This window comes from Musca domestica, unplaced genomic scaffold (assembly GCF_030504385.1).
Source record: "Musca domestica strain aabys unplaced genomic scaffold, Musca_domestica.polishedcontigs.V.1.1 153, whole genome shotgun sequence".
NCBI classification, from domain to species: domain Eukaryota; kingdom Metazoa; phylum Arthropoda; class Insecta; order Diptera; family Muscidae; genus Musca; species Musca domestica.
The window spans coordinates 1,384,033-1,435,985 of NW_026712211.1; the positions used below are offsets into that span (position 1 = coordinate 1,384,033).

The 51,953-nt window shown below is 36.0% G+C and overlaps 5 protein-coding genes across 7 annotated transcripts in view; 3 read left to right on the forward strand and 2 right to left on the reverse strand.

Annotated features, from left to right (window-relative positions):
• Positions 1-4,716, forward strand: part of LOC101898170 (M-phase inducer phosphatase) — a 519,762-nt gene extending 515,046 nt beyond the window's left edge. The window contains exons 1-2 of one of the 3 annotated variants that reach the window (XM_005191798.4): positions 1,028-1,479; positions 2,480-4,716. In XM_005191798.4, the coding sequence (XP_005191855.2) occupies positions 1,424-1,479; positions 2,480-3,929 (1,506 nt within the window). In that variant the 5' untranslated portion in view covers positions 1,028-1,423 and the 3' untranslated portion in view covers positions 3,930-4,716. Of the gene's footprint in view, positions 1-1,027; positions 1,480-2,017; positions 2,375-2,479 lie in introns of those variants that run through there. The other 2 variants (XM_020039714.2, XM_059119867.1) reach the window with 2 other exon arrangements.
• Positions 4,717-7,989: 3,273 nt separating this feature from the next.
• LOC131801325 (uncharacterized) lies at positions 7,990-12,828 on the forward strand. Its single transcript, XM_059119869.1, has 5 exons — positions 7,990-8,247; positions 9,687-11,298; positions 11,463-12,196; positions 12,254-12,450; positions 12,523-12,828. Exons 1-5 carry the CDS (start codon positions 8,114-8,116, stop codon positions 12,660-12,662), a joined length of 2,817 nt encoding a protein of 938 aa, XP_058975852.1. The 5' UTR covers positions 7,990-8,113; the 3' UTR covers positions 12,663-12,828.
• Positions 12,829-12,960: 132 nt separating this feature from the next.
• On the reverse strand, positions 12,961-15,576 carry LOC101898696 (uncharacterized). Its single transcript, XM_005191801.4, has 6 exons — positions 15,446-15,576; positions 15,071-15,352; positions 14,048-15,011; positions 13,716-13,894; positions 13,462-13,655; positions 12,961-13,403 (listed from the first exon to the last, which is right to left on the reverse strand). The coding sequence occupies exons 1-6, from the start codon at positions 15,463-15,465 to the stop codon at positions 13,243-13,245; spliced, it is 1,800 nt and encodes a 599-aa protein (XP_005191858.2). The 5' UTR covers positions 15,466-15,576; the 3' UTR covers positions 12,961-13,242.
• A 711-nt stretch (positions 15,577-16,287) lies between these two features.
• On the forward strand, positions 16,288-17,762 carry LOC101898861 (granzyme K). Its single transcript, XM_005191802.4, has 6 exons — positions 16,288-16,502; positions 16,579-16,720; positions 16,856-16,960; positions 17,170-17,291; positions 17,351-17,535; positions 17,594-17,762. The coding sequence occupies exons 1-6, from the start codon at positions 16,400-16,402 to the stop codon at positions 17,750-17,752; spliced, it is 816 nt and encodes a 271-aa protein (XP_005191859.1). The 5' UTR covers positions 16,288-16,399; the 3' UTR covers positions 17,753-17,762.
• On the reverse strand, positions 17,749-43,933 carry LOC101898346 (organic cation transporter protein). Its single transcript, XM_059119870.1, has 9 exons — positions 42,928-43,933; positions 24,824-25,270; positions 24,606-24,760; positions 24,360-24,531; positions 24,151-24,289; positions 20,647-20,794; positions 20,397-20,579; positions 18,260-18,444; positions 17,749-18,190 (listed from the first exon to the last, which is right to left on the reverse strand). Exons 1-9 carry the CDS (start codon positions 43,035-43,037, stop codon positions 18,011-18,013), a joined length of 1,719 nt encoding a protein of 572 aa, XP_058975853.1. The 5' UTR covers positions 43,038-43,933; the 3' UTR covers positions 17,749-18,010.
• Between the last annotated feature and the right edge of the window lie 8,020 nt (positions 43,934-51,953).

Below are 51,953 nucleotides of genomic sequence, written 5' to 3' on the forward strand. Positions count from 1 at the left end.
CCACAGCCTCCAAGTGATTACCGAAAACCAAGGCTTCTTCACAAGTTCAAGGGGATTTATTCAAGGATAAGTAGATATGTAAGACGTTCAGTTGGTCACCGAAGACACATATATATATATTTTTCAATGGATACATAACTTCAAGCATTTTAAAGGACCGAAAAAATAAAAGGAGTAGGGGGTCATCTTTGTAGCACACATTCTACTCATCGCATTTCTTATATGGTTTTCCCCTCTTTTTTTTGGTGTTATTTACTGAGATTTACAATTTTCCATTTCTATTTATTTATTTTTCCCCTTCACTCTGTGTAAGCTTTAAAATTCCATTACACTTGTTTCCCAGATTGATCCTCTGTCTGTCCTTTTGGTTGCTGGCCCATTGCTGTTGTTGGAGTTTAAAATCTTTCTTCTCATATGTGTGTAGGCCCAAACAAAAACAAAAATCATATGGTTTTTGTTGTTATTTTCATTTTCGTCTTTTCATCTTCATCTCTCAGTGTTACTCTTTGCTGCTGTTGTGTGAGCCTTTCTTGTCTTGAATTCTTGAAGAATTTGTTTTTTCTTTCTTCTTGGCTATCTGAGTGGAGAGCAGTGGCGACACCAATACTTGCTTTAGCCTTTCCTTTGCCACAGCAGCAAATTTGGTTGTTGTTTTTTTTTTTTTTTCTACTACAAAAATGAAATTCTGTCGAGCGCAATCCTTAGAATAGAATGCCCTTTCTTTTTCTTTTCCATTGCATTGTTGTTGCACTCTTTGACAGTAATGTTGAGCCTTACTCTTCCCACTCTCTCTCTCTCTCTACGGCTGATATTGCGTATTGTGAGAATACAACACAGCTGATTGCCAACACTCGGCTCAGTGGCAGAGACATTTGTTGTTGCCGCGCTGCTGATATTCAACGAGAGCAACACAGAGTGAGTGTGTGTGCAATGGTGGTGGGTTTATCGATTGTTGAGCAGGAGCAGAGGTTTTGCATTGCATTTGCTGCGTTGACGTCGTGTATATAAACCGCCGTTGTCTCAGCAAAGTCAGTCATTCGAGTTCGTCTTCTCTTCAGCAACGTTCAGCAGCAGTAAAGCAGCATTTGCCCTGTATTACTACTGCACTCCAAAAAAATAATCAAAAATAAAAATTATTTGGATTAACTTAAAAAAATTAACAAAATATGCTCAAAAGGATTTGATAAATATCAAACCAAAAATACAAAACTGCAATATGAACTATTCTTAACACTCGCCACACAAACAAGAGACTTACACTTCTCTTAACAAAATCATCTCAAACAATTGTGCATTACTACAAACACTATTATTAAACAACAACAAAAAATACAAAGTGAAAATTGTGTTTTAACAATTTAACAAAAAAGTTTAAACATTTTCAACAACACCAATTAAAACCTTACACACACACACAAACACAATGTTGTGGGAATCAATCATTGAAGAATCCGGAGATATTGCCATGGATTACCAAAGGTAAATATCATCAAATGGTTTATTTTGCAAAACTGTGGATTACCTGCAAAATTGAACGACAATGTACGCCTCTGGGCTCCAAGCAAAAAACAAAAAATATTTCCAAACTCCAACTGAGATTTGCTTAGCCGGCAACCTTCAAATGAAAGCAAAAGTTTTTGTTTGCTGCAATAACCAAAAGCTCTCTCTTGCCCAGTTGGAGCTTTACTCATGGTTATGTTATGTCTTGGGGTTGTGTGACTGACCGTCCGGCCCCACAGCCATCCATCCATTCATTCATTCATAAAGACACCGAACGACCGGTGTAATAACAAAAATGTTTTAGCCGGCTATGTTCTCGACCTGACCCAATAATTTTGTTGGCCATAAACACAATTTCTTGGCAATGCTTGAACATATGCCTATTATTTTATGCTTTGTTGCACTCCTCGACAAAAGTTCTTCCATTTTTTGGCCTTGGTGGTGGTGGTGGTGCATTAAAAAAAGAAGAAGAATAAGTGACTGACTTCACGGCAAATATTTTGTTTACATTTTTTTGTCGTTCCTTCTTGTGTTCGCCCTAATGTGATGTGTTAAACATCTGCACCGTTGGTTTTCTAAAAACCCCTCAGTTTTTCTAATTTACAAAAATTCCAATTCCTCTTGCCTCAACGAAATGGGACAGCCGCCGCACATGGTGTGCTATACGCCAACAACACACACCAGCAATTACAACCCTCGAGTTTAATGAACCCTCCTCTGAGTTAGTCGTCCTCTACAAATTGTCAGCCAACTCAGCGCTCAGTCGCATTTCTACCCTCAACATGATCGTACAGTTTTTCATTTTGTTTGCCGATTGTGGCAGCAATCGTCGTTGCCTCACTCATTGCTGCCGTCCTTTGGAAATTTGCTTGATGTACATATCGTCTTTTTATTTAACTTTGAAATATTTTTCAATATTACAAAAAAATGTAAAAGAAATATTTACTAATTTATTTTTTCTCTTTTGTTCTATTTTTAGTTTCCAAATCCAAAGAACTGCCCGCAATCCTCTGTCACGCCGCTTGAATTTGGATGCTTCCATGCCAGACATGACCATGGATGAATTGTCTTTCTACGGTGACGATCACTCCTCACAGGATCGTCACTTCACAGCCAGTCCACAATTGATGGGTCTTCTGTCCCCAGAAGGTTCACCCGAACGCTTCCAAATTGTCGACAAATCCAACAAATTCTTGCACAGCCGCAAGGCCTTGACTCTCAAAACAGTGGCCGTGAAAAATGCCAACAACACAGTCACCAGCTCCAACACTCCCTCAAAGGGTAGCTTCCGTGTATTCCAAAGCTTGTCCTCCACCGGCTCCATGGAATCGTCCATGGATGATGAATACATGGAATTTTTCGATATGGAAAATCTTGAACCCCAGCAACAACAGAATTTCCCCAGCGATTTGAGCTCTCTGATCAGTGGTCAAATCATCAAGAACTCCCCCGTCAAAACTCCAGAAATGCGCCGCCCCTCCGTGAGACGTTGTTTGAGCATGACTGAAAACAACCAATACACATCCAAGACCCCCGAAAGTAGTCTAAACGCTGCTGCCAACAACAACTCTGCCTCCCGTTTGAACGGCAGCTTCAAGCGTCCCGAACCACCATCCACCACTTGCTCTCCCATCCAAAGCAAGCGTTACCGTGGCGATGAAAAAGAAAACTTAGATGGTTCATTCACTGGTCTGCAAAACAAAAACACCTCCCCCAGCACCACAGCCGCTCCCCGCCCCAGCCTGCGCAAATGCATGTCCATGAACGATGCCGAAATTATGTCTGCCCTCAACCGTTCGGAAAACAATGACGAACCCGATTTAATCGGTGATTTCAGCAAACCCTATGTCTTGCCCCTGATTCCAGGACGTCATCGTGATCTCAAGTCGATTAGCAGTGAAACCGTAGCCCGTCTCTTGCGTGGTGAATTCGATGATAAAGTAGCCAACTACAGAATCATCGATTGCCGTTACCCCTATGAATACGAGGGTGGTCACATCCGTGGCGCCAAGAACCTCTACACCCAAGAACAAATCATCGAGGAGTTCTTGTCCCAACAAATGACTGAAATGCAACAGGCCCGCAATGAAGCCTCCGGCAACAAGCGCAATATCATCATCTTCCACTGTGAGTTCTCCTCCGAACGTGGACCCAAATTGTCGCGCTTCTTGCGCAACTACGATCGTGCACGCAATACCAACGCCTACCCCGCCTTGGATTATCCCGAGGTCTATCTGTTGCACAACGGCTACAAAGAGTTTTTTGAAAATCACATTGAGCTCTGCGAACCCCATGCCTACCGCCCCATGTTGGAACCAGCCTACAATGAAGAATATCGCATCTTCCGTGCCAAGTCAAAGTCATGGAATGGTGATTTGGGTGGCGGCACTACCCGCATGAAGAAGTCTCGTTCCCGTTTGATGCTGTAAACGGTGTAGCCAACACCAACAGCCTGACAACTTGAACAACACCCGCCCAAACAAACGCTAATCTATGTAAAAAAATATTTGTCATTGTTATTGTCAGTTTTAGTTATTATTTGATTATTAGTTCGTTTTGTTGATTTTTATTTCTTGACCCCGTCGCTCCCCTTTTGAGACAATTTCCTCATTTTTATTTTATATTGAATTTTTATTTGCAATTGATGATTGTATTTGTAAAAAGAACCCCCACCCCCAACAATTGTAGGAAGCTCAACCTTTTTGTAAACAAATGATGTCCCAACCCCTTTAGTATTTTATAAGAATTATTATTTATTTTTTATAATTTTAGTTAATTTATAGAATTTGCATTTATTTTTTAGTCGTCATTTTCTCAAATACCACATTTTTAGTTGAATTTGTGTATAGTTTAAAATTTTCCCAATTCCAATTCATTTAAATTGTGTGCATTAGAATAACCTCATCGACCCCCCCCCCTATTCATCTCATCTACTCGCCCCCCCCCCAAAACATTAATCCCAAAAAACACAAAGAAGCTTAAAATTTTAATTTTAACAAATCTTTCGTAAAGTTGAAAACTTTTTACGCACAATTACGCTTATTTTTTATGTTAATTCTATTTTTATTTAATTTTAATGATTTTTTATTTAAAGCAAAGCTTTTTTGTATCAAAAAATGCAATATAAGAAATTAAACAAAAATCGTCGAAAAGAAATTACAAAAAAACCAAACAAAAAAATAAATAAATAAAAAAATGTTATGAAATATAAACAAATTGTCTTTTATCTTCTTTTTTAAACTGGAAAACAAAAGAAAAAATGGGAAATTAAAAACATTGATTAATCAATTTGCAAATTAGTTGAAAAAATTGAAAAGTTTGAAAGTAATTTAAAAATAAAAGAATGGTTTTATTAAATGTAAATTTGAAAATTCAATATTTCCATTAACATTTAATCAGCTATTAAAAAAATAGAACGATTTTATATTGATGACTAAAATTTCCCATTAAAAAAAACAATTTTTATTCTCATATATTTTCATAAAAATTTTATAATAAATATATAATTATATGACATATATAATAAGCGTGATTGTATCGTAGTAACATTTTGTCTGCCATATCGACTTAAATTTGAAAATAATTCACAAAGTTTGAGGGGTTTCGTAATCTATACATTATAACATTGATTTATTTGTATTTATTTACTATAAACTGTGATTTATTTTTAATATAATATTTATTTAGGAATTCTAGGACCATCTTCAAATTGATTGATGGATTTAATGTCCATTAAATAATTATATATATTTTTTGATAGGATTTCAGTTAATTTTTATTTTAGATTTTCTTTTGTTTTATTGTTTGTTTTGTGTGTGTTTGAAATACTCATGTTCTACATAAAATGTGGGAATAAAAACTAATTATTAAATATTTAAATGTCTGCTGTGTTTTTTATTGTATATAAAACAACAAATTTTGTAAGAAATTCAAATTAACCTTGAATTTTGATACAAAGAATGGATCGAACTTATTTGTAATCCAACTGTTAAAAAAGGCAACAGTCTGGAAGGACTATCCGTATATGTTATTCATAATGAAGGTCTTATAATTAATTTCCGACGTCTAAGTCGAAATTGCAATCGCCTTCTACTTTAGGAAAATTACTTAAATCCAACTGAAATATATCAACTGAAAATCCCTGGGTTATTTAAAATCTGTCCAGATTCGGATCCACTAACACGTATGTATACGGTTCTCCCAGACAAAGAGCGATATTTGTAAATCGTGATTAGGTAGTTATTCCGCTCGAAGATTGAATGTGCCACAAGACTGCCCCAACAATGACTAACAAAATTTGCTTCCCGTAAATTCATTGCTGACATTCGATAAGCTTATCTAGTTGTGGTATCTGTAATACTAAAGGCCTCGGAAGCTCTATCGACATTGACCAAAGAAATACCCCATTGGGGTCTGACCATTATCTGTTTCTCTCCGCCATCCGGCTTTTAGAGGTACATGGCGGTACATTCTAAAATGTTGTTGGGAAGTCCCAGATAGCTCTGGAAAATTTTCCAATGAATGGCAACGGGCTGTACTGTTTATCTAGCCAATGAAGTCTTTTGGCTTGCACATTAACTTGGATTGTTCGCATATTCTTAATATGACTTTGCCATATATAAAACTTTCCAAAACACTGCCATTATCCACACCAAGTATCCATAATGCCTTTTTACTACCTCTAAGCTCACCTCGAAAAAATAAACAAAGTCATTTTTTGTATTTTATTAAATTCGAACCCATGCTCTTATCCTGCATCAGTAATGTTTCATTATTAAATACAGCCCGCCTCGAATCATACCTCTTCATATTTGGGGAATCCCCTGTTAGAGAAGGAAAACAATAATTTCTTTGGAAACCACTATTTTTATTTTATTTGACATTTATAATTCTATAACAACAATGTTGTTATTGTAAAATCATCAGTTGTTGTAGCTCATACATATTCATATAACAAAATACTTGGGATTTGGTTATTTTAAATGGGGTAAAGCTAAGTTCCAGCTCTGGAAGTAAATTCATGACAAAGCCGAAAAATATCTACGCACAGTTATAAGATTAATTGAATCTATGACAAAATTCTTAAGACTTTTTTTATCATAAATTATAGAAATAATGATTTAATTAAAGTACTCCTGGCATTAAACATTTAAAGATTTCCTTAACCTCGCAAACTATTGCCTGCTTTTTGGCGCATACTTCAATTGAATCATTCTTCTTCTTTTTGGTTTCATTTAAAGCATCATTCTTATGTGCTTTCACATTCCATCTTTCTGCACATATTTACAAAGTCGACTTAGTTATCCCTAACAATGTGTAAAAAAGTTCCGTTATTCGTAGAGCTGTCAAACTATCGATATTCGTCCCATTCGATAGTTTCGATAGTTTGTTGTAAAACTATCGATACTATCGATAGTATCGGATATATAATTATAATATAAAATTTCTCCCTTTAAAAAATCCTCAGGAACAATTCACCAATTCAATTTCCAATTTTCCAACTCAATTTTTCAAATAATTTTTTTCATTAGGAATTTTTATTCATAATTGGACTGAATATTGCATTTCTCGCCTGGTTAGTGCAGCATGACGAATTTGTCTAGTATCTAAAGTCATATGGAGTTTTTCGAGCCCCGGAGCCTAATATTGGGAGGGATATTTTGTATAGAGTCGAGCCTAATATGGGGAGGGATATTTTGTAAGACATACAAGAATTAGATGGACAGATTCGAATTCGTAACATTCTTTCAGATGTTACAATCAGCAACACTTAGTCATATAATGCAACGGTATAGGACCGGTTAAAGTTGGCCGGGAAGGCTATATGATTAAATCATGTTTACTGATTATCTACAAATCAGTATTATTTTTCCTGAAGAACAAATTACCAATATAACAACAATATAACATTTTTATTCAAGAATATAAAAAGGAAAAAACAAAAGCGCTAAGGGCAATGACTTGAACTATATATAGTGACAATGACAATGAACTATATATAGTGCTTTAAGGCGAATCCATAAAATTACATTTAAAATTAAAATACGTTCTATTAAAAATAAATATTTTTAAATATTAATTTACATTTTTTTTAAGTTCCAATTAAAATAAAATTTTTTGAATTCATTAAAGCGATGAAACATTTTTTGGAACATAAAAAAAAACTTTTGAACGACTATCTTATTTAAATAAAAATTTTGAAATCCGAAAAAGATACGTTGATTTTCAATTTCAATACAATTGAAAAAATTGTGTTCTTCAACACTAATATTGGTATCGAAGAACCGTCAACTTAAATATAATTATTACTTAGCTGTTGTTTATTTCTCTTACCCAAAAAGTCGCAGCGTCACAACATATGCGTAAGTGATGACATTTTGCCGATACTATCGATAGTGATTTAAAAATATCGATATTAGCTTAAAAAAATAAACTATCGATACTATCGATAGTGCTTTCGATAGTTTGACAGCTCTAGTTATTCGACGCTTCACATTGTACGCGGTCATTCATATTTGCATTTTGTTCGGTCAAGGAATTTTTCAGTAAAATTTTTCGCGTTCGATACATATTCCTTTTTAAATAGTGTTTTTAATAATATTCTTTAAGCAAAATGTCTGAATTGCCGTGCTCAAAATGCCGCCAACCTGGGAAATTCTATTGTGAGCGTTGTCTGGAGCCCTATTGCAGTTCTGATTGTCAAGTTGGTGATTGGCAAGATCACAAATCGAGATGCTTTAAAATTCCGTAAGTACTTGGAATGGATTGGGAAGTGTTGGGGAAGGCTAGGTCAAGGGAAACAAGTAGCAACAGATTCCATGATTGATTTTAAATAAAATATTACCCACAGTCTTCTTATGTTCTTGGTTTATACGAGGGATTGAATTTGTGATGGTAGTGAAAGTACACAGCAAGTTTTTGTAGTCCAGCTTAAAACGGTGAAATTCATTTTTTTGGGTGATATTTACGAAAACCACATGGAGCTCCACTAGAATAATATACATAATTTAAATGTACATAGTTCCCGGTGTTAATATCATCAATGAAATTTCAATCACATTTTAATAACGGTTAAAGTTAAGCCGTAGGAAGTTTCCAAAAAATCCTGCTCGATTTCCGTGCCTCATCGAAATAACGTTCTTAGACCCTAGGTCTCTTTGGACGAAATCCGTTTCAGGACATTTGCAGTCAATCTAGCGAAGTTACTCCGTCCGTCCGTCTGTCTGGCTGGCGGGTACGCACGATAACTCTCGAAGGGAGTATCCGATTTTATCCAAACTTGGTACATCGCAATATTATTATCAAATTTAAATCAGGTTCGGAGATGGGCAATATCGGTCCACTCCTTCTGGTACCTCCCACACAAAATGTCAACATTTTCAAAGAAAATAATTATTGCACAGAAAGAGAAAGCATAATCCGATTTAGCTCTAACTTTGGGAATCCTAATATTTGGACAAAATCGGTCAATTCCATCAAGTACCTCCCGCACAAAGGGTGAAAATTTTGATTAATTATAAATCTTATAAAGTGTGATGTAAGCGCCCACTTGTCTTCAAATTACACACTTCACTATATTTTTATTAACTTCAAGGTCTGGCGTGAAAATGGTCCACTTCTTCTGGTACCTCCCCCACAAATGTTCAAAATTCTGAATAACCATTTAGCTCATAAAACGGGAAATTGACCTCCGATTCCATTCAGACTTGGCACATCTCAATATTTCTATCAACACAAAATCTGCTATAAAGATGGTAGAGATCGGACAATTCCTTCTGGTACCTCCCCCACAAATGCTCAAAGTTTTGGATAACCAAAACGATTATAAAATCCGAAAAGAGCTTCCAGTTTTCTTCAAATTTCACAAATCACAATATTTTTATTAACCCAAGGACTAGTGTGAAATTGGGATATATCGTTCCCCTCCTTCTAGTACCTACACCACAAAAGGGTCAAATTTTTGGGTATCCATGAAGCTCATTAAACGCGAAATTATTTCCATTCAGACTTAGTACATCTCAATATTTCCATCAAGACAAGATATTTTATAAAGATGGTAGATTCTTGTTTGATTGTTTTTGATCTGATTCATTTTTTAAAGCTTGTACGTATTAAATTCTCTTAAGAATAATACCCACACTAACTTAGTGTGTTCAAATCGTTAATTTAATGTTATTTCTTTCTAGGAATTTAATACCTATGCACAATTTGAGTCTCAAAAGTGATACATCATTTCGACGCTCTCACGGCGGCTCAAAAGAGAATATAAACGATACAAAGCGTAGCAACAGCAGCACCTTCGCTGGTACGAAGGCTCGAAATCCCATAGAATGCGGCGAATCTTGTACTGGAGCTAAACCCAAAAAACTTTTACAAGATGGAGATTTTACACTTGTCACAAAAGCTGTCGCTACATCTACACCAATACCTACTGTCATTGTAGATGTTGCACCACCCAAGACCGTGAACAATATTTTGAACCCTGTTAATACAGCAGAAAAACCTGCCAACTGGCGCATGCATTTCCCGCCACCCAATGGCTATTTCGATGCCATCATTCAATTTGTCGAAGAAGCAGATCAGGCAAACAAACACTTCCTATGGGTAACCGATATTAAATATGATGGTCCATTGCGTAAACTACTGGCCGAAATAAATCGTAACATTAATCAACAAGAACCTTGTAAGGGTGAGCTTATATATCCTGGAGCATTGGTGGCAGCACCATTGGGGAAAATTCTCTACAGAGCAGAGGTTTTAGATTGCTCCGCCCAGGCACAAAAGGCTGATGTACGTCTAATCGATTATGGCAACGAATTGAGGATTCCATACAACCAACTTTTTGCACCCATACCCATTATGGCGAATTTAAATGCTTACGCTTTTCGAGTTTGCTTGCGCGGCGATTGTGGTCCCTTGAACATTGAATCTGTTGTGACCATTAAAATTGTGGGACAAAAACATTCTGAAGGCTATTACAATGTCGAGAGCAAAGAGAAGTCCATACCCATGGAATTACCTGTGGAATTGCTGACGAAAGAGAAATCGCTTACTGTTGTCAAATATTTTGTGGATGGCCGCCATGCATTGTTACGCTTGAATGGTAACGAAGAATTGAATTCCCTCGATGAGGTCTTGAATTCGGAACAAACCATACAATATGAATTTGAAAAGGTGCCAAGTGAGGGGACATTTGTTGCAGCACGCACTAAGCATGGTTGGAAACGTGCCCGCCTACTGGCACATTGGGAAAAGGGCCACGAGTATTTGGTTTATGCCATTGATGAGGGTTTCATAACACGTTCGCCACAAATCAAACGCATACCCAGTGCATTCTTGTGTCATCCCATGCAAGTGTTTGCTGTTTCCACAAACTCTGTGGAATATATGCTATCGGAAACTATGTTGGCAACTGTCAAAAAATTATCCATACAATTGTTGCCTGCCACATCGGTAACAGCAGGAAAAGATTCCAAGACACATTTGTCATGTGCTCTATTTGAGGATTCGCGCAAAATTGTGGATGTCGTAATAGCTTCGGTCTTTACCGGCTGCATTAAGGAGCTGGATATAGACTTGTGGTATGATCTCCCTGGTCCTGGCTCATTTGTAACCGTAAGCCATGTCATAACATTTAAAGAAGTGTATATAGCAGCCCTCGAAACTAGAGATTATGATAAAATATTTGAAGCGGAACATGGGAAATGCATTCCTTTCAATGCTGGCACCAGCGATGAATTGAAAAAGGATGCTGTTGTTTTTGTATGCGATCTACATGGACATAAATATCGTGGACAGGTGAGTTTAGTGTTTAGATTTAGATTTTTGCCAAAACGAGTCCAAACGGATTCCATCCTCTTTCATGGTTCAGACTCTCAATTTATCTCAATTCAACAATAATTTGGACATATTGATAATATTATTATGCCAATAATAATCACCAATTACTTTCCATCTTCCAGATAATCGAATGCGAAGCAAACTCTTACCGAATTAAAAACATTGACAAAGGTGGAGAATTCAGCGTAGATCGAAAATATCTCTTCAAACCCACGAATCTAATCAGATATCTTCCCGTGCGATGTTCCCTAATTAAACTCATGTATTTATCAACCGTTCCCACACCAATTGCCTATAACAAAGCCTTGACTTCATTGGAGAAATGTATGGAAAATGCAGCGGAATTCGAAGTATTTTCAGATAAAGAAAATACTGGAGTGGACTTGCTATTCCGGACCAAGGAAAGGCAATCGCTTTGTAAAAAATTATTACCACTTGTGTTTGATGCAGCAGATATGCCAGCAACGGCACCACTTTATGATAATACGACCCAACAACAACAGCCACCGCCGGAAGTTCCAAAAAGAGTAGTTGTAAATGAAAGGGCACCCGTTGCAATGACCCTAACACCGCCCAACACTCCCATCACGGTAGAGCCCCCACAAGCAGCCGCAGCTTCTGTCATTTCGCCCAAGATTCTAACACTTGATGATTTGGAAATTATACCCATCCAATGTGGGGAGAATGCTGAACTCTACACCTTAGATGCCACATCAATTGTGAATTTAGATGGTCCCTATATAACTGCGGCTGATTTTAGTAACAAGGCGTACTTAAGAAAATTGGAAACCAGTCTAGCCTCTGTTGCTGAATATTGTAATAGTCCAAAAGCTCCAAAGGGGGGCTATGCTCCAAAGCAAGTGTGACATTATTATATTAATTTCTTTTATTAAAGTTGTATTTTTACATTTAGGAAAATGGAATTGTGCCTGTCCGTTTTTGCTGACGATGGCCAATGGTATCGTGCCATGTGCATTGACTCGCAAAATGACAACTTTTTGGTGTTATTCCTCGACTATGGCAATCTATCAAAAGTCAGCAAAAAAGATATCATGCCAATGATACCTGATCTCATGTTTCCCTCAAATGCCAATATGGTCTATATTGAAGGTAAGGAAAGGAAAAAGCCAATAACATAGTATAATATTGGATGAATGAGTTCTAAATATGTTTTTCTTTTAGGTATAAAGACCAAGGAGCAGGCTTTGAAGTTTGCAAAATCATTGCAAACAAATCCCATTGTTAAAGCCCATGTAACACAAATACCAGAAAGCGATGCGTACCTTGCCAAGGTACATGGTCTGGATACAATTATCGCTTAAGCCCTGGAGGCACTATATATGCATATATATTTTTTTTTATTGAATTTCCCTAATTTTTAAGTTTTATTCAATCTATTATTTTTAATTTTACCTGACCATTTTGTATGCAATTGCGGAGTGAAATGAAATTCATTTTTTTTTTTAAATAAAACGTCGTTTAATTTTATCAAATTTGTTCTTTTCTTGTGGGTTTGGAAAAGATTTTCTACACCGAAATACCAATAAGATCCCTCAACACTGGCAGGTCGCAGATGTGTGTATGTCAAAGTGATAAACAATAAAATTATAAAGTTTAATATTTTCGCTCATCTTTAAATATTTGAGTATATCATTCGTCTTCGCAATTTTATTGAAGGTAAATTTAAAATCAAAACTTTGGCAATGTATAAACAATCATAAAAGAACACACTTGGAAAAATTCCGAGCATTTAAATGGCATGCTATAAAAAGAAATGTTTTGTTACTTAATGAGATTATTTTCAAATACAAATTGAAATACGATACCAAAAAAATCAATAATTATGAGTAAAATTAAAAATAATAGGATTTGGCGAGTAATTGGCTGCCCCGGTGAGTCATCTTAGATTAGTTTTGCATTGTGTAATTTTTTTAGCAGTTCCTTGCTTTCAATAAATGTTATGTCATCAAATATTTTTATATTGTCAACATGTATTTTCTTAAAATCGCACAATTCTTTCTCCAGGAATTCTATTAGATCGTCACTTAACTCTTGGGGAAGACCTACAAAAACAGCGGCATTTAATATAAATACAATAAACAAAAAAATTAAAATACCCACCATCTATTGCACACAGATTTGTGCAACAAGGTATTGTCAAAGACATGGGATACCGACGTATCGATGCACTTGTTAGCTCACATTCATTGGTGAAATCTATATAGGCTATGAGAAATTTATCTTCATCCAAAACTTCAACCACTTTACCTCGATACCATTCGGATTCAAATTCAGCGATGCAATATTCTTCAAGTCTAAAAATAAAATGTATGTGGTTAATAATTTCGTCCTTTGGTGTTAACATTACGACTTACTTTGGTTTGTAGGCCTGCCCGGATCCATCATAATTTTGTAGAAACTTTTGGATAGACTGCAGTTTGTCACAGTCCTTTTCTAAAATGCAACCCACATATCCACGACTAACGTAGGAGTTGTCAACAACAACAATTTTAACATTTTTGGCATTTGCATCAAATGGTATAGTTTCGAATGGCTGAAATTTAAAAAAAAAATAAAGCTTATTTATATGCGTTTAAAAAATTATGCCCATTTATTTTCAAACGAAAGGACATTGTTATCTAAAACAATTTTTACGGACATATTTTTTATCAGATCTTTATAAAGGCTCTAACTCTTTCATACTTACCGGTATCATGCAGGGTTTAGGTAATTGTCTTGGTGGAGGTGGAAGATTCTTCTTTTTACCACTGCTGCCGGGAGATTTATTATCAACATCATTCTTAACCGGTGTATTACACACAATTTGTGATTTTTTGGGAGGAGTTGCTTCTATTGAGGAATTAGTTTCCTTTGCACTTCCAGACGCAACATTATTATTGCTTACAACCGATGAGCTTTCCGCGCCCTTATCTGGTGAGCTTTCCTTGTCATTGTTATTTGAAGAAACATTCTCTGATTCCTTTCCACTGAACTCTTGACATGCTGTCAAGATTTCGGTATTAAGTAGCTTTTCTGTGTCCGCATAATACAGCTCGATATTGCCACCCATGGAATCGGATTCGACCCGACGCATCCTAAACTCTTTGTCAACATTTTGTGATATATGTTCCAGAAATTTCGTTTCCATTGAGTACACTGTAACATTGTGCAGTTGCACCATGTGAACAAAACATGGCAAGCTGGACATTGTATTAGATATTCTACGTAATTCTCGTAGATAACGTATTCCAATAGTGCCATAATCAATAAAATGAATGCGTATGCGATTGTCTGGACGTGCCGAAAGAATTTGTACGCGACACCATTGTTCATCTTTTTGGGCCATCGCAAAGGTGTTGGCTTTCGGTACACTGTTAACTTCGTGCGAATTTTTTCCAAAGTTATCAATTTTTTTGAGATTTTTTTGATATTCTTCTGTAATGGCTGGATCAGCGGAACGTATATAGCAACGATTTGCCGATTTGAAACCAGTCAGTATAACAATGCTACCATCTGCTGGCAATTGTGTGGGCGAGGGTATAAAACTCAGCTGTCTTGCTTTAAAAGCTTGCCTACTCTCTTCTTTGTGCATTTCAACTGATTTTGTCTCGGCTTTAAGCAGGGGTATGGGTTCTTTTATCACACATGGTTGACCGGATTTGATCAGTCGTCTAAAATTATGAAAAAAAAAATTAAAAATTTTAATCACTTGCAAATTTCAATTACTTACGGCATGGGAAAACATATGAACCGGTGATTTGGCCAATCCTTCCGCTGGCATTGTGGTGAGCAATAGAAATCACCGCAACGTTCACATTTGCATATCGACGTTTTACCACACAATGCACACAAACCGGTCTCATTGATAATTAGACCATTGCTACTACTGTTTCCTGAGTTTCGGATGCCATTTCCAACGCCACCGTTTTCTACATCTTCCCTTTCAGAATCTTCACTGATGAATTCACTGTTTTCATCACTTGCACCATTGGCATGAGATGCTAAGGAAAGTCTTTAGTACAATATATTTTATAAATTACAGTTATTAATTATCAATTGATTACATTAGAAATCAAAATTGTATTTAGTTAATAAAATAACTTACCTTTCCAAGCGTTTATCCATTTTTGTTGATTTTGCAAAAATGTTGGCTAGGCACGCCTAGGGATCTAAAAATCAAAATACGTTTCCTTAGATGTGAGTTGTTTTGGTAGGGTTGCCATTACCCATTGTTGTGTTTACGTTCAGGGAAAGTAAAATTCTATTGTTAGTGGAATTCACCTGTTTCTGCCGTTGTTCACATATATGGGAAAATTTGAAAATATGAATGTAAAGAAAGTTGTTTGCCTTGTCTTTAATTGGTCCAATAATGTTATTTACTCTGTTCTAGAACTTTGCAAGAATTTACTATTTTTCAATTTATATTCGATATCATAAAGGGAAAATCGGTTATCCTAGTAAACATTTTTACACTCTTGGAGCTCTGGAACAGATAATTTAATTTTCATTTGATTGAAAGATTTGAGTTTTCTTTTTACGGATTTTGGTCTGTACCTGCAAAGAAGTTAAAAGATCACACCAAACACCCCAAAAACTGGAAATGATAACATTTCAGTGGCGTTTCTGTAATAGAAGGTGTTCCAGCTGTAGATGATCTACTCAAGTTATTTTAACTGTAAAGAGGCATTTGAACGTCTTCTATTAAAGAACAATTCCAGTCCAGGAATAATTCATACCGTGAAATCCAACAATTTTATTGGGAGTAAGAAAAGTTTCTATAAAGGGGAAGCATTTTATACGAATCTTTTTCAATCAATACTTTAATTAAAATAAGATTTGCCTCCTATTGGAATTGAATTTAAAAAACAATAAAACAGTTTATAAGAAAAAATTTCCCATGTCATCTATCCACACCTCGTTTATTTTTCTTTTTGTATTTAAACAGCTTGAATTCGAATAAAGCTTGCCTCCAAAGAATTATTTTTACTACCGCTGTTTTGAAAGATGTTCAACAAATTCATTTCAACGTCAATTATTGTTGGTAGCCTAGTTGTTGACGATGTTAATCTATAGTTTTATATTTGTTGTCAGTGCCCTACAGACATCAACCGAATCCATACCAATTGTGGGTGGTAAACCAGTTACAAGGAGTGGTAATTGGGGTAAATATTATTTTATTGAGTAGATATGCGATTTTGTAGTGAAAATATATGAAAAATAATATATAATATATTTCAGGTATTCCGAAATATCCTTATATGGTTTCGCTGCAGGAAGAGTTCATTATCCCGGAAAGAGAATCGTATTTTAAGCATTTTTGTGGCGGTACACTGCTAAATGAAAAATGGATACTAACGGCTGGACACTGTTTGTGGCGCAAGTATGTTTTATGGTTTGGATTTTGAATATCGGATGAGAGGACATAACCATCGCATTCCAAAATTAAAAATTTAATTTCGTTACTGTCCAAAGTTAACTGCACTATAATATTTATTTACTTGTTATCTCTTTTTAGAAACGTGAACACAATATTTGCAATTATTGGTCATGAGAACTTGACAAACATCAATCCGTTGGAAAGACTTGCAGTGGATAAAATAGAATTTATTTCGTTCCAACCGTAAGTTAAAGATAGCATTCCTAATTTCAGATTCAGAAAATTTTAATTTATGAGGGAGATAGGTCAAATTTCAAAAATTTACTTGATTTAATTATTGAAAGCACTTCATCAATAATTAAATCAAGTAAATTTTTGAAATTTGACATATTTGTATATGGGGATCACAAATTTGGTATATACTTACTTTTATACATATTTTTTGTTTTCAGAGGAAGTTTACAAAATGATATAGCACTGCTGCGTTTAAAGCACCCCTACAGGTCGTCCCTACCGCCACAATTCAATTTTTATGGAAAACTACCCCACTATGGCATGAAGGCATATAGAAAAGGTAAAACTTAAATTAAATATTTAAAATTGTCTTTAAACTCTTAACTAATTTCCTTACAGATCCCTGTAAAATAATTGGTTTCGGGGCCAAACATCATGCTGGACTTTCGCAGGATTATCTGGAAGAGGCCGAAGTCTATGTAATTAGCAATAAGAAATGTCGTCACTTATTGGGCTATGTTTGGGCTCCACAAAAGGGTGCCAATACAGTTTGTGCCCTGGGTTATGGTCAGGACACCTGTCAGGTAAACCCTCAATATTTTAAAAAAAATCCATAAAAATAGAGTTGTTCTTTTGGTCCAGGGCGATTCTGGTGGACCATTGATATGTAAATATGATGGCATTGATTATATTTATGGCATTGTATCACATGGTTTGACCTGTGGCCTCATTGGCATACCAAGTGTGTACACCGTAACCGGTCCCTATATCGAATGGATACGATTGGTAATTGGTGATTAAGAACTACGTGTTTCCACATTTATTATTCGATTTAGTTTCTAACATTTTTGTCTAAAATATTTTACGAAAATATTGGGTTTTTTAACAAATCGTTTAACTTAACAAACTACACTAGATAATACACAAACATACAATTAATTATGCTAGTTATAAATACAATAGTTACTGAAAATATTCAGTAAAACAAAATGCATACAACGGAAAAAGACAAAAAATAACTTATATAACACTAATATGGTTCTTATCCAGCATTTATCGTTAATTTTTTGTTTTATTTACTTCATCACATTCAGCATCTGTATTCGATTCAGATGGCACCTCCTCGACACGATCAACAAGTTTACCAGTACCAGTTTCTGGTAATGTCAAAGTTAGCAGGCCAGCTACTAGAACGCAGCAACCACATATTGTTGTGGGTATATACCAACCCAGGGGACCCTAAAAAATAGTTTATACAGAATTTAGAAGGGATGTTTTCGAAGGTGTTTTTATTTTCAAAAGTCTTACCAATAAATCAACAGCATAGGGTGCCGAAATGGAACCGACATGAGCCCATGTTGAACATGTACCCAAAGCTGAGCCACGAATTTCCGTTGGATATAACTCAGCTGTGTATAACGTAACTACCGAGTATGTGGCACTTATTCCAAAACGACCCAACATAGCAAAGGCCACAATCCATACGGTGCTTTCTAAAAAAGATAAAAAAGATTTGGTATTTATAAAAAATTTGAAATATGAATATCTAACAATTTTACAATTTTCTACTTGACAGATTTGAAGATTTTTCAACATTTTGGTATGAGAAAGAATCTACTTGGAATCTACTATTTTTGCGATTTTCTTCGATATCATAAAAGGAATATCGGTTATCGTTATATTCTGGAACGGATCATTTATAAAATTATTATTTTTTTATGTTTTGCATTTACACAAATATCATATACTTCGGCACAATGTCTCTACTCACTATAGGTTTGATATAAAAGCAACGTTTTTTGTTGAAATTCTGAGGCTTATTATACCCTCAGCCATATGGCTACAGAGGATATATATCATTTGATACGACTAAAACGTGCCTCATCGAAAAGTCCAGATCCGTTTCAGGATTCGATCAAGCGATGTCCGTCCGTCTGTCTGTCTGGGAGTATCCGATATGATCCAAACTTGGTACATCGTAATATTATTGTCAAACTTAGATCAACTTCGGAGATGGGCAATATCGGTTTACTCCTTCTTGTACCATCCCCACAAAATGTCAATATTTTCAAAGAAAATAATTTTCTGCACAGAAAGAGAAGGGATAATCCGATATTGTTCCAACTTTGCAAATCCTAATATTTGCATCAGCACTAGGTCAGGTGCAATGTAGGTCAACTCCATCAAGTACCTCCCCCATAAAGGGTCAAAATTTGGAATAATTATTACTCTTATAAAATGTGATGTAAATGTCCGATTGTCTTCACAATATTTTTACTAATCCAAGGTCTGGTGTGAAGATAGAATATATCGGTCCACTCCTTTTGGTACCTCTTCCACAAAAGGGTCACAATTTTGAATACTCATGAAGCTCATAAAAGGCTAAAATAACATCCAATTCCATGCAGACTTGGCACATCTCTATAGTTATATCAACACAAGATCTGTTATGAAGATGGTATAGATCGAACCATTCCTTCTGGTACCTCCCCCACAAAGGTCAAAATTTTGAATAACAAAAAAGATCATAAAATGCGAAATAAGATTCCGGCTATATATAATATAACCAGAAATCTGATATAAATATGTGCTTTATCGAAATTTATAATTTCGCATAAAATTGGATATAAGTTTTCGATTTCCTGCAAATTTTGCACATACCAATATTTTTATCTGTACTAGATGAAGTATGAAAATGGAATACTTCGGTCAGCTATATCTGTTACATCACGCATATTTAAAAATTTTCTGTTGTTGTAATATTTATATCAGTCTTAGGTCAGGTATGAATTGGTCAATATTAACCAACTGCTCCGGAATCTCCCCCATATAGGGTAAACATTTTGAAAAATCATAACTCAAGGCTAGGGTATAAATCTGTCGGCAAAACCGACTGATAGTATTTTACTTTTTTTTAAAGAAACTTTTCAAAATATTCCTATCATGGTAGAACAATATAGGTAGATGTATCAATACCTGGAAACATTGATATGTCAACAAATTTTTAATATTTCTTTAGAAATAGGTAGATTTGTATATGTTTTCCAATACTACGCCAATCGGAGGTTATTATGAAATGCATTTTTCAACAATTTTTACAAATTTAAATAATTTTTCATTCAAGATTTTCAATTCCAAAATTGGAATTCTTCTACCGTGATTCCTATCCATTTCTGCTTTCATGCATGGTTCATAACAAATATGACAAATGTGGTCTGGCAACACCATTACTAGATGCTCATTACACATACGCCTCAGAGTATGCTTTGAATTTATTTGTTTGTCTTTGTTCTATCCCGGTAAGGGAAAATTGTCACATTCAGACGCAATGATATCAGGCTAAGTGCTGATGTCGTATTGTGGCTCTACTTTACTCCCATTTCGGGTAGGGTTTCCTTATGTATTTTCAAATATTATATTTTAATTAACAACCATTTCAACTTACCCTGTGGAACAACCATCACCATGATCAAAGCAATGCCGGTTAAAAAGAACAAAGACATTGTCGTAATCCTACGACCGCTGTAACGTAACATAATCACAGGCAAAAGCAAAGATGGCAAATCAACGAGACCGGTGATGGCAACATATAAATGACGACTAACATCCATGTTGGCGGCATTCAAAGCTATAAAGGATACATATATGAAAAATGTAAAATATTTTTAAGTAATCAGTAAATAATTCATCCTTACCCGTAACGTAGTAGGACAACGAGGTAACACAGAACATGAAATACGAAGTGAATATCAATTTGCGAACCTTAGAGGTGGCAAAAAGTTCAATGATGTGTTTCAAAGGACCCTCCCGCAATTGTTGCCATTTGGAAATAGTTGGTTCTTCCTGAATAATGAATATAGGAATAATTATTTTTAATAAATAATAAAGAAGTTAGAGTAAGTAATTTTAAACAATTTATATAACACTTAGATAAAAGTTCTAGTCAATAGACAAATCAATACCCGTCGACAGAGGTTGAGACATAAAAAGGACTTATAAAGTAGCATAGCTTTGATTCTAGAAGAAATTTGAACCGCAATTTTAATTACCAGAATACAATTTTATTTTTCCCAAATCAAATCCGGTTATTGTTTTATAATTTAAATCAGAATATATAATACGTATTGGCGTATTTGCCATTAAAATATCACCCATTGTGATCATTTTTCTTTTCATTTTTTTAATTGTATTGTTTTAAACTCAAATTAATTACCGTTTTTTTTTTTTGTTTTGATGCGCAATTATAATCTCGAAGATTTTATAAATATTATAATTGCCCTATATTGCTAGCTTACTTTTCATTATCAAATCTATTAAAATCCAAAAAATTGAATTTCGGTCGGGCATTTAGCCTAGATTGACATTTTTGAACCCAGTTAACCCATGAAGTCATAATCTAGATTAAACAAGTCTTTTAAAGTGTTTGATACATAAACGTCATGAATTAAACAAAATTTCAAATCATTGCAGAAATGATTTTCAAAAATTATTATCAAAATAAAAAAAAAAAAAAAAAAAAAAAAAAAAAAAAAAAACAAGTAAAACTGTATTAGTCGGTCTTGCCGACAGATTTATACCCCCAGCCTTGAGTGATGATTATTCACACTGTTGACCCTTTATGGGGGAGGTTCCGAAGCAGTTGGCTAATAATAAACAATTCGTACATGAACTAAAACTTATATAAATATTACAACGTGTCAGATTTGGTCGACTATTTCCTATACATTATATGTGCCAGTTTTGGAAAATGTGGAATCATGCATGAGACAACATATATAGCGGACTAAATTATTCCATTGTCATACTTCATATAATACAGATAAAAACATTGGTATATGCAATATTTTAAGGAAATCGAACATCGAACATCGAATCGAAAATCACAAATTTCGATAAATTACAGATTCATTTCAGATTTCAGAGAAATGTTTCGATATAGAAAGTTTTAAACAATCGCCGACTTGTTTCGCAAGTTATGACCGATAAAAGTATTGAACATTGTGACCCTTTGTGGTTGCTTTGTATCAGAAGTGGTTCACAGATATATTCATTCACAGCAGATCTTGCGTTAGTAAAAATATTTGGATGTGTGAAATTTGAAGAGAGTTTGATGCTTAATACACTTTCTTTGGGCGTTTTGTTTTTCAAAAACCTAGAACCCTATGTGGGGAAGGTACCAGAAGAATTGGTCCAATCTCTACCATCTGTATAACAGATCTTCTGTTGTTGTAAATATTACTACCATATTTATCACAGATCTTGTGTTGTTGTAAATATTGAGATGTACCAAGTCTGAATGGAATCGGTTGTAAGTTTCGCGTTTTATAAGCTTCATGGATGTTCAAAATTTTGACCGCTTGTGAGGGAAGTACCAGAAGGAGTGGACCGATATATCTCATCTTCACAGCAGATTTTATGTTAGTAGAAATAATGTGATGTGTGACATATTAAAGGAACCGGAGGCTTATTTCGGATTTTACAATCGTTTTGGTTATGCAAAATTTTGACCCTTTGTGGGGTAGGTATGAAAAGGAGTGTACCTATATATCCCATCTTCACAGCAGATCTTGTGTTAGTAGAAATAATGGGACGTGTGCAATATTAAGGAACCGGAGGCTTATTTCGGATTTTACAATCGTTTTGGTTATTCAAAATTTTGACCCTTTATGGGAGAGGTACCAGTGGGAGTAGACCAATACATCCCATGTTCACACCAGGCTTTGGGTTAATAAAAACATTGTGTTGTGTGGAATTTGAAGAGATCCGAATGCTTATTTCGGATTTTATAATCGTTTTTGTTATTCAAAACTTTGACTCTTTGTGGGGGAGATACCAGAAGAACTGGTCCGATCCGATATATCCCATCTTCATAACAGATCTTTTGTTAGTAGAAAGAATGGAATGAGTGAAATATAAAGAGAAACTAAAGTTTACTTCGGATTCCAAAATATTTTTGATTATTCAAAACTTTGAACCTTTGTGGAGGAGGTACCTCAAGGAATGGTCCGATCTCTTCCGTTTTTATAAAATTTGATGAAAATTTTCAGAAGTGCCAAGTCTAAATGGAATCGGATTTTAATTTCATAGATTAATGGATATTTAAAATTTCGACCTTATGTGGGAGAGGTACCAGAAGAAGTGGACCGATATATTTCATCTTAACACCAGATCTTGAGTTTATAAAAAAATTGGAATGTGGGAATTTTAAGACAATCGGATTCTTACATCACATTATATAAGAGTTGTAATTATTCAAAATTTTGACCCTTTGTGGGGGTGGTACTTGTTGGTGTGGACCGATATTATCAATTTTCGCACCTGACCTAGTACTGACGCAAATATTAGGATTTGCAAAGTTGGATCAAAATCGGATTATCCTTTCTCTTTCTGTGCAGAAAATATATTTTTTGAAAACTTCGACCTTTTGTGGGGGAGGTGCCAGAAGGAGTGGGCCGATACATTCCATCTTCACACCAGACCTTGAGTTTATAAAAAAATTGGGATGTGTGTAATTTGAAGGCAATCGAACTCTTACACAACATTTTATAAGAGTTATAATTTTTGTAAAATTTTGATCGTTTGTGGGGAGGTATTTGATTGAGTGGACCCATATTGTCGATTTTCGCACCTGTCCTAGCACTAATGAAAATATTAGGATTTGCAAACTTGGAGCAAAATCGGATTATCCTTTCTCTTTCTGGATTATCCTTTCTCTTTCTGGATTATCCTTTCTCTTTTTGTAAATTTCGACCGTTAATGGGGTAGTTACCAGAAGGAGTGGACCGACTTTTCCCATCTCTGAACTCGATCTAAGTTTGTCAATAATTTTACGATGTACCAAGTTTGGATCAAATCGCATACTCCCTCCGAGAGTTATTGTGCGCACCAGCCAGACAGACGGACGAACGGAAATCGCTAGATCGACTCCAAAAGTCCTGAAACGGATTTGTTCCAAAGAGACCTAGGGTATAAAACCATTATTTCGATGAGTCACCGTATCACCCTCTGTAGCCATATGGCTGAGGGTATAAAAATTCAGATCACTAATATTGCGATTTGTTTTTTGAATTCAATTTTGTCCAGCTCGTAAAATACTTGTAAGGTATTAGTAAGTCGTGTCAGTCCTACTTTGATTTCCTCCCTTTTTGTTTTTTTGTTATTTTGCACAAAAAATTCAACCAAATAATCAAAAATCTTACGATTTTCTTATCGCTGAGAATTGTAGAATCAATGGCCGGCTTCTTGATTTCATAATGACTTGGCTGTTTGAATACAATCTTGTAGGCGCGATCGTAACGTTTTTGTGTTAATAGCCAGCGGGGTGATTCCTTCATTAAACTGAAAGTAATTGCATGAAAATAAATCAATTAAATTATTTACTTTTTTAATTTAAATTTTCAGAACTTACTAGCAATTCAATATCAGCAACATGGCCGGTACCGTCAGGGATAATTGTAAATATCTCCAGTGTTCCTCTATCAAATATGAAGCCAAGGCCATTAACATCATGCCAATGGGATAGGAGCCCGAAAAAGCCAATGACATCCAGGAACGATGTTTCAGGCAAATATTTTCAATCACTGAAAAAATCAATTAATTTTATTTTAATATTTAAGAATTTCCCTTAAAAATAATTACTAAAATCAATACAAACACATGGCATAGGCAGCATAAAATAAACCCGATGATGCAGAGCCCAAACCAAAGCGACCAACCAAAAACAATGAATACCATGGTGAGAATGTACAAAAGATGCTGGACAACATGAAAAACACAGCGCCCAGTGTGAATGCTGTTTTACGGCCAAATCTAAGGCAATTGAGACAAATCAAAATAACTGTCAACTTCTTCTTTCTCTTTTTGTAAACTTACCTATCCGAAATCATGCCAAACGAAAAAGAACCAAAGAATTTACCTAGCGACACAAAAACCTGGGCCGATGTCCTTTGTATGGCCTTTTCACACACCAAATCCCAATCGGCCACAAAGGTACCATCCGGCGATGAGTAGGCATATGAGCCTTTGGCCTTACACGGAATCTCAGTGGGTAAGCTAATTTCCGACATTGCTGCCGTATAATTGTAGGCCTCATCATAGGATATCTTACTCAGCTCTCTGTAATCCCAATCCCAAATGGTACAGCCTTTGCTTTCGAGATCTCTGTGGACAATGCTACGTTTCTGTTCCTCTGTCCAATTGGCTGACTGTAAGTCGTCCACCTCACACCACTGATCTTCGGGCAGATAGCCCAACATTGTGTAGGAATTAACATGGAAGCCATTGAGGATGTTGGGCAGAACGCAAAGGAAAAATAATGACCTGAAAATCGAAAAAATAAATATTTCATAATTACTATGGGGAGTTCACAGATTTCTTTGGCAAAGCAAAAAAAAGTGGGAATAAATAAAGCACTTATCTGGCTGGCTTCTTCGGAAATGAACAAAGGAGCCTACTGCCAAAATCGAACTAAGTCAACCTAAAACACCTTTGTTCATCTACGAAGAAGCCAGCCGATGACTTAAGCCAGCCAAATATGCGCTTTATGTATTTCCACCCAAAGTTTTATAGTATAGTATTAACATACAGGGTGACACGAAAAAAACTGCAACAAAGTCAAAAGCCACAGTTTTTCCTTTTTTTTAATTTTTTTGAATGAAAGCAAAAAACGTCGGAAATAGCATGAAAATTTAGAATAAGTTTAGATTTGTTCGAATTGGTCACCTTTGGCACGAATTATGGCCTTCAAACGGCCAATGAAACCGTCACACGCTGCCCGAATGTTGATCAGCGATATTTTGGCCCATTCCAGGCGAAGCGCTTGCTTGAGGTGATCGACACTTTGGTATTTTCTTAGGGCCAACCTTGCTTTCCAAAATACTCCAGACACAATAGTCCAACGGATTGGTATCCGGAGATTTTGGTGGCATTTGTGCGCTGGAAATGAAGCGAGAAACCTCATTTTGTAACCATTCTTGGGTGGCGCGTGCTGAGTGCGATGCTGCCGAGTCCTGTTGGAATGTCCAAGGTCTGCGGCCAAAATGTTTGCGTGCCCAAGGCACACCCTTCAGAATATTTTTCGCGATAATATTCGACATTTATTTTGATGCCACGGTCGATTAATACGAGCGGAGAGCGACCACCGGTTGTTAATGCGGCCCACACCATCGCCATGACCGGCGCTTAGGTTCTGATGGCCAACCGAAGGTGCACATTTTCAGCTGACCTCTATAGCAAGTAAGCACCATCATTTTGTTTGTTTACAAGCTGCTGGACAACGAATGTATACTCATCGGAGAAAACCAAATTCGGCAGTTCACCACTTTCGGTCAAGCGAAGCAATTCTTTAGCTCTCTTGAGTCTATTTCCTTTCTGTCGCGGTGTAAGTTCTTGCACTTTTTGGAATTTCAATGGCTTAACCCCGAGCTCCTTTTACAATATTTGCCGAATGGAATATTGCGATGTGTTCAGTTCACGAGCCATTTTTCGGTCACTGCGGCGCGGGTTTCGACCAAGTCGCTTCTTTACTTTTCGAAACATTTCTGCTGACATTTTTCTTTCGTCCACTTCCTTGACGTCGGGCTACGCTACCAGTATCACGGTAACGAGCGATGGTACGAGACCCAAGAGATTTATTCACATTTAAATGCTGAAGTGCTCTAGCGATAGCCATATGTCGATTTTCCAGTCAAATATAAAGAAATCTCACTATCGCGCTTGAATTCCATCACTGGAAAATTCTCACCAATATGCTTTTGTACGCTTGTAAAAAATATAATGAGCTGTCACTTGAAAAATAAGACAGAAAACTATCTGTGCAGGACCACGTCTTCATATAGTCCCCATATTCGGTATTTCCCGATATTCGGTATTTTGATGATTTTAGAGTCATTATTCACCGGAATTATTTAAAATTTGGTATTTGAAGTTCGAAATGGATACTACAGCCTAAGACAGAAAATTATCTGTGCAGGTCTACGTCTTCGTATAGCCCCCATATAACGGTACCTCCCTATATTTGGTATTTTGATGATTTTAGCGACATTATTCACCGGAATTGTTTCAAATTTGGTATTTAAAGTTCGTTATGTGAACTACAGTCTGCGACAGAAAATTGTCTGTGCAGGTCCAGGTCTTCGTATAGGCCCCATATATTAGTACCTCCCTATATTCGGCATTTTGACGCTTTTAGGTACAATACCCACCGAAATTGTTTGAGATGTCGTATTTGAAGTTCGTAATGGATGCTACAGCCTGTGACAGAAAATTGTCTATGATGGATCGCACAGCTCCGATATAACAGTACCGCCCTATATATTTTGATGATTTTAGCTACATTATTCACCGCTTATTTCAAGATAAGATGTTGTCAAATGAATAATTTTGAGAAAAAAATTAATCATATGATTGTATGAATCTACCTTCTTAATTCTATCATATATTGTTTACACTGAATAGAATTTCCTTAGTTATGAGCGTTACTAATTCCTATTACCTCCATGAATTTACTAACAGAAAATCTGTCATTGCGAATGTTTTTCTTTTTGTCAATTGCATTATAATTACAAAATCAAAGCATCTTAATTAGGGGACAATTAAAAAAATCTTCCGAATGTCAAGAATAAGGAAAATTAACTAAGACTAATTTGCTGTGTTTGTTGAATACATTTTCCCATTTCCCCGAAATAAATTCAGCGCTGACATGCAATGCGAAATCAACAGAAAGGCACACATATTTCAAGAAAGTGAATGTTGTAATTGACGTACAAGTTCAATGTTGCATTCGCTCAGAAATCTACATGCAGATAGACCCACATGCATACAATTCTGTAGACTAATTATTTGAACTTGTTTAGACCAATATTTTTTTTTTTGGAGAAGATTAAGTCGAATAATGAAAAAGTATCAAAAGGACAACTAAAGTGGTTATTTAATATTTTACTATATAAAGATATGATATAAACCTTGGGAGGGATCATGGTAGAAGAATGCAGGTAGTCGCATCGACACAGCTGCTGGGACAACTGTCAAACCGATTTTGATATTGAAAATCGTGATTGAAAAATTATTGAAATTTTTAAAAATTGTTGAAAAATACATATCAGTACAACCTCCGATTTGCGTCGCATAAGAAAACATATAAAAATCGACTTATTTTTGACAAAACACTTAAAAAATGTTGACATATCAATGCTCCCCAGCGTTGATGCATTTACCTAAATTCTTCTACCATTAAATAAAGGTTTTATAAAGTATAAAACCTTGTACACATATATTAAATTCAGCGTATTCCAACTGAGGACAATACGCAATTATATCGTTAATTTTTAACACTTTTTACTAGATAAAATTTTACTATGATAGAATTAAGAAAGGTTAATTGGATCCAATGGATTGATCTTGTGTGTTTATATACACTCTTAAATGTCGCTCAGCTGGTGTCTCTTTATGCATACATACACAATCAAAAGAGAATGCAAAAACAGCTAAAAATTTTGTATAAAAAAAGTTAAAAAGCAGTAAGTTCAGCCGGGCCGAACTTTGAATACCCTCCAGCATATGGAACGAATTTTGAAATTTTCAAAAAAAAAAATCCTTAAAAAATTCTGCTAAAATTTTTAAAAATACCGAATATAGCCGTTATATTGGTGTCTATACGACGTGGACCTACATAGGCATTGTTTGCCATAAGTCATTACCAAATTCAAATTCGAAACTGGAAATAAACGGTGAATAATGTAGCTAAAATCATCAAAATATCGAATACAGGGCGGTACCGTTATATCGGAGCTGTGTGCGAAGACCTGGATCAGCATAGACAAATTTCTGTCTCAGGCAGTAGCATCCATTACTAACTTCAAATACGACATTTCAAACAATTTCGGTGGGTTTTGTACCTAAAATCGTCAAAATGTCGAATATACAGAGGTAAAGATATATGGGGCCTATACGGAGACCTGCACCTGCATAGCCAATTTTCTACCAGAGACTGTAGCTCCCATTTCGAACTCTAAATACGTAATTTGAAACAATTCCGGTGAAAATTGTCAGAATACCGAATATTGGGAGGTACCGTTATATGGGGGCTATACAAAGACGTGGGCCTGCACAGACAATTTTTTGTCTTAGGCTGTAGTATCCATTACTCACTTCAACTACCAAATTTGAAACAATTTCGGAGAATAATGCCGCTAAAATCATGAAAATACCGAATATCGGGAAGTGTTGTTATATGGAGGCTATATGAAAACGTGAACCTGCATATGCAATTTTTTGTCATAGATTGTAGTACCCATTAAGATCTTCCAATGCGAAATTTGTTACAATTCCGGTGAATAATGTCGCTAAAATCATCAAAATACCGAATATCGGGAGGTACCATTATATGGGGCTATATGAAAACGTGGATCTCCATGGCCCATTTACAAACTTAATCTGCCTATTGGAAAAATAAACATGGGTGCAAAATTTTAGCCTTCTATCTCAATTCGTTCGAAAGATAGCGTGATTACAAGAGACAGACGGACGGACAGACGAACATCGCTAGATCGTCTTAGAATTTTACGCTGATCCAGAATATATATACTTTGTAGGGTCTATTATGAATATTTGGAGGAGTTACAAACGAAATGACAAAGTTAATATAAGTGTTTACTTACATTGGTGATCTTCTGGAAGATCATGCATTCCAGTAGGCAGGTTGAGTTCGTAAATTGGCCATGTCGGTCCAAGTTTTCGTATAGCCCCCACATAAGGAATTGCTTCAAATTTCGTATTTAAAGTTCGTAATGGATACTATGTCCATGTCTTCGTATAGCCGCCATATATCGGCACATCTAAATACTCGGTATTTTTATGACTTTAGAGAAATTATTGCCCGAAATGTTTTCAAATTTCGTATTTAAAATTGGTAATGGGTACTAGAGCCTTTGAGAAAAAAATCGTATGAAGATCCATGTCTTCGTATAGCCCCATATAGGGGCTCCTCCCTTTATTCGGTATTTTAATGATTTTAGACATTTTGCCGGAACTCTTTCAAAATTCGTATTTGAAGTTCGTAATTAGTGCTACAACTTAAGTCAGAAGATTGTCTATGCAGGTCGACGTCTTCGTATAGGCCCCATATGACGGTTTTCATTTAAGCGATATTTTCTGGAATCTTTTGAAATTTTTATAATTCCTTTCAAATGGTGGATAGTATTAAAAGGTCGGCTCCGCTGTTCTTTTCTTTTTTATGAAGATTTATTTGAAATGCATGCAATGAAATTGGATAGACTGGGTTTTATTTTTTATTCAATATTTCCAACACGTCTTTCTTTTACACAGTTTATACTCCATCTAACATACAGGGTTTTCCTTTGCCTATAACACAGCTTTACTTTATTACCTCTTTACAACCGATGTTTACAAGTCACGGTTCAATTCCAAACTGGCGTTCCTCTAACTCGTATTTATAGATCCCCACCTATACATAAATGTTTAGAGATTTCATGCATTTCATTCACCCATTCGTCAATGACCATACTCACATATACAAACTAACCAAGGCATGTAAACAACAAAGGGGGTAGTAATTATAATTAAGAGTGAAAGAGAAGATTAATGACGTCACAATGAAGAAAGAAGGATGTGATAGAAAATATAGATAGATAGATAGATAGATAGATAGATAGATAGATAGAAAGAGTTCTGAAAAGGAAAAGATTTTCAAAAAATTACTAAAAGTACCGTGTATATTCTAGTTTGTTTGAGGTGTGTCAAGGTTAAAAACAAGTAGGGCGCTGATTTTACATTTTATCAGGGTGGTTATTATACAACATTTTGTACCTTTTGTGGGGGACACATTTTTGGGTTGTTTGACTGTCATCGGTTGGCTCCTGCGTAAAAGAACGAAGTAAAGGGCTGTCGTCTTCACAAAAAAAAAAGGAGTTGTAGGTTGACTTAGTTCAATTTAGACCATAGGCTCCTTTGCTCTTTTACGAAGAATTATGGCAGTTAATAAAGCATTTTCTGTATTCTCTATATTTGCTTGTATAACATAATATACAGTTATACATATTTTACATAAATTATGTAAATTATTGATTTAGAATTTCAAACGATAAGCTATTTATGTTCCAAACAAAGAAACGAAAATAATTTCCAATTTTAATTATATTAATTTATTTGTAATTGTTTCTTAACAAACATTCTTACATAGATTATTTTCATTATGATTCAAAAAGTAATATTTTATGCAAATTCGATTTGTTTAACTTCGTTTAGATAATTGGATTTGAAATTCTAAAGCGAATGCAATTAAAATGTATGTGTGTCCACTTCAAAACGAGATAGCATGTCCAATCGATCAGCAAACATTCAATTGCGTTGCGAGATTTTTTGTTGCCAAAGTTTTTGACTGGGGGAATTACATAAAGTTTTAAAGTAATCAGGTCAAAGTCAAGCAATCATTCAAATGTTTAATCGAAAAATTGATACATATTTCAGTTTCATATTTTATTCAAGGCTTTCAACTTTTATTAAAACATGTTTGTCACATGGTTGAAAAGGGGAACTACCGTCAATTTTGAAATCTTTTGAAAATATTCAAGTTGAAATTCCTTGAGCTCAATGCATTTTAGGTATATTCAGGGTGAGATGAAAAAACTGTAACCATACTCAGACTGCTGTCATTTCGAAGCCACTCGTCCGTTTGCTGTTAAAATTATTCCAGTGACTGTTCAGTATATTGTTTACAAGCGTTCAAAAGCATTTTGGTGAGCATTTTTCCAGAAAAAAAGTTATTCGTGATGAAATTCAAGCGTGATATAGTGAGATTTCTTTACATTTGGCTGGAAAATCACAAGTGTCTATCGTTAGAGCACTCCAGCATTTAAATGTGAATTAATCTTTTGTGTCTCGTAACATCGCTCGTTACCGTGATACTGGTAGCGCAGCCCGACGTCAAGGAAGTGGACGGAAGAAAACAGCAACATCAACAGATAAGGTTCGAAAAGTAAAGAAACGACTTGATCGAAACCCGCGTCGCAGTGGCCGAAAAAATGGCTGTTGAGATGAACATATCGCAATATTCCATTCGGCAAATATTGCGAAATGAGCTCGGGGTAAAGCCATTGACATTCCAAAAAGTGCAAGAACTTACACCGCAACAGAAAAAAAATATACTCAAAAGACTTAAAGAGTTGCTTCGCTTGGCCGAAAGTGGTGAACTGCCGAATTTGGATTTCTCCGATGCGATAACGAGAACATTCGTTGTCCAGCAGTTTGTAAACAAACAAAATGATCGTGCTCACTTGCCAAAGAGGTCAGCTGAAAATGCGCACCTTCGGTTGGCCACCAGAACTCAAGCGCCGGCCATGGTAATGGTGTGGGCCGCCATAACAGCCGATGGTCGCTCTCCGCTCGTATTAATCGACCGTGGCATCAAAATAAATGCGAATATTATCGCGAAAATATTCTGGAGGGTGGATTAAAGACTTGGGACTCAGCACCATAGCACTCAGCACACGCCACCCAACAATGGTTACAAAATGAGGTTCCTCGCATCATTTCCAGCGCACAATGGCCACCAAAATCTCCGGATACCAATCCGTTGGACTATTGTGACTGGAGTATTTTGGAAAACAAGGTTGGCACTAAGAAAATACCAAAGTGTCGATTACCTCAAGCAAGCGCGTCGCCGGGAATGGACCAAAATATTGCAGAGCAACATTCGGGCAGCGTGTGACGGTTTCATTGGCAGTTTGTAGGCCAAAATGTGGCAAAGGTGACCAATTCGAATAAATCTAAACTTATTCTAAAATTTGATGGTATTTCCGACATTTTTATACATATACCCTCCACCAAGTTTGTTAGTCCGTTTGTAACACCTCGAAATATACATTTTAGACCCCACATAAAATTCTATGTCGATTTAGCAATGTTCGTCCGTCTGTCCGTCTATCCGTCTGTGGAAATCACTCTAGCTTCCGAACGAAATGAAGTAGGTTGATAAAATTTTACTCAAATGTGTATTATGTCTGCAGGACTTATGGTATTGATAATGGGCCATGTAGGTTCACGTCTTCGTATAGCCCCCATATAACGGTACCTTCCTATATTCGGTTTTTTGATTATTTTAGCGACATTATTTACAGGAATTGTTTCAAATTTTGTATTTGAAGTTCGAAATGGATACTTCAGCCTATGACAGAAATTTGTCTAGGCAGGTCCACGTCTTCGTATAGCCCCCATATAATGGTACCTCCCAATATTCGGTATTTTGATGATTTTAGCGTCATTATTTACCGGAATTGTTTCAAATTTGGTATTTGAAGTTCATAATGGATACTACAGCCTAAGACAGAAAATTGTCCGTGCAGGTTCACGTCTTCGTAGAGCCCCCATATAACGGTTCCTCCCGTTATTCGGTATTTTGATGATTTTAGGGACATTTTTCACCAGAATTGTTTCAAAAATTTGATATTTGAAGTTCGTAATGGATACTACAGCCTACGACAGAAAATTGTCTGTGCAGATCCACGTCTTCGTAGAGCCCCCATATAACGGTGCCTCCCGATATTCGGTATTTTGATGATTTTAGCGACATTATTCACCGGAATTGTTTAAAATAACGTATTTAGAGTTCATGATACGAACTACAGTCTGCGTCAGAAAATTGTCTATGCAGGTAGGTATTCGTATAGGTCCCATATATCAGTACCTCCTTGTATTCGGTATTTTTCGAGTTTAGGTACAATACCCACCGAAATTGTTTAAGATTTTGTATTTGAAGTTCGTAATTGATGCTACATCCTATGACAGAAAATTGTCTATGCAGGTCCAGGTCTTCGCACAGCTCCGATATAACACTGCCGCTCTATATACGATATTTTAATGTTTTTAGCTACATTATTCACCATTTATTTCAAGTTTCGAATTTGAATATGGTAATGGCTTATGACAAACAATACCTATGTAGGTCCACGTCGTATCGAAAATTGAAAATTTCCAACTTCGTTTTAAATAGTGGAGGGTATTCAAAGTTCGGCCCGGCCGAACTTACTGCTTTTTAACTTGTTCTCTTTTCTTTTGTTTCCTTTCAGTTGTAGGAGTAATAACAGAACCTAATTAAATCGTATTTATTCATTATCTTTTTTGTAACGAAACCCAGTGACCGATTATTATAGAAGACGATCGCCCGATTCATAAATAACATGTAATCAGTCAATCAATCGGACAGACGGCAGCAACATGTGAACAATCCAAAGTACAAATCCCCCTCTAAAAGAAAAAAATACAGTTCATCTTAACTGGTCCATAACTCAATATTGAAAGTGAATAATTAATTATGTGCCAGTGTGCGTGGAATAGATAGGTTACATGTAACAAAAATCTATTAGTTTATTTTTTTTAATTTTTAATTCAAAATTATGTACTTGCTTCGATTGACCCTCGCTTATCAACCGCACAGAGTACATCAAACAATTTGTACACGATCTAATCACGTTCCATTCTACACATTCAGATGGGGCGAAAAAAAAATCAATAGTTTACCGGTGGTATTGGCTCATTCACCTTAGGTGCCGAATATACGAGTACTCACCCAAAACCATTTCCGCATAATTGTTTGTGTGCAACTCAATTTTGTTTTGTTTTGATTGTTTTTTTTACCTTTTTTTGGAATACAAAAATAGAAATTATTCGTAAAAAAGCAACACGTGATTACCTTGGTGTTGCTGTTCGGTGTGTTAAGCTGAATCAGTTTTGTTGGTAGCGATTTTGGAATTTTAATAAGTTTTCGGGGTAATTAATGTGTTGCAAATTTGACAAATACATAATACTCAATATTTATTCTCAACGCAAAGTATTTTTTAAAATTATTATGATTGATCAATGTCAATGCCATTTTGCTAAATAATTGGTTGAAAAATAGCTGGGTTTTGGAAATCTGTAATAGAATGGTACGAAAGGTACTTAAATGTACTAAAAATTGAATATTTTGAAAATGAGGTAAAATTAAGAAAGTAAAGTCAAATAAGCATACCCATGTCTGCATTTTAACAAGCCAGCCACTGATGGATAACAGGATAGCTGCAGCAAAGGGTTTTGTAGGAATTCGAACTTTAAGGTTACGAAATGTTCTAAAATGGTACCATTTGGTATTGTTTGAAAGGATAGAGACAGGGTAGAATAAGAACGTAAAATTACAGAAATTCAACCCTGAGGATATGCCCGCTTCCTGATAGAATTATTCAATTTCATTTTATTTTTTTTTTTCAATTCATTTTTTTATCTTTTTACTGAATTTTAAAATAAAAGAAAGAAAGAATTTGGATATTTTCGAAAAAAAATTAAAATAGAATTCGTTAAAAAAATCTGTTAAAATCTTAATAATACCGTATATAAGGGGTTACCGTTATTTTGGGGGTCTATAGGAAGACATGGACCTGCAATTTTCAGTCACTGGCTGTAGTACCCATTACGAAGTGCAAATACGAAATTTTACTAATTCCGGTGAATAATGTAGCTAAAATCATCAAAATACCGAGTATGGGGAGGTACCGATATTTAGGCGATATTTAGACAATTTTCTGTCACAGGCTGTAGTTATCATTAGGAACTTCAAATACGAAATGTGAATCCATTCCCGTGAAGGTATCGATATTTAGGGGCTATACGAAAACCTGGACCTGCATAGACAATTTTCTGTCATACACTGTGGTACCTTTTAGGAAACTCAAACACAAAATATGAAACAATTCCGGTGTATGATGTCGCTAAATTCATCAAAATATCGAATATTGGGAGGTATCGTTATATGGGGGCTATACAAAGACGTGGATCTACATAGTCCATAATAGAATTTTATGCTGATCACCATAATATGGTGGAGGGTATAAAATTGGAATTCGAAAAAAAAAAATATTTTTATTGTACCAAGGATAGAGGTAAAAAATTAAAATTTGGTATGAGAATCAAGGTTGAAAAGTATATTTATGAAGGGGGATTTGGAAAGGTGTACGGACTCTACTAAATGTTACTAAATATGCAACAGTTTGGTTTGGGGTGAACCTTGAATTTTGTATTGTGGTGCCTCTTGGTGGTTGGTTTGTGATAAAGAGGTGGTTTTGGAAATCTATACTAAAAGGGCACGAAAATTACTAAATAGTGCTATATTTGGTACAATTTGAAATTGGGTGAAGAGGTAGTGCTTGAAATCTGAAATTGGGTATCAGAATCGATGTTCATGTATACATGGCCATGTAGAGATGGTTTCGAAAATATGTACTACTAGCTGGCCCGGTCCGCGTTGCCGGCCCGTAGTTTTTGTTTATTATGCATATTTTTAAAAGCATAATTATTCACAGATATGACTGATGTAAGTGTTTGCGTACTGGTCGATTAAAAGTGTTTTAAAATATCTGTACCCATTTATAAGCCGTGGACTTCAATATTTAAACCGTGTGCTTCAAATGTGTGGATGTGCTATACAAATCTATTAAAAAGTATATATGAATCTTATCCCCATGTAAGGGATCAAATTAATTTTTAGTATGGTAAAAATCGTAGCAAAATTTTACAGTCAAATGAGAAGCAATTTGGAATTTACTGTATTTTGTACACCTCATAATTGAGGGCTGAATGATTTAAGAATAGGCAAAGTTAATTACTTTTTTAAACCCATTAGCACCTTAGATTGTGCATTAGAGTCCTCATAAGTCCCCCTAACCATGTCGGTCTGTTTGTCCGCCAAAAGGTGGACTTGAGGGTATACTATTGCATGGAGAAAATTCTAAAATTTGTGAATATGTTGACATTTTGTGTAAGATTTTCACCCCCCGAATACACATTTTTAGCCAAATCCTTTGAAATATGGTAAAATCAGGAGGTACCTTTATATGGGCACTACTCCGAAACATCGACCTACTTTGAAAACTTTCTTCTACCCCTTATAATGCAATATGGCAAATAGAGGCCAACTCATATAGGTATTTCACACCCATTACCGTGAGATGGGAATTTTTTTATTTTCCATTTAAATTATAAATTGGAGACCCCATAAAGTCCATATTTTTCATCATAGTATAATTCAATGTCGATTCAACAAATATTCGGTCCCGTACTACTTTCTTATATTTGTAATTTGTTCATGTTCCCACAATTTATTTCATATAGATGTACATTCCAAATCTACGTTCCCAACCAATATTCTCTTGGGAGTTACAAATTCAATAGAATACAAAATTTTCCTTTCTGACCACACATTAGGTGTGAAAGTGGACTTGGGATACTCCAATGTGGAGACTTTACTTAAATAATTCCTATGTGGCAATTATCTGTATGATGGTTCCCTTCCCCAGGGTAGCATAACAAAATTTTTTAGCCAAATCAATTGATGAATGTGTTCAAGGCCAATATGGGCCCTACTCTGAAAATTTCAAATTTTATGCGAAGAGGTTCTGTACCCCCTTAGACACAAAGATGCCTAATAAGGGCCAAAAAATAAAAAGGGACTAAGACCCCAAAAATAGCTTGAATCATACGATGGTTATATAAATATAAAATCGGGTTGTACCCTTATCCGTGAGTTATGATCTATATCATGACCTGCAAAAGCGATTTAAGGTATCTTGAATGTTTGGGAAGAATTTCTGGGAGGATAGAAATCCTTTTCTTAATAAAAGTCCCATTCGCTCTACTATTTTGCACCTTTTATATTTGGTATTTTCCTGATTGTACTCCCAAAGAATTTTGCATTTTGAGCTCTCATTGGACGGATTATTGTCACATAAAAAAGGCATGTTCACGCTTTGAGATGAGGCCCATTAGGCTTTTTCGGTCATTTTGATTATTTAAATGTGTTCGCATCTTCCAGCTGAACCACGATATAGGCCCTGGAGTTGAAAGGTAGATGTCAGTTTACATTCTATTTCGCACTTATTTTGGTGAAAAATTGTATAGTGAAAAATTATTCTTCATTTTGTTCACAAAAAATCAATTGAATTCAATATGATAATGCAAATTGAAAAAAAAATTGACAAAAAAAGAATAACAAATTGTAAAAATATTCAACGTGTTAGCCGATTTTTTACAGCAAATGTTTAAAGGTCCTTACAAAGTTTGTCAATAGAATGTACTATTATTTTAAAAATCGATTCCATTGAAAAAAAATTTTTTTTTTCGATTTTTTCCCGATTTCAGAATTTGTGCAATGAGATCTCTTTTTCGTGAGTTCTTGGCGATTTTGAAAAAGTAATTATCTTTTAACTTTGGTGTGACCGCGTTTAATTATTTCGATATCCTCTATTCCGTTTCGCCACCGCATAATTCGGTACTACACTTCCATGTAACCCGCCATCAATTTCAGTTCTCAAGAAATCAAGTCAATTAAATAAATTGGTATTAATATTCGAATTCAAAAATAAAATATAAAAAACGCTACAAATGTACATTAGAAAAAAGTAAGTCAAAATGGAAAAAAATCATGCAAAATAAAACATTACTATTGTACAATTCAAAAGTCAAAATGAAAATGTTAATATATCATATTTTTACGCGATTTTTTTGGATATTATCCTTTTCGGAAAAGAGACAATTCCGAATTTGTTTGAATCGTTAAAATCTGTCCAGCGGTTCTTAAGTTATAAGCGTAGTAACTAACACAACTTCCTTTTATATATATAGATTTTTGTACGAAACTGTTTTTTTTAATTTTTTTTTTTTGAATGTCATACTTTGCCCGAATGTTGCTCAGCGGTGTTTTTTGGTCCATTCGCGGTGAAGCGCTTGTTTGAGGTGATCGATACTTTGGTATTTTTTGGTGCCAACCTTGCTTTTCAAAATATTCCATACACAATAGTTGGTATCCGGAGACACCCTCCGCGATAATTTCGGCATTTATTCCACGGTCGATTAATATGAGCGGAGAGCGACCATCGGCTGTTATGGCGGCCCACACCATCACCATGGACGGCGCTTGAGTTCTGGTGGTCAACCGAAGGTGCACATTTTCAGCTGACCTCTTTGGCAAGTAAACACGATCAGTTTGTTTGTTTACAAACTGCTGGACGACAACGAATGTTTTCTCATCGGAGAAAACCAAATTCGGCAGGTCACCACTTTCGGCCAAGCGAAGCAACACTTTAGCTCTTTTGAGTCTATTTTCTTTCGGTTGCGGTGTAAGTTCTTGCACTTTTTGGAATTTCAAAGGCTTTACCCCGAGCTCATTTTTCAATATTTACCGAATGGAATATTGGGATTTGTTCAGCTCACGATCCATTTTTCGGCCACTGCGACTTGGGTTTCGATCAAGTCGCTTCTTTACTTTTCGAACCATTTCTGCTGATGTTGCGATTTTCTTCCGTCTACTTCCTTGACGTCGGGCTACGCTACCAGTATCAGGGTAACGAGCGATGGTACGAGACACAAAAGATTTATTCACATTTAAATGCTGGAGTGCTCTAACGATAGCCACTTGTGGTTTTCCAGCCAAATATAAAGAAATCACACTATCACGCTTGAATTCGAATTCGAACGAATACCTTTTTTTTGGAAAATTTTCACCAAAATGCTTTTGTACGCTAGTAAAAAATATTATGAGCTGTCACTGGAATAATTTTAACAGCTGTCGGACGAGTGGCTTAGAAATGACCGTAGTCTGAAGTTGGTTGCAGTTTTTTCATCTTACCCTGTATACAAAAGGACTTTTGGAAATTCGAAATTTAAAGTTACGAAAAGTTCTAAAATGCTACCATTTGGTGTTATGTGAACGGATAGAACCGGGGTACAATAAGAACGTAGAACTACAGAAATGAATCCCTAAGGCTATATGCGCTCCCTGTCAGAATTATTCAAAATTATTTGCAACAAATTGTTTTAATTATTTTTTGATATTTTTCCTAAATTTTAAAAAGAGTTGAATAGCAAAACTGGTTAATAGCTTTAGTGGTACTAAATTTGGTATTGGGTGAAAAAAATATTTTTTTTATCAATAATAGGCAATCTTGTATTATTCACCACGCTTGTCGATTGTAAAATTTAAAATATTTTCTTAAAAAATCTTTTTTTTTAATTGCACTCGAATTTTGGTCAAAGAAATGCAAAATTTTATTTTTATTTCTTCTTCTCAAAAAAAAAAAAAAAATACGAAAGCAATGCACATTAAGTCTTTGTTAATAACAAATAAAAAACCAGTTACCTTTGTTGCCACTGAACCCTCAGGTGAATTATTCAATTGACATCAAAACAAGAATTTCGTGCAAATATTTGAAATTGTTGGACTCAAAGAACAGCGTTAACTGTGTGTGAATTACACGCCTATATTTCAATTATGCCAAAGAGGTTATAAAAGTGTAGCTGAAAATATGAGACACGTATGGTGGCGCTTACATCGGAAGGTAACCAAAATAGGACCCATTTTTACATCTTTACAAATATTCGAGTTAAGATTCCTGTGAATCAATGATTTCAAACAACATATGGTATGTTCCAGAACTGCAAGAATGTAAAAGTTTATACTATGATAACCGATTTTCCATTTATGATATCGAAAAAAATGCGAAACTAGTAGATTTGACAGGTTCTTGAGGTGGCTGGTGATTTGATAGTGACTGGTGTGCACGATAACTCTCGAAGGGAGTATCCGATTTGCATCAATGCTACGTCAGGTGCGAAAATGGACAATATCGGTCCACTCCATCAAGTACCTTTGCCCTTTGTGGGGGAAGTACCAGATGGAGTGGACCGATATTGTCCATTTTCGCACCAGATCTAGGGTTAGTAAAATATTGTAATGTGTGTAATTTAAAGAGAACCGGATGCTTATTTCGGATTTTATAATCGTTTTGGTTATTACAAACATTGAGGTACCAGAAGGAGTGGATCGATATTGTCCATCTCCGAACTCGATCTAAGTTTGATAATATTACGATTTACCACGTTCGGATCAAATCTGATACTCCCAGCCAGACGGACGAACTGACATCGCTAGATCGACTCCAAATGTCCTCAAACGGATCTAATTTTATATATGTCCGTATCAAATTATATATACCCTCTCTAGCCATATTGCTGAGGGTATAAAAATCAAACATTGGCTGACATATTACGGCCAAACAGATTGATAGTTCTTAACTTGTTTATTGGGTGAGATGAAAAAACTGCAACCAAATTCAGATTGCTATCATTTCTAAGCCACTCGTTCGACAGCTGTTAAAATTATTCCAGTGACAGCTCATTACATTGTTTACAAGCGTACAAAAGCATTTTGGTGAGAATTTCCCAGCAAAAAAATTATTTTTGATGGAATGCAAGCGTGATAGTGTGATTTCTTTATATTTGGCTGGAAAACCACAAGTGGCTATCGTTAGAGCACTCCAGCATTTAAATGTGACTAAATCTTTTGGGTCTCGTACTATCGCTCGTTACCGTGATGCTTGTAACGTAGCCCGACATCAAGGAAATGGACGGAAGGAAACAGCAACTTCAGCAGAAATGATTCAAAACATAAAGAAGCCACTTGATCGATACCCGCGTCGCAGTGGCAGAAAAATGGCTCGGGAACTGAATATGTCACAATATTTTATTCGGCAAATGTTGAAAAATGAGCTCGGAGCAAAGCCATTGAAATTCCAAAAAGTGCAAGAACTTACATCGCAACAGTAACAAAATAGACTCAAAAGAGCTAAAGAATTGCTTCGCTTGGCCGAAAGTGATGAACTGCCGAATTTGGTTTTCTCCGATGAGAAAACGAGAACATTCGTTGTTCAGCAGAAGTTGTAAACAAACAAAATGATCGTGTTTACATGCCACCAGAACTCAAGCGCCGGCCATGGTGATGGTGTGGGCCGCCATAACAGCCGATGGTCGCTCTCCGCTCGTATTAATCAACTGTGACATCAGAATAAATGCCGAATATTATCGCGAAAATATACTTTGGAGGGCGTATTAAAGCCTTGGGCACGCAAACATTTTTGCCACAGACCTTGGGCATTCCAACAGGACTCAGCACGCCACTCAAGAATGGTTACAAGAAGAGGTTCCTGGCTTAATTTCCAGCGCACAATGACCACCAAAATCTCCGGATACCAAACCGTTGAACTATTGTGTCTGGAGTATTTTGGAAAGCAAGTTTGGCACTAAAAAATACCAAAGTGTCGATCATCTCAAGCAAGCGCTTCGCCGGGAATGGGCCAAAATACCGCAGAGCAACATTCTGGCAGCGTGTGACGATTTCATTGGCCGTTTGAAGGCCATAATACGTGCCAAAGGTGACCAATTCGAACAAATCTAAACATCTTCTAAAATTTGATGTCATTTCCGACCTTTTTTTTTTCATTAAAAAAAAAAATTAAAAAATGTAAAAATTATGGCGTTTGACTTTGTTGCAGTTTTTTTTTATCTCACCCTGTATACCCTCTTAAACATCTGTTTATTGCTGATTGTAGGTATGTCCGGATACCCTTAAACAGTAGTCGGATGGCGTGTATTTGGCCCCTTTAGTTGAGTCATGATTGGCCGGGAATGGGCTAAAATACCGCAGAGCAACGTTCGGGCAGCGTGTGACGGTTTCATTGACCGTTTGAAGGCCATAATTCGTGCCAAAGGTGACCAATTCGAACAAATCTAAACTTATTCTAAAATTTGATGATATTTCCGACATTTTTTTCTTTCATTTAATAAAATTTAAAAAAAAGAAATGTAAAAATTATGGCTTTTGACTTTGTTGCAGTTTTTTTATCTCACTCTGTATATATCATTTATGTAAAATTTTAATTTCTAACCACGTAACATATTTCTTCTGATCCCGTTGCAATTTGAAACATGTGTTCCAATTCTAAATTGCCACCAACAAATGCACTTCCCTGCAAAACGGGAGATAAACTTTTGTGACACTTCTAAATAGAGACACGAAGCACCGTGACATAAGATTGAGATAATTATTCTTAATTCAAAAAAAAAAACATAAATAATAATAAAAATGACAATTATATAATTACCACACAAATATGCCGCCGTTGCCAATGCGCTCCAGTTCATTGGTGATGATATCTTTGTAGGTATCTTCACTTATGACGACTTTTGATTTTTCACCTTGATCCTGAGTCATTTTGAACGGCAGACGATGTTCGCTCGCTCCACTTCACTTCTATTGTTGTTGGCAGTCAATGCAGCAGCAGCAGCAACGGCCGCACTTTGGATTTTTCCACGAAATAATTGCGTGGATTGGAACTGACACCACCTCCAACTACCTCTGGGGATGGGATAAGTAGTGATTCCTCAATTTATTTGTTGTTCGCCAAGACGACACGCAATAACAACAACAAGTGGGACACACACGCAATTTTCTTTTGTACTAAGAGTTCTATTGTATTGGCGACAATGTGATATAGTCGCGATCGTTTGTTAGTTAGTCAGTCAGTAAGACAAGTGGTCGGTGCGATTTACTTAAGACACAAAATAATGTTGCGGATCACAAAATAAGCAAAGACGATGGGGGTTAGCCGTTAAATTAATGGACTTTCACTAGATTGCTGAGTCTGTCGGTTCGCTGGCATTTAGGGTTGTGTGTCATTCAAGAACACAGAATAAAGTATTTCAAATTAGAATTTAAAATTCCGTTCAACAATTATTTATGTCTACTTTGTATCGCAGGGCACTTTCACTTTTTCTTTCTTTCCGTTTTTTTTTTTCGTTTTCACAGCCACTGATTTTCTTTTCTATTCCAGAGGAGTGGAGCCTGCCAATTTTGAAATCCCTTCACGTTTTTTTGTAATTTTCACTTCACCCATACACTTGAGAATTTTTATTTGATTCTCCTTTTTGTCTAGGCTATTCTTTTCTTCCAACAATTACTTCACATAACTTTCCCTGTTCGTTTTAGTTTTTTTTCGTTCGTTCCTTTTGGAAGTTACGTCTATGAAGGCAACACAACAAACTTAAATCCCGGCTTCCAGACGTGACAAACAACCGACCACGCCGAATGTGTTTAGCTTACTAAAGACTCTAAGCCTAGATCACTTCATAAATAAACGACAACGACAAATGCTAAACGCAATTGAGGCTCGACTCAATCTCAGTACTGGTCATTATGATGTTTGAACAGCAGCAGTACATTGTTGTGCGAGGAATGAACGAACTCAGGCCGATCCAAAGCAAGTACTGCAAGCACTAGCACAATGAACAGTGCGTACAGGAAGTTTACGCACACGTCAGGTACAATGCTCCTATAGAAAATTCCCCGGCTCCCCGATGGGGACCTAAAAATTTCCTATTGAAAATTCCTAGGCTCCCTGATGGGGACCTAAAAATTTTCTATAGAAAATTTCTAGGCTCCCTGATGGGTATTTAAAAATTTTCTATAGAAACTTCCTAGGCTCCCTGATGGGGACCTAAAAATTTTCTATAGAAAATTCCTAGGCTCCCTGATGGGGACCTAAAAATTTTCTATAGAAAATTCCTAGGCTCCCTGATGGGGACCTAAAAATTTTCTATAGAAAATTCCTAGGCTCCCTGATGGGGACCTAAAAATTTTCTATAGAAAATTCCTAGGCTCCCTGATGGGGACCTAAAAATTTTCTATAGAAAATTCCTAGGCTCCCTGATGAGGACCTAAAAATTTTCTATAGAAAATTCCTAGGCTCCCTGATGGGGACCTAAAAATTTTCTATAGAAAATTCCTAGGCTCCCTGATGGGGACCTAAAAATTTTCTATAGAAAATTCCTAGGCTCCCTGAAGGGGACCTAAAAATTTTCTATAGAAAATTCCTAGGCTCCCTGATGGGGACCTAAAAATTTTCTATAGAAAATTCCTAGGCTCCCTGATGGGGACCTAAAAATTTTCTATAGAAAATTCCTAAAAATTTTCTATAGAAAATTCCTAGGCTCACCGAAAGGGGACCTAAAAATTTTCTATAGAAAATTCCTAGGCTCACCGAAAGGGGACCTAAAAATTTTCTATAGAAAATTCCTAGGCTCCCCGATGGGGACCTAAAAATTTTCTATAGAAAATTCCTAGGCTCCCCGATGGGGACCTAAAAATTTTCTATAGAAAATTCCCAGACGCCCCGATGGGGATCTAAAAATTTTCTATAGAAAATCCTAGGCTCCCTGATGGGGACCTAAAAATATTCTATAGGAAATTCCTTGGCTCCCTGATGGGGACCTAAAAATTAGGCTTCCGGAAAAGCCTAGAAACTGAATTTAACTCGCCCAGAAAGACTCCCTTCAACTCGACCAGAAGGAATGCGTCAAGTCGCCGAGAGAGACTCCCATCAGCTCGCCTATAAAGACTCCCTCCCAGCTCGTCTATAAAGACTCCCTCCCAGCTCGTCTATAAAGACTCCCTCCCAGCTCGTCTATAAAGACTCCCTTCCAGCTCGTCTATAAAGACTCCCTCCCAGCTCGTCTATTAAGACTCCCTCCCAGCTCGTCTATTAAGACTCCCTCCCAGCTCGTCTATTAAGACTCCCTCCCAGCTCGTCTATAAAGACTCCCTCCCATCTCGTCTATAAAGACTCCCTCCCAGCTCGTCTATAAAGACTCCCTCCCAGCTCGTCTATAAAGACTCCCTCCCAGCTCGTCTATAAAGACTCCCTCCCAGCTCGTCTATAAAGACTCCACTCCCTCCCAGCTCGTCTATAAAGACTCCCTCCCAGCTCGTCTATAAAGACTCCCTCCCAGCTCGTCTATAAAGACTCCCTCCCAGCTCGTCTATAAAGACTCCCTCCCAGCTCGTCTATAAAGACTCCCTCCCAGCTCGTCTATAAAGACTCCCTCCAGCTCGTCTATAAAGACTCCCTCCCAGCTCGTCTATAAAGACTCCCTCCCAGCTCGTCTATAAAGACTCCCTCCCAGCTCATCTATAAAGACTCCCTCCCAGCTCGTCTATAAAGACTGCCTCCCAGCTCGTCTATAAAGTCTCCCTTCCACCTCGTCTATAAAGACTCCCTCCCAGCTCGTCTATAAAGACTCCCTCCAGCTCCAGTTCCATGAAAATGTGAAGTTTTCATGGAACAAAAATTGACACCTGTTCATCCATAGAGATTTCCCTTCTTTTGCTCTTTTATATAGATGTCCTTCAGACTAATTTAAATGTTTTAAGGGGTTTCATTATATTTTCCTTAAAATTTAAAGAAAATCTGTTGGTTTGCTTTTTTTATAAGGATTTACTTGACGAACATGCAAGAGAGTTCACGATTTATCTCTCTCTGGCTTTACAAAATCCGATAAAGTAGAAACGCGACATACTTTTTCACCTCACTGTATCAAAAGCCGACTCCAAAGTCTCTCTCTCTCGCTCTCTTGCTATTGAAGTAGAAAGATTTAACATTGTTCGAACAGTTCGATGCTACAAGTGACACAATGTGTTCAAACCAAAATGACTTGCATAGCCAACCGATGTTGACACAACACAACAATAACAAATCACTGATCCTCTCATAGCTACTAATGAGTTAGAGTTAAAATCCAAAGACATGCTAAATAGCTATTGTTTTCCATACGGAGATTATCAATGGGAATATCTTGGATTTTTAAGTGACTTAGAACGCGCTGGCTGATAAGGGAAATGAATGATGTACAGTTCAGAGCAGGCTTACAATGCACACATGTTCACTTGCAGCAAAAGGGGTACTTGGAGGAGAAGGAAAATTATTTAAATTCATCTTTGGATTACAAATGTACAGTTAACATGTGTAAGAATTTAAGGCATATGTTTGTCGAAAAAAACTGACGGAAGGGTTTAATCATTAAATATAAAATTAGATTTGACTAGAAATCCATACGCCCATGACTTTCGACAGCCACTTGTAGGAAAACTAAAGCAATTGTTAGCCGTATTAAAATTATTTCTCATCACTTACAGATTATAATTATGGGAAATCTGATTAGAAAATTCCATTAGAAATAGAAATGATAGGTATTAGAACATGAATAATATTAATGAAAAATTGAAGTGTAGTAATTTATTGGTGGCGCGTTCGTTTGAAATATTTGTTTTAATATTTTCGAGTGTAAAAGTATTAGGGCCTATTTTTGTATGGCAAATACGAAACAAAAATATCATTCAAAATGTGTTCTCAAAATTTGAATGTAACTCAAAACCAAATAAAAAATATGATAAAGTATTTGTAATGGTATTTTTCCTTTTATTCCCTTTAGGATCGTCATACAGAAAGAGACACTTTAACTTGGGCGCCACTCCATAATCTTTCAATTATGACGAGATGATTCCTTAAATTTAGATTCTGCCTACTAACTTGGTCTTAGATTAGTCAATTCTATGGTATTTACACAATGCACCAAAATATTAAACTTTGACCCTATTCTGTTAAGAAGTACCTGTAACCCACTGTAGACCTATTCTGTAAACGTTATCGATTGAAAAGTTCTATTTCTTTTCTTATTGTAGCAAAATAAAAAAAAACAACTAAATTTGTTGTAAAATCAACAATGAGTCAAGTTGATAAAAAAAATAAGTTTAAAAGTATCAATCGGTTATGCAGACAGATATATATCCTCAGCCAATTTACGATTATTTAAATATATTTTGACTTTTGTTACGATTATTCAAAATGTTGACCCCCTACGGAATGGGTTTCAAAGGAATGGGCCAATATTGTCCATTTCGTTCGGAACTAAATAAATATGATACAAATATTGTGACGTGCCAGTTTTGGACTCGATTGCTTTCTTCACTTAATTTGAGATGTGTGAAAATTTTTAGAAAATGTTAAAATACAGGGTGAGGTAGAAAAAAACTGCAACAAAGTCACACGCCATAATTTTTACGTTTTTTTAAATTTTATTGAATGAAAGCAAAAAATGTCAGAAATAGCATCAAATTTTAGAATAAGTTTAAATTTGTTCGAATTGATCACCTTTGGCACGAATTATGGCCTTCAGGCCTTCAAACGGCCAATAAAACCGTCACACGCTGCCCGAATGTTGCTCTGCGGTATTTTGGCCCATTCCCGGCAAAGCGCTTGCTTGAGGTGATCGACACTTTGGAATTGTTTGTGCCAACCTTGCTTTCCATAATACTCCACACACAATAGTCCAACGGATTGGTATCCGGAGATTTTGGTGGCCATTGTGCGCTGGAAATGAAGCGAGGAACCTAATTTTCTAACCATTTTTGGGTGGCGAGTGCTGAGTGCGATGGTGTTAAGTCCTAAGGTCTAAGCGAAAATTTTTGCGTGCCCAAGGCTTTAATACACCCTCCAGAATATTTTCGCGATAATATGACATTTATTCTAAAGCCACGGTCGATTAATAAGAGCGGAGAGCTGTTATGGCGGCCCACACCATCACCATGGCCGGCGCTTGAGTTCTGGTGACCAACCGAAGGTGCATGTAAACACGATTATTTTGTTTGTTTACAAACTGCTGGACAACGAATGTTTTCTCATCGGTGGCCACCAACCAAATTCGGCAGTTCACCACTTTCGGCCAAGCGAAGCAAATCTTTAGCTCTTTTGAGTCCAATTTCTTTCTGTTGCGGTGTAAGTTCTTGCACTTTTTTGAATTTCAATGGCTTTAACCCGAGCTAATTTTTTAACATTTGCCGATTATGTTCAGCTCACGAGCTATTTTTCGGCCACTGAGACGCGGGGTTCGATCAAGTCGCTTCTTAACTTTTCGAACCATTTCTGCTGATGTTGCTGTTTTCTTTCGTCCACTTCCTTGACGTCGATGCTGGCTACGCTACCAGTATCGCGGCAACGAGCGATGGTACGAGACAAAAAAGATTTATTCACATTTAAATGCTGGAGTGCTCTAACGATAGTCACTTGTAATTTTCCAGCCAAATATAAATAAATCACACTATCACGCTTGAATTGAAAAATTTCTATGGTCAAATTTACAAGAAAATCGAACATTTATATCCAATTGTTGATTTGATTGATTTGATTTGCAAGTTATGACAGATATAAGTATTGTAATTTGTTTCCCTTTTGGGTGAGCTACCAGTAGGGGTTCGCAGATATATATCATTTTCACAACAGATCTTCAGTTAGCAAAAATATTTGTAAATGTGAATTTTGAAGAGAAGTGGATGGTTATTTGGATTTTATGATCGTTTTTGGTTATTCAAATTGATGGAAATTTTGAGATGTACCAAGTCTGAATGGAATCGGATATTAATTTCCCCTTTTTTAAGCTTCATAAATATTCAAAATTTTGACCCTTGGTTTGGGAGGTCCTAGAAAAAGTGGACCGATATATTCCATCAACACACCACTCCTTGAGTTAATAAAAATATTTTGATGTGTGCAAGAGAGCCCCAAAGAGAACCTATTTTGGATTTTATGATCGTTTTGGTTATTAAAAACTTTGACCCTTTGTGGGGAAGGTACCAGAAGGAATGGTCCATTCTCTACCATCTTTATTACAGATCTTGTGTTGATAGAAATATTGAGATGAGCCAAGTCGGAATGGAATCGGATAATAATTTCGCGTTTTATGAGGTATACAAAATGTTGATCCTTTGTGGAGGATGTACCTGAAGAAGTGGAATCGGATATTGATTTCGCGTTTTATGGGCTTCATGGGTATTCAAAATGTTGATCCTTTGTGGAGGAGGTACCAGAAGAAGTGGACCGATATATTCCATCTTCACACCAGACCTTGGGTTAATAGAAATGTTGTAATGTATATAATTTGAAGACAATCGGACTCTAATATCACAATTTATAAGAGTTATAATTATTCAAAATATTGACCCTTCGTGGGAGAGGTGCTAAAAGGAGTTGATCGATATTGTCCATTTTCGCTACTAGAGAAATTTTCCCAGTAAGAATTTTTAAACTATCAGCAACTCAAATATCAAAATATCTCTCTTATTTCGCTCTCATTTACAGGACTTTTGGGTAAACGAAGAGCTTCCAGTTAGAATTTGTACGAATTATCGAGTAAACGAACACCCCTAATATTTATCGTCAGACTCTCATTGAGATGCCCTTCAGATGAATTGGTGGACGTCAGTTTCCTGTGTGTCTAACAAGGGTTACATAAGATCGGATAAGGAGACTACTTTTGACAAAAATTGGACAATAAACTGAGGAATTTTTGCACTATTTTGATTTGAATCTCCTTAAATTACCAATCCAATTATGGCTTTTCACAGTAAACTTAATTATCAAATGGGCTTACTGCTCTAAAAAATCTAAATCTTTTTTAATATTAAATTATAATCAAATCTAAACAAATGAATAAAAGAATCCCCTCATTTATTCACATAGGAAATTCACAACTAAATTATTTTAAGGGTTATCAGCATAACCTCATAGAGGGGAATTAGAACATTTGACGACGTACCAAAAAAAAAAACATCAGACAAATCACGTGGGATTAAAACCCTTATGAACTTTACTTTTAAATTCCTAACAAATCTGATTAATGAAATTATTTATTTATTTAAAAAAAAAATAGAATCAAAATATTCTATTTTTATACAACAAAATTACGTTGTCGGCTAAGTTCATGTTAGTTAAAAGAACAACACGTGCTTATGGATTTTTTGGGTTTTTTTTTTTAAATAAAACAATATCGTCTCAAATAAAAATATTCTACAAAATTATTTGTCATCATTTTAGAAGAATGACGTAAAAGACAAAAATATTCTTCATCGAATTTTACTATAAGTCACCAAACAAAAGAAATCTCTATTTTCATTGCATGTCAAAAAATATTTGCATCAATGTTTCCACAAAAATCGAAAAAATGCCTTATTTTTTATCAATTTTTCCTTGGACATTTTTTTTTGACTCCTGAAAGAAACATAAAATTTAATTTTAGGCAGGAGGTGTCAAAGTAAGAAATATTCTACATAAAATTCCACTATAAATCTCAGAATAAACCATATATCTAGGTACAATAATTTTTAAGAAAACTACATTGAAAATGTATGCATTAAAAAGTGAAATTTATGTTATACAATTGTTTACAAGCATACAAAACATTTTGATTAGAATTTTTCCAGAAAAAAAGTTATTCGTGATAAAGTTCAAGCGTGATAGTGTGTTTCTTTATATTTGCTTAGAAAACCACAAGTGGCTATCGTTAGAGCACTCCAGCATTTAAATGTGAATAAATCTTTTGTGTCTCGTACCATTGCTCGTTACTGTGATACTGGTAACGTACCCCGACGTCAAGGAAGTGGACGGAAGAAAACAGTAATATCAGCAGAAATGGTTCGAAACGTAATGAAGCGACTTGATCGGCATCAGCTTCGCAGTGTCCGAAAAATGGCTCGTGAGCCATTCGGCAAATATTGAAAAATCGGGGGAGCTCGGGCTAAAGCCACTGAAATTCCAAAAAGTGCAAGAACTTACACCGCAACAGAAAACAATTAGACTCAAAAGAGCTAAAGAGTTGCTTCGCTTTTCCGGAAGTGGTGATCTGCCGAATTTGTTTTTTTTTTCGACGAGAAAAGATTCGTTGTTCAGCAGTTTGTAAACAAACAAAATGATCGTGTTCAACTGCCAAAGAGGTCAGCTGAAAATGTACACCTTCGGTTGGCCACCAGAACTCAAGCGCCGGCCATGGTAATGGTGTGGACCGCCATAACAGCCGAATCAGAATAAATGCCGAATATTATCGCGAAAATATTCTGGAGGTTAACACACCCTCCAGTCTTGGGCACGCAAACATTTTGGCCGCAGACCTTGGACATTCCAACAGGACTCAGCACCATCGCACTCAGCACGCGCCACCCAAGAATGGTTGCAAAATGGGGATACTCGCTTCATTTCCAGCGCACAATGGCCAGCAAAATCTCCGGATACCATTCTGTTGGACTATTATGTCCGAAGTATTTTGGAAAGCAAGGTTGGCACCAAAGTGTCGATCACCTCAAGCAAGCGCTTGGCCGGGAATGGGCCAAAATACATTCATATAACATAAGGGCAGCCTGTGACGGTTTCATTGGCCGTTTGAAGGCCATAATTCGTGCCAAACGTGACCAATTCGAACAAATCTAAACTTATTCTAAAATTTGATGCAATTTCCGACATTTTTTGTT

Excerpts from the sequence above, each read along its gene's own strand:
- LOC131801325 (XM_059119869.1), top strand. The coding sequence starts at position 8,114 with ATGTCTGAATTGCCGTGCTCAAAATGCCGCCAACCTGGGAAATTCTAT. Across the intron at positions 8,248-9,686 it reads TCGAGATGCTTTAAAATTCC|GAATTTAATACCTATGCACA; the intron begins GTAAGTACTTGG and ends ATTTCTTTCTAG. Across the intron at positions 12,451-12,522 it reads CAATATGGTCTATATTGAAG|GTATAAAGACCAAGGAGCAG; the intron begins GTAAGGAAAGGA and ends TTTTTCTTTTAG.
- LOC101898696 (XM_005191801.4), bottom strand. The coding sequence starts at position 15,465 with ATGGATAAACGCTTGGAAAG. Across the intron at positions 15,012-15,070 it reads TTCATATGTTTTCCCATGCC|ACGACTGATCAAATCCGGTC; the intron begins GTAAGTAATTGA and ends TCATAATTTTAG. Across the intron at positions 13,895-14,047 it reads CTAAACCCTGCATGATACCG|CCATTCGAAACTATACCATT; the intron begins GTAAGTATGAAA and ends TTTAAATTTCAG.
- LOC101898861 (XM_005191802.4), top strand. The coding sequence starts at position 16,400 with ATGTTAATCTATAGTTTTATATTTGTTGTCAGTGCCCTACAGACATCA. Across the intron at positions 16,721-16,855 it reads GGACACTGTTTGTGGCGCAA|AAACGTGAACACAATATTTG; the intron begins GTATGTTTTATG and ends ATCTCTTTTTAG. Across the intron at positions 16,961-17,169 it reads GAATTTATTTCGTTCCAACC|AGGAAGTTTACAAAATGATA; the intron begins GTAAGTTAAAGA and ends TTTTGTTTTCAG.
- LOC101898346 (XM_059119870.1), bottom strand. The coding sequence starts at position 43,037 with ATGACTCAGGATCAAGGTGAAAAATCAAAAGTCGTCATAAGTGAAGAT. Across the intron at positions 25,271-42,927 it reads AACGGCGGCATATTTGTGTG|GTCATTATTTTTCCTTTGCG; the intron begins GTAATTATATAA and ends TTCGATTTTCAG. Across the intron at positions 18,191-18,259 it reads CCTATGCTGTTGATTTATTG|GGTCCCCTGGGTTGGTATAT; the intron begins GTAAGACTTTTG and ends ACTATTTTTTAG.